General features: G+C 39.4%; 1 protein-coding gene across 1 annotated transcript; it reads left to right on the top strand.

Annotated features, from left to right (window-relative positions):
• Positions 1-30,015: 30,015 nt before the first annotated feature.
• LOC126412762 (protein YIPF1) lies at positions 30,016-58,593 on the top strand. The gene is made up of 2 exons (XM_050082515.1): positions 30,016-30,614; positions 57,878-58,593. Exons 1-2 carry the CDS (start codon positions 30,142-30,144, stop codon positions 58,356-58,358), a joined length of 954 nt encoding a protein of 317 aa, XP_049938472.1. The 5' UTR covers positions 30,016-30,141; the 3' UTR covers positions 58,359-58,593.
• Positions 58,594-72,089: the final 13,496 nt, after the last annotated feature.

The raw sequence follows: 72,089 nt of genomic DNA, 5'->3' as shown, positions 1-72,089 counted from the left end.
AACCTTGCCTGTAACACAGAAGCTAGATTTATTTGCAGCTTTTTAGAAGGCGAATCGGCAACTTGAATGAGACTGCTCGCAAGACAGTGTTACTCAGTCGAAGATTTTCAAAATGCTTTTCTGTCAGCGTATTGGTCGAAAACGACACAATGCGGTATCAAGGATCAGTTAATCAGCCTACCGAATTTTGAAAACTCAAATTTCCCCACTATCACGCAATTCTTTGAACATTTGGTACAACAAAACCAATATTTATGCTAACCATACAGTGAGTCAGCACTAATCCAGCTATGTATTTTTAAATTACCACGATAGTTAAAGAGTATTGCTCTTAACTGGACAACAGAAAGAAAATATTTAGGCATTTAGAGATTTATTAGAGCTTTTGGAAGTCCAGTATTCAGATTATTCATTCATAATTAAAAATTTCCACATCACCAAGTCCAACAGGTATACGGCAACTACGAACAGCCACACTATTTTAATAGCAAAGGAGATAGACGTTACCGAAATGACAAGAAGTACCAGCACGAATTTAATAACAGACAGAATTTTAATCATCAGTACCCACAAAATTATCAGCAACCACAGACATATTTGGACAACAATCGAGGCTTTTCCCCACAACAGCAACAGAACCAGCCGATTAGCATACCTAACCAACAATGTAATTTCCAAGATCAGCCAAACTTTAATGTTACTCCGCCTGCACGTATAGCATTGGCTCCGCCTAACAGTAACACTCAGCAACAAGGAAACCAATACGTACAGAAAAATCATTATTTCAATTCTCTTCACAACGTGCCGTATAATAGAAACTATCATGACAAATGCAAATGCAATGAGCATAGTTTTCAGCGCACATTTAATAACAGTAGGTTTTGTCAACAGCAGAATCATACACAACCACAGATTATCATGAATGAATCAGACAGCCAATATCATCCTCAACCTAGTACATCAGAATGAAGTAACAGAACAGTACAAATAGTTGAAATGTCACAGAATCCCTCCCCCCCACAAATAACAGCATGCCAGAAAGAATTTGATTAGATACAGCACCAGTTGTATCTTCCAGCAACGTGAGCAACACTTTTGATACACAAGATTTTGTTCACGTTAATGTCATTACTTTTGACAATATCCGAGATACGCTTTTACATGAAAAACCAGTTATACAAAAAACTATTTCCCACCCTGTTGTTGGATCATTCACCTTTTCAGCAGTAATCGATTTTGGATCACCTATTTCGGTAATACATGAAGAGACTTTCAACAAATGTAACAAAGAAAACAACTGACCTATGTTTCCACTCGGCAAAACTAAAGTAAGAGGTGCAGTATCCAATAAAGGAGTAGATGTAAAATTACACACACACCTGTCATTTTTTATTGCAGATCATACGTTTCCCAGAAACTTTTGGATTGTTCCTTTATTGACAGCAGATGTTATTTTAGGCACGAATTTTTTGGTACGACACGACGTAATCATTAATTTCAATAAGTCTTATTTGATATTAAAGAATGGAAAAGAACAGCTTGCATTGAAATTTCAGCACAAAGTATCAGCAGAAGAACAAGAAATTAATCGAATAGAAGTCATTTCTACATCTCATAACATAGACTGGCATTCCATCTTTTTCACAGATACATATGTACGCAACTACGATAAACCAGACGAATTTGATTACGACGTGTTACAAGGATTTCTGAGAAAGTAAAACAGAGCAACGAAAATACAGATGACAAACGTAACGCAATGTTCTTTTACAGCAAGCCCCAGTTTTCGACAACATCCCTGGCACTATGTTCAGTTTTATGTACGAATTTCAAGTTATACTGCATGACCCACTTAAAGCCAAACATTATCCTATTCCTTATATCCATAGAGAACAAGTCAAGAAAGAACTACAAGCTATACTAGACCAAGGCATTATCGAACCGGCAGTTAGTCCGTATATAAACATGCATCATATTGTTAAGAGGAAAGATGGCTCACTTCACCTTGCACTTGATTCTCGTCACGTTAATGACATTAGCATTACTGAAACCGATCGCCCACAGAAACTAGAAGAACTTCTTCAGAAATTTCATGGCACTTCTATCTATTACACCTTAGACTAAAAAACCGGGTTCTGGCAGATTCAACTCCATCTGAACTGCAGAAAGGACACAGCTTTCCTCTGATTTGGTGATTGTTATCAATTTTGCAAATTACCGTTTGGTTTAAAAATTTCTTCAGCAGCATTTATTCGTGGTATGAACACAATACTTCCGAAAGAACGTAAAGATAGAATTATATCGTATGTAGAGGACATCCTTATAGCAGAAGCGAACTGGTCTCAACATAATTTCATTCTTGAACAAATATTACAAACTTTTCGTGTACAAGGACTCACAAATAACCTTAGCAAATCGCACTTTGGCAAAACCTCCATAAAATTTCTTGGATATACAATCTCACCAGAAGGCATTGCGCCTGACCCTGAAAAACTTCAAGTTTTGTGTGACATTACTGTTCCAACGACTAAGAAACAACTCTGTAATTTTCTAGGATTAATTAATTTTTATCGTAAGTTTATTCATTACTCTGCTTTGGACACCCCTGTATTATGCCGATTGACAGGCAAAAACACTACTTGGTCCTGTGATAACCAAGCACAATCTGAATTTATTAATCTGAAACGTGCCTTGTTGAATGCACCACTTTTATCACACCCAGATCCCACCAAAAAATTTTCCATTGCCACAGACAGTTCTAAGACCACTCTAGGTGTACACACTTTTCAGGAAATCGAAGAAGATGGTACGACAGTAATCAAAAACATCGCATTTGCAAGCCGCATTCTATCACCTGCTGAACGAAATTTTACACAGACCATAGAGCTATACAGTTTTTACTTTCCGCCAAATTCACACATGACAGATTAAGTAGACGGAAGCTTTGTTTACAGGAATTTGATTTTACAATTGTTCACATTTCTGGTGCGAAAAATATTGTAGCAGAGGCACTACCTCGTTCTCTCAGCAATAATCAGCCAGACATTGCAGCCAACTTCTGCCAAACAAATTTCAGCATCATGTATATTCAACAAGTTGCGTTTGAAAATTTCATTTCGTCCTCATTACGAGACATTGCGAAAGAACAGAGCAAAGACAATGTATGCAAATAAATTAAATACCTTTCGCAAGACAGGAATAACATTACCATTAGAAACAATTATACTTTATACAACAACATTCTGTTTCGCCATTGTCGCCCTGACAGCAACAATTGTTTACTCTGCATTCCTGAAGAGCTTGTTAACAAGTTAATCTGATATATTCATTTAAGCTACGCCCATTATGGAGGCAGAAAATGTTTTCTCATCCTAAGACAGAATTGTTATTTTGTCAACATGGAAAAACGTATTTGACGAGTTTTAGCGTCATGTAAAATCTGCCAGAAAGCTAAATCATCCACTACTTCACATATTCCACCGTAATATCTTATTGTACTCATTAAATTAAAGCATATGGCCGCTGTAGACATCTTTGGATCGATTCCTAGATCTAATAGTGGTTTTTGTTACATCTTTGTTGCTGTTGAACTCAATTCAACATTTGTTACCTTTACTCTGCTATAGAAAGCTACTGCTAAATCTGTTTCAAATGCATTCGTAAAAGATTTTCTACCTCATGTAGGTCATGTAGTGAAAGTAATTTCCGACAATGGCCCACAATTTCGATCTTCAACAAGGACACGTATCTTACAAGCTAGAAACATTTTTCTGATTTATATATCTAAATATCATGCTTCATCCAACCCTTCTGACGTTGTATGAAGAAAATTGGAAAATTATCTATTATATACTGTCACAAGATACATATTGATTGGAATAAAAACATTTTTTTCAACCCAGGGTGTAATTATTTCTATACCAAATGAATCCACTATGTTATCTCCTACTGTTATTTTGAAGAACATGGAACTACCCAATAAAATTAATGAACTGATATCTTTTCCTACATCACTATGTCACCACGAAATAATTGACATTGCCCTCAACAATCTCAAGCGTGCCGCACAGCGCCGCATACACAGCCAAAACAGGTGTGTAAACTCCATGAATTTCGCATAGAACAGAAGATATTGGTATGCATACATTATTTATCCAACAGAGGAAAGAGTAGATGCAGTAAATTTGAACTTCTATATGCTGGTCCATATAGAATCAGCAGCATTCCTCACCCCAATATAGTACATATCGAAACTTTACGAACCAGAAAGTCAAAAGGTAACCACCACATTTCAAACATCAAACTCTTTATAGAACGAACTTGTTTTATGATTTATCACACTGTAATGCCATTTCGAGTTACATTTACATGTATGTCGCCACAAACTGATTATGATTGTATTTTTCTTGGCAAATACCCAGCAAGATGAGCTTAGCAGGTCGCTTTTCTTGTTGTAATATCAGACCGTGCAGATTTTCTAAATAACATAATTTTTCTTCCCAGAAACTTGAACTTAGCAGGTCAGGTCACTTATGTAATCACAGACATAGCACATTTTCCACATTATAATGTATATATGATGGTTTTCCAATAGAAAGTAGAATATTCTCTGTATGTACTATGTAGTTTTTAAGATATAACAAACTTCAGTTCACTTTGACATTTTGCCTTATGATATCCCACTATCTTGTTTAGTTCATATTTCTTTATGCCACTACATTGTGATACTGAGTATGCATTTCTGCACTTGAATATATTCTTGTCTGTGGATTTGTATCTACCACATTTTTCTATTATGCTATGCTATATGCACATACCTTGACATATGTTATAAAACAAAAAATTTTGCTATGTTATATTTGATCATATCATTAGAAATAAGGTGTCCCTTAATGTGTATATAATGTTAATGCTAGATATTGATTCATATTCATCATTTCCAGAAAGCGATACCCTGTAAAAGAAATAAGTTAATTAACTATAGTGTTTACTGTAAATTGAGGTGGATACTTTACCATCAGAATGAAAGAAAGAAATTTCAACCATTTGCCATGATAAGTAAATTGACCGAAATTAACAAACATTAACTAGAATACACTATACACACCATGTGATAGCAGTCTTGAATAATTATCTTTCTTTCAGAATATGATGTGACTGGCAGACTATCAAGTAAAATTATATACATTAATTTTAGTGATGAGGTATGTTAGATGAAAGAAACTCTATAATATGTCAAATGATGATGAGAATGAAACAATATGAAAGAGAATGATGCAGTGTATGAAGTAATATGAAAGAGAATGATAATGGTAATAATGTTATATGAAAGAGAATGATATTAGAGAAGTTATGCCTTGAGGTGACACAAACAAATGATGGTGATGAATACTGAAGCCTTTATTTTTTGCATATGATGATAATGATGAAGTTTTCCCTTTAGTTATGAGATGTATTGCATAGTATAATGATTGAATATTTTTGTGAGACACAGCTAGAACACATTCATATTAAACACAGTTTTTCATTACCTGTCAATTTAAAGTTTATTACTTCTTCTGCATAATATGGATACATTTCTATTTCAGCTTAATAATCCACTTTGTACTTTTTCCAGCATTAACATTTCATGTTATCAGAATCATTTTTGAAATTTGTTTTCATGTTATGTGCTAGAGACACTTAATTGTTAAGGTTGCTCCGCTACTTGTACTTTATCTACTTCTTTCTATCATTCATGAATGTGATCACATATACTTTACTTACTTGATAACCTTGCTGCAGCTGACTCAAGAAGAGTGACAAATGACGTTAATCATTTTATTTCCAGCAGTAAATCAAAAGCAAATATCCTCATGTACCAACAATTAACCATTAATCATAAAGCAATGCATTGCTAGTCCATAAAACAAAAATATACATACTATATATTCCAAAATTCCGTTCTTGTCTTATTTATAGATTCCATTAGCTGTATGTTTCATTAGACTAGGCATCTTGATCACTAGATTAAATGTCATACATTTTAGGTATCTCTCATGTCACAATGTACTTACTAGCAGCTAATTGCTACATGCAATAACACATATTTCTGGACAATAATTTGTATCAGGAATAAATATTTCACTTATTATTTTTAACTTATCATTACAATCACTATTGCATGTACATTGAATTATGATCAGCAAAAAAGGAATTTCAACAATAAAGAAGTTAAACAATTAAACAGTAATTTTAGTTGCAACAAAACAGTACTCCATTGCATTGTGAAATTAAATATTTATTTCACTTGCTCAGACAAAACGAACTTGAAACTTTTTAACCAAAGTACTTTATCGCAAACCTCATTCATTGTTTTTCAAAGACACTTATGTTGATATGAGTTTCCACAGGCATGAATTTCTCACAACTGCAACCTCCAACCACTATCCTTACATGCACGTTTGTTTTTTCCCTCACTTGAGGTGGCAACAGTACTTGCTTTGACTTTCAAAATGGTGACAACTGAAATTATTCATATGGGAACTGTGCAGTTTTTAGCCAGAGAGGTAAGTGACATTGATGAAGAAAAATCAGACCTACAGATGTAGGATATGGAAGTGGGCAACTCCCATGAAATGCTTGGGAGTGTCAAATATGATAACAATAGAGTTATCTGATGAGGATGAACTTTCGTTCAAAAGTCATTTCCGACTGAGTAAAATCAATTTTGAAGTCTTTTTGGGCTATCTTTCTGGCACTGAACAAAAGTCTAATACAGGTATGCGAGATACCTCGCCAGATCGCATTAAATTACACATAACATTGAAATATCTGGCAACTGGATTGTATTGATTGCACTCTGAAGAGCACTACTTATAAATTTTGATGTTATCTACAATACACTGAAGGTACATCAGAAAGTATTATCTACAATCACTGACGGTACATTAGAAAGTAACATTTTTGTCATAATAGTTCAGATTTTTTATTTTCAGGTTCTGAATGGATATTGGTGCTGTAAATAGGTGTTCGTTTTACCAGTATGATTCTTAATTTTTGTAACCAAACTTCATACTGCTGTGCAGAACAGTTATTACTCAATGGTAGCATGAATACGAACACTGTTAAATTAACATTGCATTTTAATAAACGTAAAGAGTAGTTTTAAATCTCTAAAGCCACAAATAAATTTCTATTTCATGGTTATATTTATCCTCAAATACTATAGCAAGAAGTTATCATCATTATACTGAAATTAGAAAATACCTTTATAGTATTGCTGTTCTGCAGTAATATGAACCACAGCAAGTTGCCACTCTTGTGGTGGACCTAAATGGATAGTCGATATGTAGCGAGTGCAAACATTGATTTGTGAGTTAAATGTGATATAAAAATGAGATTTATTTGTATACTGATCGATATGTTCTTATGTCCTAAGGTGGTGATTATTGTGCTGATATCCTGTTTTGTACACTGTATGATTATTCTATGTGTAGTGAGTAAGTGCAATAAAGTCTTGACTACTATCGTAATCATGTGTGTAATAATTAGAGGAAGAGTTTCTCTTAAAATGTGACCTCATACTGAATGATATGGAGCATTCTCTTCGATCAGATTGGCGTCACAGTGGATTCCAAAACAACCATTGCTGTGAAAACGAAATGCAGCACCACACCACAGCCAACTGCTCTGAATATTAGCATGGTTTCAAGCAAGAAAACAAGAATTACAAAAAAAAATCTGTCTTTCTGGCCTACCAGTGTGTAACTTTGGTTAACATAGAATAGTCTTTGAAAATTTTATGGCTTCGAAGACTGCTGCAAAACGTGAGGGCCGTTCTTTTTGCTTTTATGAATCTCTCCTTGTATGAATTGGATGAATGTATGCATCGATAATACAGCTTGTGCCACCATGGAAGAAGTTACGGCAGGTAGCCACAGACTGAACATGGCTACTACAGCTACAGCAGTGAGCCCCAGCACATGCACTGCAACATTACAAAAACAAAGCACACAGGCAGTGCCATCTGTAGCGCAGCTGAAGAACGAGCTAGCCAGACTAAATACTAGGATGAAGAGGCTGCTGGCAGCGATAGGGCCTAGGCAAGAACAACCAGTGAAGCAGAAAGTGGTGTTAGTATCATAGGCATTTTTCAGATGCAATGGGGCAGTCCACTAGCCTCTGCACATTCCCAAATAGGAGTACACACTACACTCATCAGGATTTTTCACAGTACCTAAAATGCAGAAAAAATTCAACAGAGTCAGCTGTTACAGACTCCACTCAATTATTAATCAAAGACAGAAAGTCTGGTGCACTTTTTCTACTAGACACTGGTTCAGGGATCAGCATATATCCAAAAATGCTGAATGAAAGTTGCAAAAATGAAGGTGACCCTTTTCTTAAGGCTGCCAACAATTCTACAATCATAAGATACAAGAAGAAAACATTAACTCTAGAACCCAATGACAACTTCAGCCCTATATGGACTTCTGCCATTCCTGAAGTAACTAGGCCAATTTTTGTAGATGATTTTCTCCGACATTTTTCGATTGTGCCAGAAATATTGCACCGATTCTCAGCGTAAATAACCCTCTCTCTCAAACTCACTACCACGTCAGACTGAATATTGAGTGACTCTGCTGTTTTCAGTCATGTGAAGATTTCAGGGTTATCCTTGCCGATTATACAGTAGTGGCGATCAGTACTATCTCAGTGTGGAGTGCCCACGAGCACATTGCACAAGAAGACACCATGCCCTTATTCACATAAAACAGTCCAGCATTCGTAGTTGAGAGAGACCTGCAAGGTACTTGAAGCATAAATTTTTGAGACACGAGGACTGTGTTCTATGCAAAGGTCGACCTCTCGTGAATTACAAGATAAAAATGTTAAACTGTGAAGGAAAATTTCCGCATTACAAATAGAGTTGGACTGGACATGTGAACAGTTGTGGCTACAGCATCAGATGGTAGCCAAGCTGCTTCCTCCTCTTCCTTCTCGAAGGCCTCCTGTGTGTCGAGCAATGACCTTGTCCAATAGCTGCAGCGTGAGTTTCCTGCACTGACGGTTCTGGTGTTGGCCAATAGCAAAACAAGTTATTCCATTCATACTTAAGGACAACACTAGGTTAGACTATGGCTGTCAGACCTCAGCGCTTGCCTCTGGTAAGTTACCCACAGCGAAACAGGGATTGGGTAACATGATCGCTGAAAGAGCTGTATCAAGATCACATAATGCATGGGTGGCTTCATTGTAAATGGTAAAGAAGAAAAACGGATTATGGGAAATCTGTGGAGACTGCAGAAGTTTAAAAGCACATGTTATTCCAGACCTGCACCCAGTACCTCATGTAACAGAGTTTAATGGTAACCTAGAAAGTGCTTGCTGTTTCAGTGTTGTTGACTACGCTAAGGTGTTCTTACATATACTTATGGCTTCGAACAACAAAAAGAAAGACAGCTGTGACAACACCTTTTGGGCTGTGAAACGCTAGACAAACTTCGAAAACAAGACAGGGGCTCATCAAGCATCTACATACCTTGTGAAGTAGACTTGATTATGTGTTATGATTAATAAGGACAGCTGCATTGTTGCAAACGAAGAAAAAAGTTTCTTGGTTACACTGTACCTCGAGATTTTTCCCAAAAAAGTTAAAGATACTGTAAACATGCCCCCTCCTTCTACTTTTTAGAGCCTTATTCTTTGTTGGGGATGTTAATTATTACAAAAGGCACTTGTCACATTTAGGAGCGTTGTAGGAGCTTCTTGACAGATTGCTCGCTGGTAAGAAACGTTCGGTAGCAGGAAGGTTCTGTGGACTGTGGTAGCTACATCTGCATATCATGACCTAAAAAGTGCACTGGCGAATGCTACATTGTTGGCGGGTCCTATTCAGAACGCGCAAATCGCGTTATGAACTGACGCAAGTCAGACGGCGCTCGGCGCAGTGTTACAACAATAAATCGCTGCTACATGGGAGCCTTGTGCCTTTTTTTCTAAATCCCGTCAGTGCAGCAGAAACAGTGGAGTGCATTCAACAGGTGGCTACTGGCCACATATTTAGCTGTCAAACATTTCTGACCTTTCCTGGAGGAACAGGGGTATTTAAGAGTTTCACCGATCATAAACCTCTGACTTCAGTATTACAACATGTTACTGACTTCAACTTATCACATCAAATTCGCCAAGCAGAATTCATTGTCCAATTTTCCACCGATGTACAATACAAGGACAAGATAACATTGTGGCTGACAGTGCATAATAAAACTGTGTGGCATTTTCCTTTGCTGACTGGACTGACATGACAGCAGAGCAAGATGCAGCAAACTACCTTCAGCAGTGTCGGAATGATCTCACATCAACAGGCTTATGCCTTGAGCACCTGCCACTACGCAACACAAGGAAAGGGATTTTGTGTGACACTTCAAGAAACAAGATATGTCTATTTAGCCCAGCAAAACGGTGACACCAATTATTTGACATTTTTCACAATCTAGTACACCCTGGGATAAGAGCTACAGCTAAGTAAATGTCAGAGAGGGTTTGGCCAGGGATACAGAAAGACTGCCTTTGACGGGCTTGATGTTGCGCTAAATGTCATAGTTTTTAAATCTCTCACCACCACTTTCCTTCAGACATATTCTTGGACTTGCATTCGGATATGGTATGACCTCTTCCTCTTCAGAAGACTTTCGTTTTCTAGTTACCATGGTAGATAGATTAACAAGGTGGCTGAGGGCTGAGCAAGTACCAGATATTTCTGCAGTTCCCAGAACTTTGAACCCTATTTGGTCCTCCAGGTTTGGCATTCCTCAAATTATTACCACAGACAGGGGTAGGCAATTTGAATGCCCACTGTTAAAGGAGGTCTTGAGATTATGTGGGTGCAAACACACATGAACAAGACGTGGTGTCAGTGGACAGCCTTAAGCCAGCATACTGAAAAATGTGTCTGGAGGAACCATGCGATGAAAGAGACCAATTGTTATTTTTCCCATTTGAGGCATGTTGGACAAGGCTACAAACATTTGTTGCCTGAGCAGTCAGACAAAACAATTGTGTTATGCTGTCTGGTAAACAAGTATTTGTCAACATCCGATAGCCCAGGTTGCCCTGGGTTTTCAGGCTCAATCCAGTTGATGGACCTGACAAACCATGTGAGTATATATGGGTCACATGTCAATTGCCGAAATATATCTCTGCTAAATGGACAATCAATATGGAGCAAGTACAAACAATGATTCCTGAGTTAGCAATGACATAAAAATTAAATTTATCTTTGTACTGATCGACATGTTCTCATATTCTTTGATGACAACTACTGAGTTGAGTAGATGCAATGAAGTTTTGTCTATTACCATAGTTGCATGTGTAATAATTAGAGGAAGAGTTTCCCTAAACTGTCAATTCCAATACTTTTTAATTCATTGGTCACTTCAATGAATACAAGTAAGTGATTACAAGGAGTTGCTGAATGCTAGAATGATGTTCCCATTGCACAGTTAAGACACGTTTTGTCACTTTAGAAAGTATTTATTTACTTAATTGGAGACTAAGTCAATTATTTTGGCATGGCGCTAACTTTCATTATACATAAACAAACGATTCTAGACCTGTGATGTTGGACAGATCAGAGAAGAATGAAAACAGATGCAGCTATTGGCGGTTTTTGAAGCTCATAGGTGATGGTGGCGGAAGCGATGTCATGCAAGAAAGTAGAATGCCTTTCCACTTTTGACAGGGTGCAAGTAGGGTGTTTCCACATCCAAGCTATCTTACACAAGTCTTGGTGGCAATTGCACGAGTAAGAAATTCATACCCATAGAGGCTCGGCTTTACATCTAGCTCGATTTCATTGGGGAAGATTTTCACCATTCTTACTATGTGAGCTGTAACAGACCTTAGTAGTTTTCATCAGTAATAAAAAAACGATTATGAAGTGATAATTGATATCTGACATGGCCTCTCAAGTTCAGAAGTAAAGTCTTGTTTACACACACAATTTCAGTAAGAAATATATCAATGGAATTCTGTGGACATACATACAGCATCACTCGTGAAACTAAGTTCTTCATCTGCACTTTGATGCCACTTGCTTATAGCCCTGACATAATCATATACTCTTGTAGAATACCTGAAATGACAACTCTTCATTTTAACCTGATACACTATCAATAACTGAAATAGTTCCTTCATCTACAGTGTTCTCAATCTGCCAAGTTTTTAACACATAATTCACATCACTATTCCGCCGTTTGAGACGACCTTATTTCTGCTGAAGAAGTGTGATTTCCTTCCTGTACTGCATGTTTACTTCACACATAGTATTCCACTTTTTTTTACGTGAACAGCAGGTCTAACTTCTACTTATAGCAGGGGCGGCGTAGTGTGTTGATCTTCACAATGAGTGGTAAGAAGTAAATAATTAATGCTGTTCCTACACTTTGGTTGACAGGTCCTTGTGTGTACCCTTGTCCGCTCAGTAAATTAATTATCCTCGTAAAGTGAACATTTAACAACAAAACTTCTGTGTTAATATGTCAGATGATTCTGAGCATTCTACAGTCGTTGCCAGCACCAGCACACTATGCAGCCACTGCAACAAGTAACATTTCACCAACGGCTCTATCAGGAGGTAGTATGACTTGATTGAAAGGAAAATCTTTTGCAACACTAGAAAACAAACAGATGCACACAGTATTAGCATCACATGTCAAGTTTTTATTAGAAATTGACTCTAATTAGTCGTCTGTGGGATTATAAAGTTGACCTTTTAATCAAATACGTAATACACCAAATTGCCAGGAACACACATTTTTAGAGACCATTTATTCAGCTATGTACATAAAGAAGATCAAGGAGAAAACATAAGGTACCATACATATAACACATCAAAGAGTAAAATATGAATGTTAGCAACACCCCCACAAGTTCTCGAGATGTCAATTCGTGAACTCTGAAAGTCCCACAGCTTGACAGCACCACTGATGTTTGCCTTTAGGCAGTGCCTTTGTCAAAATATCAGCTTGCTGCTTATCGATATTTACAGGTTTCACACTGAATTTTCCTGTTTTAATTAAATCACGAATATAGTGGGGCCTCACGTCAATTTGTTTTGCTTGAGCGTGATGCACACCATTGTGACTCAGTGCAATGGCAACTCTATTATCACAGCATACACATACTGGTTTTTCACTATGCGTAACACACAATTCACGAAGCAACCCTTGTAGGTATACCGCTTCTTGCGCTGCTGCTGATAGAGCCATATACTCAGCTTCTGTAGTTGATAGAGCGACGGTTTGTTGTCGTTTTGAAGTCCAGGAAACTGCTGTCCCAGCTAACGTGGATTCGTTTGACTGCTTCCCAGTGGATTTTCCGATAATTAGAATTGAATCTGCTTAGAACCTCCACAGCATATGCAGTGTCCGGTCTTGTGCTTTGAGCTAAATACAGTAGTGATCCTACAGCTTGCTGATAAGGAATGCAATGTAACACAGGGTTTTCCTCATCTGTCAACTTATTTTCACATTTTTGCAGCTTTGAACCAGGTTCAAATGGATATGCTACCGGATTACAATATTCCATACCACATTTCTTGAGTATGTTTGCTGCATATTTGCTTTGATCAGTACTAATCTTCCCTTGCTTCCTGTTGCGTTTTATTCTCATACCAAGACACCAACTAAGTTCACCAAGATCTCTCATCTTAAACTGATTCATTAATCCTTTCTTCAATTCTTTCTTCCATCTATTATTTCTATTAGAGAAAATAATCAAGTCTTCTGCCTAAACAGCTATAATGAGTAAATTTTGTTTCTCAATTCTGAAGTAAATGCAAGAATAATATTCTGACTTCTCTTGGCTAATTTTATGTAATGTCACATCTAATTTCATATTCCAAACACGTGACGCCTGTTTTAGACCATAAATTGCCTTCTTCAGCTTGCAAACCTTCATCTCCTCCCCCTTCCTCACGTAGCCTTCTTCATTGAGATCACCATATAGGAATGCAGTTTGAACATCTATATGTTCAATGTCAAGTTCAAATTCAGCTGATAAAGCTAATAGGATGCGAAGTGAAGAATGACGAATAACAGGCGAGACCGTTTCATCAAAGTCTATTCCTGATTAGATTAGATTAGACTTTTTTCGTTCCATAGATCTGTGCTGAGGAGATCCTCATGGATGTGGAACATGTCAATTTTTTTAAAAATCTGAAATAACAATACTAATAGTATGAATATATGGAATACATCATTTGTTTCTATTAAAAAATTCGTCAATGGAGTAGAAGGAGTTGGCCACTAGTAAGTCTTTCAGGCTCCTTTTAAACTGATCTCTGTTTGTAACTAAATTTTTTATGTTTGCTGGCAAATTATTGAAGATAAGTGTTCCTGAGTAGTGGACCCCTTTTTGAACTAAAGTGACTGCTTTTAAGTCCTTGTGCAGACCATTTTTGTTTCTGGTATTGTATGTATGAACTGAGCTGTTTGTTGGAAAAAGAGATATATTATTTAGGACAAATTTCATTAAGGAGTAAATATATTGAGAGGCAGTAGTTAGTATACCCAGTTCTTTGAAGAGGTTTCTACAGGATGTCCGTGAATTTACTCTACAAATAATACGTATTACACGCTTTTGGACCCTGAAAACTTTTGTTTGACTTGAAGAGTTACCCCAAAATATTATACCATATGACATTATGGAATGAAAGTAGGCAAAGTATGCAAGCTTTTTCATTTTATGTCGCCTATGTCCTCGAACACTCGAATTGCAAATACAGATTTGTTAAGGCTTTTCTGCAGTTCTGTGGTGTGCTCCTCCCAACTGAATTTATTATCAAGTTGTAATCCAAGGAATTTAAGACTGTCAATCTCTTGTATCTGCTCTTCTTCATACTTTATGCATATGCAGGGTGGAAGCCTCTTACAGGTTCTGAATTGCATATAGTGAGACTTTTCGAAGTTTAATGTCAGTGATTTGGCTTTAAACCATTTACTAATATGCATGAAAATATCATTAGCAGATCTTTCTAGAACTACACTCGACATACTATTTATTGCAATACTTGTATCATCTGCAAACAAAACGAACTCAGCTTCTGGCAGTGTAACTGATGAGAGATCATTAATGTACACAAGAAAAAGCAATGGCCCTAAGATGGATCCTTGTGGGACACCACATGTAACTTCTTCCCATTCTGATGATGACTGATGACTTAATTCACTAGTCACTTGCACTGACACCCTTTGTTTCCTGTTAGCAAGGTATGACTTGAACATTTTGCAGCACTGCCTATGACACCATAGAATTGTAATTTATTTTAAAGGATGTTGTGGTTCACACAATCGAATTTGGGAATACCCTTTCGCTACAAAACGAGCCTTATAACGCTCAATTTGACCATTTGACGTTTCTTTCACCTTGAACAATCATTACGAATTAATTACCTTCCTGCCTGGTGGTAAATCAGCCAAAATCCATGTTTCATTTTCAAGTGAAGATTTATATTCATTATCTAAGGCTTCCTTCCATTTTTCACAGTCATCACAATTCACTGCTTCTTCATACGAAATTTGTTCAGAAATACAAGCAAGATAAGCAAAATCATCATTAAAATATTTAGTATTTGGTTTTCTTTCATGTGATGATTTTCTAATTTCTGCTTGCATTTGTGGCTGTGCAACTTCCGTGTACTATGTATGCTGCTATTTACTGTTATCTCAGTGTCACTTTGTGATAATTCAAGATAAACTGCATTTCTGTCAACTTCAGCAGGTTGTGTCAGTTCAGTTGCCTCTTCAATGATGTTAGGTGCTGGCACTAGTTGACGATTATCTGTACGATTGTCATCAGCTGGGTTACTGTTTGGAATACTGTTTCCACAAGTGCACTTTCAGTTTTCAATGAATTGCACATCACGGTGTGATAAACCTTTTGCATTTTCTTTATGTTTTCGTCTCCTTTAAAGGCAAAGAGAGAAGATGAAGCGGTAGCCCATCATAGAGCCTATGCCTACCGTCATGTATTTTTTGACTTTCAGTTGTTAAAAAACAGAGGATTTTTTCTGGTACCAGTAGGAGGAAGGAAGGATTCGCGCTCAGCTAGTGAACGAGGGAGAAGCACGCCATTTTTAGCGAGTAATTGTAGACTGCCATTTTGGGGTCGCTATGAATAAGTGAGGAGTATGTATTTCATATGTGCACCGTTTGGAAAAATACAGTATTGATTTACTAACAGAAAGGTCGTGTGAGTTGTTATTTCAAATAGTACAATAATTACAAGAACTGATTACCACCTGTGTACTTTGGAAAATTACGAGGATCCGATAAGCTTAATGGGAACACAGTCAAGACTTCAAAGGTGAACACGGCGACCAAACGTAGCATTATAAAGAATGGTAAGCACAAATCTACAGCGGAGAAAGAAACTACTTCGCCCTGCAAAATAATATGAACTAATACGAACTTATTTTCAGGCATAGCTCAGCTTATTGTGCTTGTCATTCATGCCGAAAAATTAATCTCATTAATTCAATACATTTTAAAAAGCCACGCATTTTATTATCATCTATTCCATTATTTTATTATATTATAAAGTGGAGACAGGTGACAGGCACGATATGTAGTGGGCAAAACTGTGAGTACTAGTATTGTTAGGAAAATGAATATACATGTATGTTAACAATTTCTTTATGTTCCATGTACGCTGATGATGTGATGGAGACGGTGATGTGATACTGAAGAAATACTATCAAAAGGAAATAATAAATAAATTAGAAGGAAGAAGGCGACAATACCAAGAGCACACAACAAAGCACAATAGAGGCAGTACCATTTACAAGACAACAATCAGGTAGGACCGCGCAATGCATATAGAGAATGCGTTCCCAGTAGACCTATTAGAAAATCCATCCACCTATTTCCTAAAATCCAGAACCTAAAGCTTCAGAGATTAACGCTATTGTAGTCAAGTAGAGACAATGACATTTCTTTATTAGTACGGAAAATATATTGATTAAAGAACAGTTGAGACTACAATTACATACAACTGTATATGCATTTTTTCGCGTGAGAAGTAGTGCGGAAGTAAAATTTTAAAAAAGAAAATTTTTATTTTGATAACTGCAGTGGTATAAGGATTTCTATAATGGAGGGTCAAAACAATAAGGAAATGTCATTCAGAAATCAGAATGCCAATGTAGTGGATGTTCATTTGCAAAATGCAACAATGAGTGGTTTGGAACCGTTTAGCGGTGATTATTTGGATGCTGGGCGCGACATGCCATTGTTGCATTCGACACCTGTGAATACAGAACATTTAATTACAAGCAATACGTTAATTACAGTAGACGTAACTAATGGCACCTCGAGGCAAGAGAATATTTTGAATGAGAGTAGTACACGTAGTACGGACGCAGATGCTGACAGGCGTAGGCCAGAAGTGAATACGGAAGATATGCAAGCCTTATTTCGAGCCTTAACAGAATCCATACAAACAAGCATGAATGCAATGAAAGCAGACATAAATTCAAAAATGTCGGGTTTAGAGACTAAAATGTCAAGTTTACAAACGATACAAGTAGACATGACTAATATGAAAGCAGACATAAATTCAAAAATGTCGGGGTTAGAGACTAAAATGTCAAGTTTACAAACGATACAAGCAGACATGACTAATATGAAAGCAGACATGACCACAGTAAAGTCCGAGATCGAGAAGGTTAATACAAACATGGCACACATTTCAGATGAGGTAAAAAATTTGCGCACAGAACTCAATAGTCTGTACACGAAGTTCACACAGCAGATTTCACAAATCTCCACGGAGGTGGATAGGAAAATAAATGAACAAGTACAAATTTCGGTTCACGATATGGGTGAGAAATTAAAAGGCATAATGGGCGAAAAATTTGAAACACTAACACACACGTATCGACAGGAGCTATCCGGAATTAGAGAAACCCAAGAGAATTTACAGGCAATGCAAAAGAATACGCAGGTCAACTTAGACAATGTACAATCAGAAGTAGCGAAACTACATTCTTTCTGTGACGACCTGCCAGAAAATGTAGAAACAATCACATTGGAGGTAGGATTACCCAAGTTAGAACACAAGAGGATCAACTCAGACATTGTGCAGCTTTATGAATCGGCAAAGAGCAATGCAAAGGATGAAAACAGTTACCCTGTTTGTAATATCATCGCCGGGGGCGGTAAGCGGAGCGATAAACAGCCATCCGCCAGTTGGAGAAATCAGTGGCGCGGACAACAATGGCCAACTCACGCCGCGCGACCGCATGTCGACTCGCGACGCGAGCAGCGGGCAAAACTTTGCTGAAACAAATGCTCTTCCGCCGTGCTGGACAGTGTTGTTAATGGATGAGAGTTTAATAAAACATCGACAGTTTCCCGTATTCTCAAATGAGAAAAAGCGAACGCACCCGGTAGTGTTTGTTCGAGCCTTTAGAAATGTACTGCCCAGGACTTGGACAGAAGCTCAAAAGATTAAATATGTAGTAGGACACACCGAGGGTGATGCCCTTTTGTGGGCTATGGAGATGTCAGAACTTTGCGAGACATATGATCAGTTTGAGAATGCATTTTTAGATAAATACTGGTCAACAGCTATCCAGGAGAGGTTAAGACGAGAGGTATTTAACCCAGTACCATATCATTCAAAATTTGGGGGGCTAAAAGCTATTTTGAAAAATACCTAAACAAGACCCATTACTGGAATAATCCGATATCTCATGTCGATGTACTGAAAATTTTAAAGAACAAGTTACATGCAAATGTTAGGGAAAAATTAATAACTGTTCCCGAATATGATCTCGAGTATTTTCTTTCAGTGCTCGACTCAATAGATCTGATTCATGAGGATGGCAAGCCACGCCTAGTTATCGTAACGGTAATGGGCACAACCCAAACGGGAAGAACTACGGTAACTGCAATGGCTTTGGAAATTATAACGGTCATGTGCACATGAATGAATGGCATCCGTATGCACCACCGCGCCACAACGGAAATCCGTACAATCGGTCTACCCTTCAGCCACAGGGTGACCAAGGGTACGAAACTAAATACGAGCCCCATAGGTACGGTAATGGCCGAGACAATAGAAATTCGATGGAAAACTTCGACAATAGGCGACAAGGAAATGCAAATTACCAGAAACGAAATATGCAACACAGGGATCCGAGAGATAACAGGCTGCCCGTACAGTCAAATCGAAACAAGCGGGACACGAACTGTCGAGCACGCGAACATATGGTAAACATAGTAGAAGTGATGGCAGAAAATGAAACAGTACCTTTACCGGCCCCAGGAAATATTAATCGAGTGTGACTAGAGGAAGAAGGTAACGAACTGTCAGTGTGCCACAGTACTAATATGAGCGACTTAAACACTAAAACGAACAGGAACGGAAAGGAGGAAGCAGACACTGAAACAAACCTACACATACAGCATATCCGGAATCTATTTTTAAGGCATGATAAGGACGCAGAAATGAAAGAAGACTTGTTTATCAAAGAGAAAGAAACAACACGCAAGGTAAGTGAAATTATTCAAGCAACAATAAAGGTAAAGGTGGGAAACATAGATGTACTAGTTGTTTTGGAAACTGGCGCGTCGACAAGCCTAATGTCTACTAGCTTGTTCAAAGAGATAGCGAGGGAAGTAAATGTTCCCACACTACCTGTAGAGAACTGTAAGATCGTAACGGCGATGGGAAGTAAATCTAAAGTTATAAAATTACAGGCCAGCATACCCATTAGCATATGTGGTGTAATTTTGCAGTGTACTTTCTTGTTGGTAGATAAACTTATAGTGAACTGTTCATTATTATTTTACTGCACACTTGGTATGAAGGTGTCAAGAAGGCAGGAGGTTTGTCGCTCTTTGACGAATAAACCGACTGGCGCTCGGTTCCTCTCCAGCTAGGGGGTACAATATTTATATTTCCGGTGCCCTCTCCCTCTTCTACTATCCTGCTTAATCAATAAGGAATGTTCAATTTTCTTTTACTATCTAACATGCAGAGAGTGAGATGCAGCCTAGCGAAAATAAATTTTCCTTGTATTTTGATATTGTACTTTCTTAAGACTTAATTCACAGCGCGCGAGCTTTAAGCGAGAGGCATGGGCGATGAGGTATACTGAGCCGTGCTGCCGCGCTTAAAGCAGAGCGTACTTCAACAATTATATACGAAGCGGCTAACAGCTGATCGTAGGGGCCAAGTAGGCAAAAAGCAAGGTTGAGTTCAGTGTCCCCTTGTACGATGCGCAAAGACACACTGCGCACCGCGACGGAAACCATTCTAGAATTTATGCGAATCGGCATCCACACCGTGCAACCAGCTGGACAAAACGGAAGCGACACGAAGTGGTGTACCTATCAGCTAGTTACTCTGACGTAAATGAGCAACACAAACTAAACGAATAGAGAAATTTGTTCCTAAGTCGGCGACTATACTATAAAGAGCACTAATTTTAATAGTATATCATTAAGTTAAGCATATGCAGCTTTGAGAAAATGAGCGCATTGACGCAAGTAAACTATAAGGAGAGTAGAATACGCTAAATTTGTGAACTTAACACAATCCATTGAACGTACATAGCTATACCTATTTCTCAGTATTCAACGTAGAAGAGAATAAACATAGGAAATGACCTATCCGACTATATACAACAGGATTAAGACAAGTTGAAAAGGGAATTAACAACATGTACACTTGAAAGAACGCGATTAGCGCAAAACTTAAGAACTAAGCGACTTACATACAACACATAAGTGAGCGACGATGTGAAAGGTAGAATGAGATATAAACATAGAAAAATGCATGTGACTGAGACGTGCGTGTGACTGAGACGTAAACTATGAAATAACATATCGTACAAGATTTAGCGAGAGGAGCAGTTGTACACTTATAGAACTACACTTCTTTACAGACAACATTAGAAGTAGTGAGCTTAATGTACAGGGAGAATACATATCCACAAATTTGTTATTACAGAACTCACCTATGTTAGTTGCTATTAATTACACGATACCTTATAGTATAAGCAGCAAAATAAAGCTGTAAACATGAATTGAACAACACGCGGGAGATAAGCTAAGTAAATACAAACACCAACCAATACGCACACAACATAATTGCATGAACTTAAAACAAAAGAACTGAGGTAAGTACTGTATGTTTACAAAAGCGATATGGAGAAATAAATGAAATTTCACTGCTGGATAATATTTTGAAGTAGAGAGAGTGAAAGGTTTTATTAGATTCGATTGAAGGTATTAATTAGTTAATCTACGTTTGTGGTGACGTACCGTGCATGCAGTGAATCTAGGAAGAGAATTATAGTGTATTAGAGTAATATGAGTTTATTTATATTTGTGGGAAGAAATAAATAGTGCGATGGTTCTAGTGTGAGAACCCTGTAGGTAGTACATGAGTATAAATGGCGATTTATGTGGAATATTTTTAATGAATAATTATACGGGTATATGGCGATGAATATGAAGATTAATATTACAGGGGTACCTAGGAAAGGGCCACGAAGCCGACGTAAGAAAGAATACACTATATAGTTTTAAGTCTTAGAATGAATGGTTGTATGAGTGTAGAAAGCAAAGTATGATGATGCATGTACGGTAAGTAATTATGAAAACGAACATCACGAAGAAGCAGTGAGGAGTATAGAAGAAACAGTGAAGTCGATAGTAACAATGGTACATGATAACATTTAAAACACGCCACAGCACAGTGATTTGCTACACAGACATCAGAATGTAAAACAACCTAGTATGAAAAATATTTCCTTAGCGACTAACTGTTAACAGCTCGAGAAACTATAAGGTTAATATAAATGAAAATATGATACACGATTCGTATGAGGAATGAACACAAAATGCAGTGAAACAATATTTTCTACACTGAGTTCTTGGCGCACGCAGGAGCGAAAGCATTAGTTTAGGACATGCGCGTTGTTATTTAGCGATAATGAATTACGAGTAGAGCTACACATGACAAAAATACGGTAAAATTATCGGTCACACGCCACAAAGGTTAACATGTACATGTCGTCGCATCAATAAGGCAGAAATATGGGTTGAAATGTGTTCACGAATGTGGAATATTACAACGATTAACAAGCAGTGATGAAGTCAGGATTGTCAAGGGGTAGAACATTCCCCACACTCGCTCACAAACGAGCACTTTTAAATATTACACATAGTATGAAGATTTATCAAATGCCAAGGATAGAATAAGTACACTAACGACGCACTACAAATAGCAATCCAAGAAGGAGCTTGATCTCTGAAGCAGACCTTAGCGAATCCTGTTTTCCATGTAGTGAGTAGTGCTGTAACGTATTTTCTATGTGTATTTGTGATGGTAAAAACGCGCAGGAGGTTTGGCCTGCAAGTCAAGAGATAAGCAAAAATTCAGAACAAATGAGAGATTCCTTCTAATTTACTTATTAGTGTGTAAGATGGATGATGCCTAACATGGAACCCATATAGGAAATGTGAATGTGACTTGTACATTTATGTGTCAACTTAACTATTGCCAATGTCGATGTCTATGAAAATATGTATGTAGTATTTTCTATTGTAGTTGTGGATGTAAAAACGCACAGGAGGTCGGTCCTGCAAGACAATAACAAGAAAGAGCAAACATTCAGAACAAGTGCAAGGTTCCTTCTAATTTACTTATTGCTGTGTCAGATGCTGCTTAACATAGAGTCCATATACGAAATGTGAATGTGAATTGGACATTTATTTGCCAACTATATTATTGTTAATGTTGATGTCCATGTAAAATTTATGTATGTACTCTTTTCTTCTTTTCTATGTGTAGTTGTGGACGTAAAAACGCTCAGGAGGTCGGTCCTGCAAGACAAGAATAGGAAATGCCAATATTCAGAATAAATGAAAAATACCTCCTGATTTACATATTAGTGTGTAAGAGGGTGCATGTCATGGAGTCCGTATATGAAATGTGAATGTTAATTGTAAATTTATGTGTCAACTCTATTATTGTCAATGTTTATGTCTATGTATGCACTATTATCAATTTTATGTGAGATTTTATACTTGAAGAAGAACAACTTATGTATGTATGTGAAGTGCAATGCGACGGACAAGTAAAATACTCGCACGTGTGAAGTGATACAAAAATATTAAGGCGTAATAATATTGAAAATAACGGCTCAGCCGTAATATGAGTAAACGCTACAGTGTAGCAAAGTGAATACAGAGAGTGTGATGCGTGTGCGACGGAGATATCAGAGGAAATCCGTACAACCACGAGTTGAGGTGTGAGAACCGCTGAACTATAATGCACGACGGAAGATAATGCCGTGTCCTGCAGTGCGGCTCTTACCTTCAATGTCACTGGCCGAAAACCTCGCCCAGGTGTGAGACGAGGTATTGGTGTTCTTCGGGTTGAGCGTTGAAGCTGAATCCGTCGTATCCAGTCTCCGGACTGGAGGGCATATACAACACCGACTTCATGAGCCTGGAGCGACATTACAGTGTGTGCATGGGCAGTGCTGCTGCTCACGTGGCGCTTGTGTCACTGCGTCGGGCACGCTAAACAATGAGCTGCTGCTAGCCATAAGAGCAGCGAACAATGAGATAACGTGTGCCGAAAGGACAGCTTCTCAGAATGGCTAATGAACCAAAAGCCAAGGAGAAAAACAATTATTAAAATATAGTGAAAGGACAATTTAAGAAATGTAACATTTTCGCCCTGGTAATACTGCTTAACAAATGTAAGGAGAAATAAGAAACTACGATGTTAGCGCGCCATGGACGTGCGATATGTAATATGAATATATGTGAATTTAATTACGTGATATAAGTATATGTGAATGTATTTATATGTATGAATTTGTAATGGCCGAGAAAATGAGCTTTGTAGATATACTTGTAGTAGCATAAGGGTATTAAAACTCCATTGACGTGCACCAAGTGACTGAACTATGAGCCCCAAGGTTAATAAGGCTACTGTATACTGTCTCCCTAAATAAAGAGACTTATTTCCGACAGTATACAGTAGGGGGGCATTTGTGATAAACCTTTTGCATTTTCTTTATGTTTTCGTCTCCTTTAAAGGCAAAGAGAGAAGATAAAGCGGTAGCCCATCATAGAGCCTATGCCTACCGTCATGTATTTTTTGACTTTCAGTTGTTAAAAAACAGAGGATTTTTTCTGGCACCAGTAGGAGGAAGGAAGGATTCGCGCTCAGCTAGTGAACGAGGGAGAAGCACGCCATTTTTAGCGAGTAGTTGTAGACCGCCATTTTGGGGTCGCTATGAATAAGTGAGGAGTATGTATTTCATATGTGCACCGTTTAGAAAAATACAGTATTGTTTTATTAACAGAAAGGTCGTGTGAGTTGTTATTTCAAATAGTACAATAATTACAAGAACTGAAGCCCACCTGTGTACTTTGGAAAATTACGAGGATCCGATAAGCTTAATGGGAACACGGTCAAGACTTCGAAGGTGAATACGGCGACCAAACGTAGCATTATAAAGAATGGTAAGCACAAATCTACAGCGGAGAAAGAAACCACTTCGCCCTGCAAAATAATATGAACTAGTACGAACTTATTTCCAGGCATAGCTCAGCTTATTGTGCTTGTCATTCATGCCGAAAAATTAATCTCATTAATTCGATACATTTTAAAAAGCCACGCATTTTATTATCATCCATTCCATTATTTTATTATATTATAATGGGCTTTCACAATTGTATTTGGTGACTTTGGACAAATCGGACGATATACTTTAGAATCTTCGCAATATCCAACAAAGATAAGTTCCTTACATTTGTCTTCTAATTTCGTCCTTTTTTCTTTTGGTATATGTACAAATGCTCGACATCCAAATATTCGTAAATGACTCAGATTTATCCGACGACCACTCCATAATTCCTCAGGAGTGACACTCTTAATAGCTTTTGTTGGAGATCGATTCTTCAAATAAATTGCTGTGTTTACAGGTTCAGCACAAAATTGTCTACTTAGACCTGCACCTGTTAACAATGATCTTGCTTTTTTAGTGATTGTCCGATTTAAGCGTTCTGCAACACCATTCTGATCTGGCATGTAAGGAGTTGTTGTTTCATGTTGAATTCCATTCGTCTTTAAAAATAACTTCATGCGCCGATTGACGAACTCTTTTCCATTGTCTGTTCAAAGTATTTTGATTTTTCGACCAGTTTTATTTTCTACTCATGCTTTGAATTCGATGATGTGTCACAGACTTCTGTTGTTGTTTTTAGCGTATAACCAAAAGATTTTCTTGACAGATCATCCGTAAAAGTGAGAAGATATCGCGATCCTCCCCACGAAGCCATGCTCATTGGTCCACAAACATCAGAATGCACAATGTCAAGTATATATTTTGCTCTTCTACTTGATGTTTTAGGAAAAGGTTGTCGAGACTGTTTACCTTTTCATGCAGGGAATATGCGGATCTAAATTGACGTTCGTCCAGTTCAGTCCATCTGCCATTTTTTCTTTTAATAAATGCATGCTTACACAATTCAAATGTCCCAATCTTCGATGCCACAATTCATAACTGTCAATTTCTGCAACATTTGCGTAATGATGCACTTCATCTAATCGATACATACCATTTATTTGAGTTGCAGTTGCCACTCGTGTTCCAGAAACAATTACATCACTTTTATTGTATACGCTGCCCTGCAAATTGTCAAACAATACACACACTCCACGTCTTGTCATCTGACTAACCGACAGTAGGTTGTAAGCAAGGCTTGGAACATACACAACATCATTAACAGTAATCTATTTATTCTAGTCGTCACTAGTAACGCGAAGATGAACATCGCCTTCTACAAGAGCCTGAAGATTGCTATTATCTGCTACTGTCACTTTAGGAGCTGTGGTCGATTGGAAAGTGTTGAACGAGTCTCTTTGATTCGTCATGTGTCATGAACACCCGGAATCCACATACCAGCCATCACTATGATGCGAAGATGCAGTTAAGAGCCATTAACACAGTTTCGTTTTCAGTTCTCTCTGCATTCGCAGAATTTGAAAATTTTTTTGGTTTCTTCTTTGTTCTACACTGAATCGCCTTGTGACCAGGTTTCTGACATTTATAACACTTAAAAGGCTTGATATTTCGAACATCACGTTGGATATTCGTCTTCTGGTGTTTACTGTCCTGCTTACTAGCTGCCAGCGCCGAATCTGTGGTTTCATTTGTGGATGCAAACTGACGTTTCATCGATTCTTGAATTACTCGCTGACTTACTAAATCACTGGTAATCTTGACACCCGAATTCCCAATTGCCATAATCAAAGGTTGGAAATCTGCTGGAAGTCCACTTAGCATAATTGCAGCTACGAAATCATCGTCCATTTTCTTACCAATGCTCCGAATTTGTTGAGCAAGTGTCATAATTTTCGACAAATACGCCACCATATTTCTCTCAAAAGTCAATCGTACATTCATTAAGCATTGTAACAGCCCAATATAACTAGATAAACTCTTATCTTCAAATGTAGATTGTAAATTTTGCCATGCTTCTTTAGCAGTTGTTGCTCCACGAAGTTTTGGATACACAGATGAATTTACAGATAAACATAACTTCGATTACACTTTCAGTACATTCTTCTCATATTCGTCAGTGCCAGCACTTGTGTCCCATAGTCCCTCATGTTTCAGGTACATTTCCATCGCGAATTTCCAGTCGTCGTATTTTGTCATACCGATCAACTTTTCAAAATTAAACGGAAATACGGAAGCGTCCGATCTAACCCGTCGGCTTTGACCCATGACGTCACAAATATAGCGGAAACGACAATTCCAATATGGCGGATATAGAAACGTTGCATACGTATCACAAAGACGAAAACACATAGAAAAACAACACACACAAAGGTTTCACAAGAACAATCTGCTAACATTGATAGCAAACAAAGATAATAATAAACAAGTGGTACTCAAGGCCAGGCAGGGGGGGGGGGCTGCGCCCCACCCTGACCCCCCCCACCAAAAAAAAACTCCCAACCTAACCTCGTATTCAGGGCTACGCTACAGATCAATGTGTAGGTCAATCAAAAGATAAAAAAAAAGAAACAAATAAAAAAAAAAGAAAAAAACAATATTGATTCATTAGACATAACGAGTAGCGACAAAACATATAGACCATAAAGATTGAACAATCTAATGGCAAACTGATAAAAGCCTCATAGACGACGTTAAAACAAAAAGTACAGTAAAAAGGTAAACTATATATTACAGGCCCTAAAACTCCTACTAAAGTAACGTCAACGAGGCAACATCTACGAACACGCCACACTCACAAACCAAACTCCGCGCCGTAATGACGTCACACACCACAACACCCTTACGTCACGGGTCAAAGCTGACGCGTGAGATCGGATGTTTCTGTTGACCCAATTAAACAGTGAATGTTCACCCAAAGCCATCTTGAATACGTTCAGATAGTTAAACAAATAAATCTTGAGAGTTTCTCTGCAACAAAAATAATTTAAAAAAAACCATAGCAACATGTTGAACACACGCGAAAATTATGTAACCTTGATTTATCAGTTTATTTCTGTGGTACGGAAAGTTCACTAATCTCTCCTGGGCCCATAACCTACTAGATAGTGACTCTAATTAGTGCTCTGTGAGATTATAAAGTTGACCTTTTAATCAGATACGCGATTCACCATATTGCCAGGAACACACATTTTTAGAAACCATTTATTCAGCGATGTACATAACGAATATCAAGGAGAAAACATAAGGTTCCATACATATAACACATCAAAGAGTAAAATATGAATGTTCGCAACAGTTTTTGATCCACAGAATATGTTCCTAAATTCTGGAGCAGCAGTTCCCGACATGAAACAATACTTCCAACATAACAAACAGCACAGAAAACAATATATATGCAAAAACGAATTGCACCCAATTCTTCAGCATTCCTAAATAAAGGAATTCCTGCACTGAAAATTTTAAACAAATGATTTAGCGTCTAATTACAATGTACACCGAAGTAAAATGTACAATGCATGCACCACTTCTGTGACACCAGCTTCCAACAGCAAGGGAAGACATGTGTAACATCAAATTGTGTTAAATAAACGGTTATTAAACACCGAAATAGTACAGTCATTAGCGCAACTTACACTTCCAATACATCAAAAAATACTAGGCGCGGTGCTTGAAGTCAAAGTTCGATCTGTATCAACTACGCAGAAACACTCAGAACACTTGTGCTATATTTTGAGTGATACCCATCTTCTCAACGCAATAGCTTGATCCTCGTTCGTGCACCTGCAAATAACAAACATAAAAGTTTGAAGCCAGTGAGTGTAAACAACGAAACGAATTGACCACTTTTAAACTAAAAGTAAAAGTTTATCTAAAGATATACCTGCAGAAAGTAGCAGCTAACTTTCCTCTTCTGTTTGTGTACCGTAGGCAACAAAAGTAACAACTTTTTCACAAATGTGTGTTGCTATTTCGACAGCATTTAGTCGATGGCTCCACATTTACGACATTAGGGCATCTGCCTAAATTCTAACCCTTAGCTCCATGATTCTAAAGCCCGGTCCACACGCAACGATCTGTCTGCGCAGACATCGGCGCAGATGTCTGTACATGCAAAAGATCGCTGCAAATGTGGTGTGTTCACACGACACAAACCCCAATCTACTACTCGCCCGCCATCTGTCGGTGTAGAAAAGAAATATCAGTGGCAAGCGACTACGCTCCCCGAAAACGTCAAAATTTAATTCAGTTATTTTGAAAAATAGAAATGGAGGAAGTTCTGTTGTGGTCTGTGTTCGCAACTTGTGTTGCAAAAAACATTCAGACCAACCGCAGGAAACAGAGAAAGCGGTGAAAATGGTGCAGACAGTGGCTGCTAAAGCGAAAGCAGTTTTGTCACGTAAATTTACTGCGAGAGTTGCAGGGCGAACCTGTTTTGTTTTACATAACCTCGTGTTCCATTTCCTCGCACATTGGCACTCCAATTTCATCTTCAATTGTACTCCTGCTTGGTCTTGGCGTTTCTTGATCACGAAGAAAGCCAAGTAGATCAAAATACCATAACGTTGGCTGGTATACTTGATCTACTCCTACACCAGATCTTCTAGATTTCTGAACTTTGGATAACTCTTTTCGCTAAACAGTTCGCTGACAGACTAATTTACTTGACTTGCCTTCATGACCTCATCCTTCAGGAAAGCGTAAATAGCTTCACATGTGTTGGGTATTATTTCACTCAATGCTTGTTTCGATATTGCAGATGAAAATTCCAAATCATTGTAGCTCCTTCCTGTTGCTAGAAATCTTAATGTTACTGCCAGGCGTTCATGAGGAGAAATTTCCCTTCTCATACAAGTATTTTTCTCATAATATGAAGGGTTACATGCTTTAAGAGATAATTATAAGTTTCGACATCCATTCGCAAATAATTTCGCCAGTTCGCAACGAAATTATTTTTTTATTACCGTTTCTCTCTTTGCCGAGGCGCCAACTGCCCGCAATTTTTCAATTAGAGCATTGTATGCTGCTGTCTTTTTGTCTCGGTCACTATATTCTTTACTTTTAATCTTCCACAAACATGGGTGGTTTCTGTATATTTCAATGAATTCACTTACAAACTCTCGAGAACACTGACGAGTATCAGCCATTTTAATGCCCTGTGCACACAAATACAAACACTAGACTGAGCAAACAGCTGTTTCGCGCCAGATTTGCGACGATCTCCTGTCCACACACTCCAACTTGTCTGCGCAGATGTGGTTTGAACCGACAGATTTGAGAGGTTTCGCTCAAACCTCGAACTCCAACTTCCATGTTTGCACACACCTCAGGTTGGTGCAAATCTTCTGTTCACACGCAACGATCTGTCTGCGCAGATGTGATGTGCGCAGACATTTGCGCAGACAGATCGTTGCGTGTGGACGGGCCTTAACCACCTTGGCTACTATCAGGGTCTGTGGACACTATAAACGTCATTGGCTGCTGGCTAGTTACCTTTGGTCTGCGTGTAGGCTTGAATTGTTGGCAATCAAGTTGTATGTTGTGCTGGGTGTCATGATCTGAAGGTTAGGTGACTGCTTACGTTACAAGAAAGTGACGACATGGATCCGTCAAAGCAGTCTCTGCTTGACATCGACATAGATTCAAGATTGCCGGATGCACAGTTACAATTTCAAGAGTTTCCAGCTGTCGTTCCTGAGGGAGCGGCGGAGTTAACAGTGTCCCAGACAATGACGTTTAATCATTCCCCAGATACGCCCGGGTCTGATGTTGAAGGAACAGTGGACTCGCATTTGTTGAGTGAAAGTGAATCGGGAGCTGGTCAGAAGCCTAGACCATCATTTTGGACATTTGAATTTTACCAACAATTATGGGATGTTGATACGAACAACGTCGTTGACCGTATTTTGTGGTCCATTATACCGAGACCTAGCATAAATTATTTGCAGCATCATATTAAACCAAAGCCGGATCTCTATGGCCCGTTCTGGATATGTGTAACCCTAGTGTTTGCTACTGCTATAAGTGGGAATTTATTTGATTACCTTCATTCTCGAGGTGTTGGTAAATGGAGGTACGTGGCAAAAAATAATCTTAGCGTGGCATCCATTGAAGTGATAGTCACTTTTGTTAATGTACTGTTTTCTTTGTGTAGAGACATATTTCAACACGATTTGTCAGTTATCGATACACACTTAAGTGCTTGTTGTGTTTACATTCTTAAATTTACACGCTCTACGGTATCCACACAAGGAACATGTAATGAATATCGTTTCAGATATATCAGAAGGAATTAAAAGTAAGGCTTTCATGAATTCATAACCTCTGAAGAGAATACTTTTCCTTTTTGCAATCTTTACTCTTACGCCTTCTGTGGTAAAAATTTTCGCACTAGGTAATCCCGTGTAAGTCTGTTCATCTATGTGTAATTGCTGCAACCTACATCCACTTTGACCTGCCTGTTAGAGTGAGGCTTTTTTTTTTTACCTCTACAACTATGTCTGTCTGCGGAAACTCGTAATTCCAGCAACCAGGAACTGTATAATCAAATGTAGCAGTTTTCTGTATCACTTTATATTGTTTTTTAAGAAACCGTCTTTGCTTCACATGCAAGATTTAGCAAAATTAAGTTATGGCTTTTCATTGCCTACTATTTATGTAAGATGATGCACTAGACAAATACTTTCAGAAAAGTCTTTCTAACATTTAAATTTGTAATCAACATTAACAAGTACCTCTTTCCCACAAACTGTTATTTAGGATTCCCAGTATGCATTTTATATTTTCTTTGCTTTGGCCATTGTCAGTTAATCCCTTCTTCATATAGCAAACGTCAACGATAACTTTTAATGTCTCTCATTCTAGTCTAATCCCCTCCGCATCAGAATACATCCAATCAGACCTACCCTTCTGTTGTTCTTCTTGTTGTTATATCTTACAGATACACTGTCCATATAGTGTACATATGGCTTTGTCATAATATGATATTATTTGGCAGTAGATAAAAAAAGTCTTTTTATTTTCATCTACTACTTAAATATACACAAAGCAGCTGTGTGGGGTTTTAAACACTTCTGATTGAAAATGTGTATGCCATTAAGCTCTGAACTTTGTCAAAGTATTTTCCTTTAATGTATTTGAAAGTTGCATTGTGTTGTCATAGTTCTTCCCCTGGAGAAATATGCAAACTGTTAAAATTGTGAAATCTCAAATAGAATACTGAAAAGGAAATCTGTTATTTCAGCATACTGTATTACAGTACATTTCAAAGGTTTCAGCTGTAAGCAATCATCATTAGAGAAGTGCAAGTTTTGGGAGCAGAGTTACCTGGGAAGTGAGGAATACTTGTTCGGAACCATGATTAGCATCTTCTGCATTGATCTCAACATTGTGTGAAATATTCCTTGGTCATAAACATTATCCCTACTGTCACAAAGATTCAGTTGCTTCAGACTGTGTAAACAATCTGTTGTCTTTTAGAGAATTTATATATTATCAAGCACCCACTGAAGTATGGATACTGTTCAACAGTGTAGTCTTCTGATTTTTGTTACTGTCATGGTCTAAGATGAAAATGATTTGACTGGAAATCTGGTACATGAGCATGTACTGAGTGAGGTAGCATGGTGGTGATTCCTATCTGTTGGTACAAAGATACATATCCTTGCCTGTTTTAAGTTTACTATAGTTTTTCTAAAATCAATTCTGGCAATCTGAGCCAGTCATTGCCCCACCTCCCTTTCCCATTCCTTTTGCAACAGGATTAATTAATAACAAGAATCTCAGTTAAAAGCTAACTTGTTGCTTGAATGGATGCCAAATGTGATGATTTTACGTAAGAATGCTGCTTCTGCATGCACTCCTATGAGCTGTCCTTGTGTTGGATCACAGCATTTGACCTCAAATAAATGAATGATAAATTAACAAAGTACTAATGTACAGATAACACTATCCCAATATCAATGGTTTTTGTATACACAAAAATATTTCTCACTAAAGTGTTACTGAAACATCTAAAGAATTAAGACCTGCGACAATGGAATGAATCTCATGGGAGAAACAGAAAAGACAAATTATCTGCATCCTTATAGAATACTGGGACATGCCTTCCTGATTGCTTAAACAAGAAACGAAGCCTTGACGAATCTCTCATTCCAGGACACACCCAGCTTCACTGATCAAATGTTGACATTGGTGTGTTTTTGTTAATTATTAGCAGTGTATGAAGAAATACAGCCTAGATTAGATAGGCCTACTACATAAGTTGCTATGCCAACCAACCAAACAGATATTTTTCTCTTGTATAAACTCTGAGATAACTCACATTATTCATTTTATGATTGCCAACTTTTAAAAACACACACAGTAAACATCTTACAATGTTTTGTTTTCAATAAATCTAAATCATAAGTTTCACCATTTTAAGTAATTTTACAGTAAACAGATTTCGCATTAGGGAACCATCCAATGCCACTCGTCTGCTTTCACCTTTGGCAGTATGGCGAAAATGACTACTTTGAGCATATACAAAATGCCAATGATGTCATCACTACATACACATACCAACTAATGCCAACAAAAATAAAAATGACACAACAATGTTTCACTCCAACAACAAAGGGAAATTAATGGGACAACAGCAGGAAATAGGATGTTTAGGGTGGGTACAAGTGAAACATATAACATTACGAAACACCACACCATTTCAAAACAAATATTATAGAAGAAAAGAATTCTCAACTAATGACATAGCACTACAGCCACAATACCAAAAAATCTACATCTGCAATTCCGAAAAGCAGAATCGGGCATTTTCCTTGACCTAGATAGCTCAAACAAAGTCCTTGATAGCAAGAAAACAACACCTACAACTCTGAAAGTGGAATTGAACATTTTCCTTGACCTGTGTAGTTCAAACACAGCTCTCAATACCTTCTGGGGAGGGGGGGGGGGGGGGGAGAGATCGCAAACTTCACACACCTACATAACTTGCAAACCACAACTCAAACACCCCCCCCCCCCAAAAAAAAAAAAAAAAAAAAAAAACCACATTCACTAGATCGATTAAAACACAACCAATACACCATAAATATAAAACAGCGAAATCATCACAATTAGTATAGAATAAAACCAAAACAAAAATTACTTACCAACAAAAGCCTCCCTCAAAATTGTCTAGGTTGGCCAAAAAAAAACACACACACACACACACACACACAAAACTGATGACATACGGCAAACTAATCACACCAAACACACAAACAAAAGAGAAAACACACATAATACTCACTGAAAACAAAGTAAAAACTTTGATATCCACATGACTCAGGTAAACCCATATTACCACAGTGATAACAAAGACTCAGATTGAGGGGACCACACCCTGCCTGTCTAACCCATGTTAATTTAGGCAAGTATTTGACCCATTTCAGAAAAAAACTATTTGATGCAGGACCTTAATATCTTTACTGTATGTTACATGATGCTAATAGAGTCAACTGCACTAAAATCCACTTTATCCATTTTATAGTTTTAAAAAAATACTTTTTTAAATTTACTAGCAAAAATATTAAGTTTTTTCTGCAGAATATTTTTTTGTGAGCTTTCTAATGGAACAATATTAATGAATGTAGTACCAGACGTTGCTTTTTATATTGTGCAAAGTCTTTGAAAATTTCATTCATTTGTCTATGATAATTTCTGGTATAATGGGGCATATGTACTGAGCATTTTAATTTTTCTGGGAAATTGACTTTAAAGAAAAAAACTATTGAAATTTGTTACTTACAGTTGATTAAAACTGTCCTGCTGCATAGAATGGCCCTTCTTTCGCCTCTAGCCGGTCTTCCAGCTTCTTTTTCAACTTCCTGGAAGTTTGTCTTGCTTTCTTGGCCATATTAAAAGCAGACCTGTCTGCATCGGCTATCCTCATTTTATCGCAATGCTGCAGCCCAGTGATCATATTTTCACCAGGACTAATTCCCAGTTTTTTCAGTACCCAACACTTTTCAATATTACCACAATTGAATGTAATAACAGCATCATGAACTCCTAGTTTCATTGTATGCATGCCTACAAATACTGTTTTATGAAGGTGATTCCAAATTATGCTGTTGAAACATTCATTTGGGTTCTGTGTCTGCCTATGCAGACATTTCCTTAGAAGGTCAAGATGAGCCAAGTCTCTGAAAATAGGTTTAATTGCTGTAATAATAGCAGCAGGAAGAGAATGCTGGTGAGAATAAGATTCTCCAGTTGCCTGAGCCCTATGGTACATGCACCACGAATTTTCTCCTGATGGACACAATCCATGACATGGCTTATCATCAGTAGAGGACTTATGAAGAATATGGCCCAAACATCTCTTTTCATTGCCTCCAGATTTTCTTTATTTCTCTTAATTGCCTGCCCATAGTATACCTGCAAGTTTTCTGTTTCAGTTTTAGTTAACTGACCCTGTCCTGTCGCCAATTTTCCATCTTCTAATTTTTTTTCCTCTCATATCAACAGTTAGTTTTCTCAGCCTTGTTTCCAAACATTTTTGAACATGGCCTACACATTCTATTTTGCTAATAATGGCATCTCCATATGGCTTAGAGTTGACAGTGGGTGTGACACATAAACACACGTAGTAATAAAATGCTTGAAAAAAATTTTTTACAGAAAAATCCTTTTCAGGGTACTTAAATAAAACCTTAATCTATTGAAATATGATGAAAACTGAAAATCGATTTTTTTCGACCTGAACCATGGTGTGGTCGCCTTAACCGAATACCACCCATTAAACTCAATACATCATCATCCACGACCAGAGGGTGCTTTCAAATACAACACGACATCTACTAACGCTAACCAACTCAAAAACACCGCACCATAGTGTCGTCGCACATCACAACACCACTAAGTTATGGATCAGAACTGGGCGCTTCCAATGACCCTAGTTTTCTAAAACAAATAAGTTATGGCAGTAGTTGCATAATAGCATTTCTAAATTTCTCAGACTTTGACTTTTGAAGATCTTTGATCAGTATGTCTGCTCATTGTTCATTTGAAGTACAATACTTTATCATAAACAAACCTTCCTTGTGCTGTTCACTAACATAGTGAAATTTAGCACCTATTCGTTTGTTTCATCTAAATGTCGCGATCTGATCATTTGGGTAGCACTTTGATTATTTACATGAAGAATGATTTTCTATCTTCTTGTAGAAAAGGCTATAATCCTCGGAATCTTGTAGATATGTAAATTGAAGGTAGAGGAGGGAGAAAGGAAAGGGAAGGAACTGATGATATCAGTTGCATCAGGGCATTTTTCTCGCTTCCTGCGCACGGGGTCCTGGGTTCGATTCTCGGCGGGGTCAGGGATTTTTCTCTGCCTCGTGATGACTGGGTGTTGTGTGTTCTTCATCGTCATTGACTCGCAAGTCGCCAAAGTGGCGTCAACTAAAATGGACTTGCAATAGGGTGGCCGAACTTCCTCGCATGGGGCCTCCCGGCCAACAACGCCACCTAGTGCCACCTATCCACAGGCATGTCCATGTCCTCTATGCTCGCTAATTTTTAGATTTCCACCAAAGATCGATTGATATTGTGCATATGTGCTGAATATTGCGAGTTCATTTCCCACCGAGGAGAATCAATTACATGATAGTGTGATGTCTGTTCTTTCAGACATGTCCAAAGGGACAGACACCACAGATTCATATAATATGTTTGCCTTGCTGAACAATGAATCCACAGCCTTCAATCTGGATGCAGAATATCATTTGAGCTCTGGTGAGAATCTAAAAATTGGCGAGCATGGCAAACCTGGGTTCGGACTACTGATAGATGGCAGTAGGTGGGAATGTGGGTTGGCCGGGGAGCGATTCCAGGTTTGAGTCCCGGGCTGCCACACATGTGTCTATATATGTGCGGATGGATGTGTGTGCGAGTGTATACCTGTCCCTTTTTCCCCCTAAGGTAAGTCTTTCCGCTCCCGGGATTGGAATGACTACTTATCCTCTCCCTTAAAACCCACATCCTTTTGTCTTTCCCACTCCTTCCCTCTTTCCTGGTGAAGCAACCGTGAGTTGCGAAAGCTTGATATTTGTGGGTGGGTTTGTGTGTTTTTTATTGTGTCTATCTACCAGCGCTTTCACGTTTGGTAAGTCACAGCATCTCTTTTTTAATAAATAATAATCTTATTTTGACATCCCACAAGCTGAATGTACTGTTGTCTTTAAGCAGTCATAAACCACAAAGTTCTTCATTTTTTTTTTTTTTTTTTTTTTTTTTTTTTTTTTTTTTTTTTTTTTTTTTTTTATTAAATATAATAATACACACAACACAGATCAGAAATGACACAAGTTGCTACGTTGCTCTGTCAATGAACTACACAGATATTTTTTTCCGTTTATGAACTCTTAGATAGCTCACATTATTCTTTTCATGACTGCCAACCCATATAAACACACACAGTAAACATTGGGTTTTACCTGTTCTTTAACATTTAACTGACATCATGTGTCCTGCCATTTTATTTAAGTGATTTCATCATTGTATTTAGTTTTATTTGTTAATCAACTCCTGATCATATATGATATGGGTTTCATCAATTATGTGTATATTTTTGAATACGTATGTATATGATACATAAAATTTTATACATTCCTACATACACAACCTCTTACATGTGCAACATAATATATCACATGTACATAATCTATTAAAAGTGAAATGAATTCGTATGCCAGTGACACAGTTGCATTGTGTTAGAAATTTTTTAATATGTGCTTTTCTCTGCCTACATTTTCTCTTTATGGTTGTACGGTGGCTGTGATTGTAATTAGTAATAAACTAATATACTGCTTATCTAAAACCTCATACTTTCTGTTGTTGTTGTTGTTGTGGTCTTCAGTCCTGAGACTGTTTGATGCAGCTCTCCATGCAACTCTATCCTGTGCAAGCTTCTTCATCTCCCAGTACGTACTGCAGCCTACATCCTTCTGAATCTGTTTAGTGTATTCATCTCTTGGCCTCCCTCTACGATTTTTACCCTTCACGCTGCCATCCAATACTAAATTGGTGATCCCTTGATGCCTCAGAACATGTCCTACCAACCGATGCCTTCTTCTAGTCAAGTTGTGCCACAAACTCCTCTTATCCCCAATTCTATTCAATACCTCCACATTAGTTATGTGATCTACCCATCTAATCTTCAGCATTCTTCTGTAGCACCACATTTCGAAAGCTTCTATTCTCTTCTTGTCCAAACTATTTATTGTCCACGTTTCACTTCCATACATGGCTACACTCCATACAAATACTTTCAGAAACGACTTCCTGACGTTTAAATCTATACTCGATGTTAACAAATTTCTCTTCTTAAGAAACGTTTTCCTTGCCATTGCCAGTCTACATTTTATATCCTCTCTACTTTGACCATCATCAGTTATTTTGCTCCCCAAATAGCAAAACTCCTTTACTACTTTAAGTGTCTCATATCCTAATCTAATTCCCTCAGCATCACCCGATTTAATTCGACTACATTCCATTATCCTCGTTTTGCTTTTGTTGATGTTCATCTTATACCCTCCTTTCAAGACATTGTCCATTCCGTTCAACTGCTCTTTCAAGTCCTTTGCTGTCTCTGACAGAATTACAATGTCATCGGCGAACCTCAAAGTTTTTATTTCTTCTCCATGGATTTTAATACCTACTCCAAATTTTTCTTTTGTTTCCTTTACTGCGTGCTCAATATACAGATTGAATAGCATCGGGGAGAGGCTACAACCTTGTCTCACTCCCTTCCCAACCACTGCTTCCCTTTCATGTCCCTCGATTCTTATAACTGCCATCTGCTTTCTGTACAAATTGTAAATAGCCTTTCGCTCCCTGTATTTTCCCCTGCCACCTTCAGAATTTGAAAGAGAGTATTCCAGTCAACATTGTCAAAAACTTTCTCTAAGTCTACAAATGCTAGAAACATAGCTTTGCCTTTCCTTAATCTTTCTTCTAAGATAAGTCGTAGGGTCAGTATTGCCTCACGTGTTCCAACATTTCTACGGAATCCAAACTGATCTTCCCCGAGGTCTGCTTCTACCAGTTTTTCCATTCGTCTGTAAAGAATTCGCGTTAGTATTTTGCAGATGTGACTTATTAAACTGATAGTTCGGTAATTTTCACATCTGTCATCACCTGCTTTCTTTGGGATTGGAATTACTATATTCTTCTTGAAGTCTGAGGGAATTTCGCCTGTCTCATACATCTTGCTCACCAGATGGTAGAGTTTTGTTAGGTCTGGCTCTCCCAAGGCTGTCAGTAGTTCTAATGGAATGTTGTCTACTCCCGGGGCCTTGTTTCTTTCAGTGCTCTGTCAAACTCTTCACGCAGTATCCTATTTCCCATTACATCTTCATCTACATCCTCTTCCCTTTCCACAATATTGTCCTCAAGAACATTGCCCCTGTATATACCCTCTATATACTCCTTCCACCTTTCTGCTTTCCCTTCTTTGCTTAGAGTTAGGTTTCCATCTGAGCACTTGATATTCATGCAAGTGGTTCTCTTTTCTCCAAAGGTCTCTTTAATTTTCCTGTAGTTAGTATCTATCTTAGCCCTTGTGAGATAAGCCTCTACATCCTTACATTTGTCCTCTAGCCATCCCTGCTTAGCCATTTAGCACTTCCTGTCGATCTCATTTTTGAGACGTTTGTATTCCTTTTTGCCTGCTCCACTTAACTGCATTTTTGTATTTTCCCTTTCATCAATTAAATTCAGTATCTCTTCTGTTACCCAAGGTTTTCTACTAGCCCTCGTCTTTTTACCTACTTGATCTTCTGCTGCCTTCACTAATTCATTCCTCAAAGCTACCCATTCTTCTTCTAGTGTATTTCTTTCCCCCATTCTTGTCAATTGTTCCCTTATGCTCTCCCTGAAACTCTGTACAACCTCTGGTTTAGTCAGTTTATTCAGGTCCCATCTCCTTAAATTCCCACCATTTTGCAGTTTCTTCAGTTTTAATCTACAGTTCATAACCAATAGACTGTGGTCAGAGTCCACATCTGCCCCTGGAAATGTCTTACAATTTAAAATCTGGTTCCTAAATGTCTGTCTTACCATTATATAATCTATCTGAAACCTGTCAGTATCTCCAGGGTTCTTCCATGTATACAACCTTCTCTCATGATTCTTGAACCAAGTGTTAGCTATGATTAAGTTATGCTCTGTGCAAAACTCTACCAGTTGGCTTCCTCTTTCATTTCTTAGCCCCAATCCATATTCACCTACTATGTTTCCTTCTCTTCCTTTTCCTACTGTCGAATTCCAATCACCCATGACTATTAAATTTTGTCTCCCTTCACTACCCGAATAATTTCTTTTATCTCATCATACATTTCTTCAATTTGTTCATCATCTGCAGAGCTAGGTGGCATATAAACTTGTACCATTGTAGTAGGCGTGGGCTTCGTGTCTATGTTGGTCACAATAATGCGTTCACGATGCTGTTTGTAGTAGCTTACCCGCACTCCTATTTTTTTATTCATTATTAAACCTACTCCTGCATTACCCCTATTTGATTTTGTATTTATAACCCTGTATTCACCTGACCAAAAGTCTTGTTCCTCCTGCCACCGAACTTCACTAATTCTCACTATATCTAACTTTAACCTATCCATTTCCCTTTTTAAATTTTCTAACTTACCTGCCCGATTAAGGGATCTGACATTCCACGCTCCGATCCGTAGACTGCCAGTTTTCTTTCTCTTGATAACGACGCCGTCTTGAGTAGTCCCCGCCCGGAGATCCGAATGGGGGACTATTTTACCTCCAGAATATTTTACTCAAGAGGACGCCATCATCATTTAACCATACAGTAAAGCTGCATGCCCTCGGGAAAAATTACAGCTGTAGTTTCCCCTTGCATTCAGCCGTTCGCCGTACCACAACAGCAAGGTCGTTTTGGTTAGTGTTACAGGGCCAGATCAGTCAATCATCCAGACTGTTGCCTGCAACTACTGAAAAGGCTGGTGCCCCTCTTCAGGAACCACACGTTTGTCTGACCTCTCAACAGATACCCCTCCGTTGTGGTTGCACCTACGGTACGGCTATCTGTATCTTTGAGGCACGCAAGCCTCCCCACCAACGGCAAGGTCCATGGTCCATGGGGGGCACCATAACTTGTACCAAATAATTTTTTGATTATTAAGGTGTAGCTTCCTGAGAGTTCCTGATTTCATCAAACTCTCTTTCCAATTAGGCAGTTTTGCAACCAGGTGTTAGCAATACCTCAAACTTTTATTGTTCAATCTTTGAATGCAGCTAACCATGTCAAAATGTCAAATGCTTTTGATTGGTAAAGCAGTATGATAACTGCTTGCTGCTTGTGATCTATTAAAATTGTGCATCTATCAAGAAAGTCATGCAGGTCGTTGATGGTGGACTTATTTTAGAAAAATCCCTATTGGGAGGGTTAAATGATGTTCATGTTTAGGAAGTTCTGTAGCCTAGTTATAGCAGTATACTGGAAATACCTTGGAGAAGGTGGATAATAATGCACTTGGCCTATAATTTGTTGCCTCCTTTCTTTTTCACTTTTTTAAAATAGTGATAAAATTTTTCATATTTTTAAATTGTTATGATATGCTCCCTCTTCCAATAATGCATTTATGATATCAGAGAGGTGCTCATGTTTAACTTTCTTTCTTATAATATATTGTATTTCTCCTGCTGTTGTTGGATGTAAGAAAACTTTGTTCAAGGGAACATTTATGGTGGGGAGAGTGCATACAGTGTTCTTAGTGCCATGAAATAGCTTCTGTGGAATTACTGAGAAATATCTATTAAATTCATGTCAACCTCGTAGGTGTAGTTCGTTATTTTTCAATCTCTTTGTAATATAATCTGTCTCTCTTCCAGTCCGTTTATTGATGATGTCCCAGAAATAACATATACATGTTGTGCTATTTCCTACATCTGTTTTCTTTATTTTGGGCAGTGACTTCATCTTAAATGATAAAACTTTAATGCCATCTGCAGGCAAGAATTTTTCTTTTACAGGTTGATAACGTTTACTCTTTTTGGAAAGTGATTAGTAAAGTAACACTGTGAAACCTGTATGAAATTACCAAATTCATCACGTACTGTTGAAGCACTAAATTTGTTTTTCCATTCCTCATTTTGCAGGTCAAAAGTAAAATTATTTATATTTCTGCTGTTATAATTCCTATATCTTATAATTACTTTTTCTCTTGGTAGTCGGCGTTGAGGTAAACTAGCACGGATAGTATGTGCACTGTGATCTGAGAAGTGGAGCCAAGCTCTGTTGCTATGTGATTAAGGCAACTAATTATCCTAGTTCTTTCCACAATTTGTATTTGTATGTCAAAGGAGGGCATTAATATTGACCAACTGCAACTTTGTCAGATTCTATGAAGAATTCAACACAAAAGTCACCATATATTATTACATTTGCTCAGCTATTCTGGCATACTTTCTCTGGCGAGGAAGACAGGGAGTCACAAAAGTGGTATGTTTCACAGATAAAAAGGGGGATTACCTCTATCATCATTCTTCAAGCATACACAATTTCCTCCATTTTTGAAACTTTAATGGGAATACTGATGATCTAATCTAAAATAAGTAGTATGAAGCTATGTCAGCTCAGACTCCTTTAGCCAGTACTCATTAATGCACACATGCATGTGACTGACAGCATGTTATCACTGGCAAGAATGTCAAGTTCACTTAATTTATATCTCAGCCCCTCAATATTGTGACAGTATATAATTAAGGCAGTCTACTTCTGTCTGCTGTTTGTTCACACTTGGACAGAGATCGCCTTTTACTATTGCCTCTTCCAGGAAGGGAGGCCTGTCCATGAAAAAATTTCAATATTCGCTGCAACTTTCCTTGCTCTTGCAGACTGTCTTGTTTCGGGTCTCTTGGGAACATCTGTGCTGGTGGTGTCTTCTGCTGTGTCTTGGGCATCTTCTGGTGCTGAACTTGGCTAAGCTACTTTTAATTAATTTAATTAATTAATTTTAGACAATTTTGCTTGAATGGCCGGAGATAGTGGTTATGTATGTGTGAGGCGTGCCTGCTTGTGTGAATCTGTCTCTCTCCCTTTCTTTCCTAAAGAAGGCTTTTTTGTGCCTGTTTGAAACTCAACATATCATCTTTATGGTGATTAGCAATTCATCATTTTCATAATTAAAGATACCAAGTGATTGCATTAAAGTGCTAGTCATGCATAGTCTCAAGAGGGATCATTGAATAGCTGAACATAACTGCCTGTATCACTAACTTCAGTTTCCTACAGAATTGTGCAATGCATTGTGCACTCCTTGATTATGACAAGTTTTGAAGAATGAAAATCTCCTCTGTAAAATGACAACATTAATCCTATAAACAGAGAGCTTGCAAAACTCAACTTGTTCTGTTCATCCTTCAGATTCAGAGCATCATAGACAACAGCTCCCCAGGTTGAATTTCGGAAGGCATTTAGTTCAGTCCCCCCACTAGCATTTACTAAACAAAGTACAAGCTTTTAAGTATGGGATAATATTTTTGATTGAATTCGGAACTTCCTTGATGAAAGAGCTCTCAACACATTATTCTTGAAAGGACGAAATGAACAGATGTAAAAGCAACCTTGGGAGTACTCCAGAATAGTTGTATAGGGCTGTTACTGTTTACAGTGTGTGTAAATGGCATAGCATATAATGTCAGAAGCTCCATGAGGCTGCATACGAACAATACTGTTGTCTGTAGGAAGATTTTAATGCTGAACGACTAGTGAAATGCAGGAAGACCTGCGGTCAATCGATGATTGATTTTGGGATGGCTGTTGAACATAAATAAGTTTAACTTGTTGCACATAAATAGGCAGAGATATAAATCAGTGTTTGATTACACGGTTGGTGAGGCATCGCTGAAACCAGAAACAATTATAAAATAATGAAGAGTATGAGGAGTAACTGTCTGGAGTCATGGTGGCTGGCCAATTGATCAAGAGCATCAACGGTGAGTCACCAGAAAACAGCAGGTGGAAAACACAAGAGAACAACAGACAACAGATCACACTCCTGAATAACAAGCCTAAAGGGTAAACCAAGATAGAATACTAAGACGTAGTTAATTCAGAACCAAGACAATAATGTGTAGTGAAATCCATATGGTAATACAACGAAATCACAACTAATTGAAGGAGCAGCAACACTCCTGGCTTTAGAGGGTGGTCACGAGTCCTGATAGGCTGGCCAGACAGATGTGGCTCAACACAGCACTTACCTCGGTGCCCGGAGCACTCGCAATTGCAGCAGCTCCACCAAACAGCTATGATTGATGTCCATACTATCTGGTGGGTCTTCAAATGCGCAAAGCCAGGATACCAGATCCCTTGTCCCTGCAATGAGTATGTATGATCAGAGGCACCCTGGACAATGCTGCAGAAAGCGAACCGGTGGCATAGGTTGAGACCCGGCATAGGAGCTCACCAGCGGGGAGGAATACTGTGGGGCACCTGACAGCATGAGCGTGGGCAGCGACAGCCGAGAGGATGGAGGTCCCACTGAAACCTCCACTTCCATATCTGTGTCCTTGGGAACAGCTTCTAGGCATGGCAGTTCGCGCCAACCCCTTGGAATGTCCATTGTAAGATGCTGCCGGAGAGCAGAAACCAACTTGGATGGTACCCACGAGGGTTTCATGGCATTTGAGCATGCCTACACAGGTGCGCCTGGCAGACACTGCATGGTGGGCCAGATCTGGGGTTCCGTCGGCTCTGGGGCAGGAGGTGGAGGGCAGTGCGTCACTGCCACCCATGGAGGTGCTCCACTGGGTTGCAGTCGATGACATGTCTGGACTGATAAGTGCTGAGGAACAGTGTGAAGCAGCCATGGTGGTGGATGTACCCACTACTTTCAGCATGAGTTGCTTAAAAGTATGCATCATACTGAGCGCTTTGCCGTAGGAGGAGGGTGAAATGCTGAACTAAACAGATGCTTGATGCCATTGGAGATGCAGAACTGTTTGAAAACTGTCACTGTGAATTGGCCCCACTTATCCAAAACGATGGTGTGGGGAAGCCTGTCGTTGGCAAGAATCTGGAATGACATTGAGCCATGTAGAGCCCAGAAACGGGTCAGAAAAGTCCAGATAAATGCGATCTGAGGGTCAACAGGCATTGGGCCAGGGTGCAGAAGACTGGGGTGGAGCTGCCTGGTGCCGGGCGCAAGCAGAACAGCTGCAGTCCATTTCTTCTAAATCTTTGTTCATTCCTAGCAGTAGGCATGGCATCTCACTAAGTTTTTCATCTGCAACACGCCCCAATGCCCATGATGAAGGAAGTGCAGAACATGGGGGTGTAGGGTAGATAGGATGATGAAACGGTGAGTACCCACCTTTGCGTCAAACAGGAGAACATGGGAGATGATGGACAAATGGTGGGAGGGGCGAGCCCAGGCCCAACACTTGGGATCGGCAGACTTTGAAAGACAAGTAGATCAATCATGGAGCACATAGTGCTTGATACGTCACTAGATGAGGATGTGGCCTGTGCGTACAGTGATGTAAGTAACCATAATGGGAAACCTGTCCAAGGCATGCCCTTGTTCCTGATTGATTTGAAAACAGGACATTTCCTGTTGGCCAAAAGCCAGGTCAGGCCTTGAGGGCAAGCAGGAATAGTGTCTGCATTTACGTGTTGTGCTGTGGGCTTGTATTTAATGCTGTAAGTGTAGGAGCTGAGGAAGAGTGCACCATGGTGGAGGCGTTGTTCAGTCCACTCCAGAAGCCAAGAACAGGGCACAAAGAGAGCCACTAGCAGCTTGTGACTGCAAAGAGGGTAACTTGGTCCCAAAAATGCAAAGGTTAAGCTCAAAGATGATCGCCAAAACCACTTTCTCTATCTGTGAGTAGTTCTTTTGAGCAGGTGTTAGGGTTGTGGGACTGAAAGAGATCCCAAAGTACAAGTGCCTGTATTTGTGTAAGTCTAAGGTAGTGTTGGTCTCCATAATATTTTGGAATTCTTCATCCAGGGGGACCTGTGAATATGCATCAGCAAAGTCTATCTTAGAGAAATATTCACATCCAAAAAGCTTTGTGAGGTGGTCTCTGGATGTGGGGTGGGGTAGGATTCCAATTATGCACAGGCACTGATGTTGATTTAAAATTTCTACATAGCTGGAGAGAGCCATCGAGTTACTTGACCACCAACAGAAGTGCTACCCAGGAGAGATGTGGTCCAGGCATTAGATTTGACAGATTCAATTAGTCCAGCTGTGTGGAGACACCTGTAAAGAGATAGTAAAAATACAGTAAGAGGACGTGCATGGCAAAAATGAAGCATAGCATCATCGATGTAAGAAGACTTGGGCCTGGAAAACTGCGGCACAGCCCAGATCGGGTTGAGATAGAGGCATGAAAGCATTACAGACACCAAAAATGTTGCCAGCTGAGTGACTGTTGTCAACAAACAGAGTTATCAGCCGGACGACTTGTTTGTATGTAGCTTGGACTGTAAATTTACCCCGGAGAGGAATCGAACTGTCACCGTAGGCAACCAATGTATGAGATGGCAGGCCCAAGTCAGGGGAACCAAGATGAGCGTATGCATGGAGATTGATGAGAGAAACAGTAGCTCCTGCATCCACATGGAAGAGTGTGTTCTGGGGTGCAGTTGTGAGGGTGATAAACAACTTGGAGGTGGAAGGATGACCCTGAGAAACAACTGCCTGAAATTCATGCACCATCTCATGTGATGCATGTGGGGGGGTGGCATCCGACTGAGTCAGTGGTTGACAACAAACAATGTGATGATGCCCCCCATCCTTCCCACAATAGGTAGTGCAGCGATCCAGTCATCCGTCATGTGGTTGTGCCATGAAGCAGTCAAGGCACGACAGGAGATCCTGCTGCTTGTGTTGATGGGGTGTGACAGGCTGTTCAGGAGCTGTGGAAATGTCTGAAAACAATGAATCAAGACAACGCTGCTAGAAAAAAGACTTATGAGAATTCCACTCCTGAGGCAGCAGCTCGACCACTGTTATGCGAGGTTGAGCCATGAGGCGTTTGTTTGCAGCCAGTGCAATCTCAAAACAGTGCCAGATTTTCAATGTATAGTCTAAGAAAGGGTTGTCCAGTTTGAGGGGTGCAGTATGAACTTCTAGATCAGGAGCCAAGATGTGTTTGTACAAGTAAAATCCAACGTCGACTCAATCCTTGCAAATTCATCAGCCACAAGCTGTACAACTAACCAGGCTGCTTGTGGCATTGATAGAAATCGAGGCCCAATGACCACATGGAATCATTGGATAGCAATGAATACATCTCCTCGAACATGAGCAGAGCTTGATTTGAGAGTGGAGCCAAGCTTCTTTGCAAGAAAAACCTCTCCAGTCAAGCCCAAGAAAGGAAGAGCAATTGTTGGAGACTGTCCTTCGAAACAGGTAGTGTTTCAGCCACTGCAAATACATGTCCCAATACTCTTTTGTATCGTTAAATGACTGAAATAAGGGTGAGTTGCACTCCCCGTGGGAATTGTCCACTGCCTGGATGGGTTGGGAACCCTGAACCTGAACCTGTAAGTGATCCGAAAAAAATTGAAACTGTTGCTGCTGCTTCTGGAACAGCTGTAGCAGCAGCTGCTGCTGCTGCTGCTGCTGTTCGGCAAGTTGCATAAGCTTGGCATCCGTGGAACGCCTGTATCATTTTATAGTGATTGGAATTTGGCAAGTCCAGGAATGACTTGAGAATCAGCGAGTCACCAGAGAACAACAGGTGGACAACACTAGAGAACAACAGACAGCAGATATGGCATAGCAGCATAACAAGTCCAAAGGGCAAACCAAGATTTAATACTAGGATATAGCGATTTCAGGACCAAGACGACGACATGTAGCAAGATCTGTTTGGTAATGCAGAGAAATTGCAATTAACCGATGGAACAGCCATGCTGCTGGCTTTTAAGGCTGGCTGGACAGGCACAGCATGCAGCAGCACTTATATCGCAGCATTGTCTCCTAACAGCTGGCATCAATGTCCATGCCATTCAGCAGGTTTTCAGATGGGGGCTAGGATATGAGAGAATCCACAAATAAATCGAGTTGTAGAAAAAGCAGTCACAGTGAGATTTATTGGAAATACCATAACCAAATGTATTCATTCACAAAAGATGTATCAAAAAATATACTTGATTGACCAATTCTTGCTTATTACTTGCCAGTATGTGATCTATCCTAGTTTGAATTAATAGAACAGATAGAGAGAGAAAATGCAATGAAGAATGGCATGTTTGGTCATGAGTTTCTGTAGTAAGTATGGGAGTGTTATGGACATGCTCAGCAAACTCCAGTAATAGAGCTACAAGAGTAAATTGTACTTCATAGAGAGGTTTATTATCCAAATTCTGAAAGAATTCCAAGAAGAGTTGGGCAACTTATTACTTCCTCTCAGATATTTCTCGTGAAATTACCATGAAGAGGAAAGAGGAGGAATTAGAGCTTGTATGGAGGCTTGTCAATAGTTCCCCTACCCGTACATATTTGCAGGTGGAATAGGAAAGGTTGGAAATGTTTGTGGTACTGCTACTCAGTATGAGGTGTGGCATGTCTCCAGTCACATAGATTCTACATGCTAAAATTGTTTGGTTGCCACTTCCGTGAATGATTTTAGAAATCCCTCTGGATTGTTATCTATTCCTTTTGCCTCATATGATAGCAAGTTTTCCATAACTATTTCAAACTCCGACTCTTACCACTAGAACTCCTATGTCTTCCCTTTCTACACGAATCTCTTCTAGCACATTATTATATTGTTTCTCCCCTTTGTACAGACCGCTCAGTGTTTTATATGCTCTTTTCACTGCATGTAATAGGGGAATTTTCCTTGCATTTTTAATAATGGCACTTTTGCTTTTAAATTACCTGGAAGTTATTTTGACTTTACTATATCCTGAATCTTTCTTCCTGAAGACCGTTTCCTTTTAGATTTCTTCTAATTTTTCCTGCAGCTGTTGAGCTTTAGCTTTTTGCACTTTCTTTTGATTTCATTCCTCAGTAACTTATTTAGCTGTATCACTTTTTTTTCCTGGTAATTTTAATATATCCTTCCTTTTTTGATCATTTGATGTATTTCTTCAGCTATATGCAATTTGTTCACAGTACCTATCTTATACTTAGTATATTTGTCTGTGCAACTTCTACGGTTTGCCTATTCAGTGATATCCTTTCCTCCTCAACTGAAGTATCTAATGTGGTATTCAGTATCACAGTAGCTTCAGATTCAGAGAACTTCGATCACAAGTTGTCATTCCTCAGCCCTTCTGTAATCCATTGCCTTTGTACATCGATTCTTCTTAGTAGTTCTCTTAAAAGTGATTGAAATCTCCCTTAATTTCCCTTGCATACTCTCTTTATCATTTTGCTGAGCCCACATTCTCATGCCCTCAGCGTTGCGTTCACTCGACCCAGTGCACCACTGTGGCGTTCGCCTAGTGACAGGAACTTATGAGTCCGGTGACCAGTGTCCTGATGCAGGCCGGAATCCCTCCATCAAAGGTTAGCATGCACAACTGCTCACCAGTTACATTGCACACATTTGTAGTTCTCCTGTGCATCCGAATTACCATCCCCTTTTCCCAACCATGGCAGTTCATCTCCTGCATCGGCGGCCTTGGTCAGGGCTTACAATTGCGGTTCGCGTCCGGTCCCTTCTGTCGGAACTGGAGTCCTTCCCGTTACCACCTCTCCTCTAGGTCCATTCATATACACCTCCATGGTGTACACCTAAGCCGCAGATTCTTCTGGACCTCTCACAAGGTCCTAAGGACTCCGTTAACCCTACGGCTCTCCGCTATCACTTACTCTCGACATGTACCAGGGCCATGAAGTGGATTGCACCGATAGCTCGATGGCTGATGGTCTCCTAGGCTTTGCGTATGTTCATGGAGGACACATTGAACAGCACCCTTGCCAGATGGCTGCACATCCGCTCATGCCCTGCTGAGTCATTTCTCCCATGTTCTGACTCCTTGAGTAGCATGCAGGCTATCGACCAGTGCTACCCTCGCCATCCTTTGGTGGCGTCCATTCAGGAGTCCATCTATGCCCTGGAACGGTCCCGTCATTCAGTGGTGGTTGTGTGGACCCCAGGACACATTGGAATCCCAGGCAACGAACTTGCCAACCGTCTGGCCAAACAGGCTATGCGGAAACTGCTTCTGGAGATGGGCATCTCCAAAACTGACCTGCGTTCTGTCTTGCACCGCGGTGCAGGGTTTTTCGGCTTTGGGAGATGGAATGACATAACTGCGTGTCATTAAGGAGACTACGAATGTGTGGAAGTCTTCCATGCAGTCCTCTCTCAGGGAATCAGTTGTCCTCTGCCGGCTCCACATCGGCCATACGTGGCTAATGCATGGTTACCTGTTCCATCGCGAGGACCCACCTTGGTGTCACTGTGGCTCACAAATGATGGTCGTCCACCTCTTGCTGGACTGCCCACTTTTAGACGCTCTGCAGTGGACTTTCAATTTTCCTAGCACCCTACCTTTGGTGCTGGGTAGCAGTGCCTCAACAGCAGCTTTAGCTTTACGTTTTATCCGTGAGGGTGAGTTTTATCATTTGATCTACGTTTTAGCTCATGTCCTTTGTCCCTCTGTGTCCTCCACCCTAGTGCTTTTAAGGTGGAGGTTTTAATGTGTTGCAGAGTGGCAGGCTTCTCCTTTTTATTCTCATGGTCAGCCAGCCATGGTAATCTTCTCTCTTGTTTTGATCTCTTCTACATGTTCCTTGTGTCTCTCTGTGATTTTCTTGTCTGATTTTGTCCATTTTAGTGTTTGTTGCCCTTCTGTCATTCTTGTGGGTTTCTCCTTTCCTCCAGCTGTGTTTTGTATGTCTTGCTTATTATACTCCCACCCTTGTGGAGTTATTTTAATCGGAACGAGGGACCGATGACCAAGCAGTTTGCCCCCCCCCCCCCCCCCCCCCTCTTTTAAACCAACCAACCACATCCTCATGTAACTCCCCTTTGTACTCCTTCCTCTACTATAAGAGTTCCAGTACCCATTATTATTAGATTCTGAATCTCCATTTACAACCCATATTACCCCATATAGTTCCCTCAAAGCTACTCCCTATCTTATCATCTTTTGTTTGTGACTTTGGCGTGTATGTCTTAACTATTTTATTCCCAGTTGTTTGATTTTGATTCTCATGAGAATAATAGTATTACTTTCTGAACTGTTCATAGTAACTCACGCTTTGCATTATGTTCCCATTCATAACAAATCCTACTGCAGTTATACCATTTTTTGACACTGCTGCTGTTACTTTATATTCACCTCACTATGCCATTTTCTGACACTGCATATGTTACTCAGAATTCACCTGACTGGATGTGTTAATCTTCTTGCCATTTCACTTCACTGGCTCCTACAACATCTTTATTGAGTTTTTGAATTTCCTTTTTTAGATTTCCTAGCACCCGTGCATGTTCAGATTCCTGACATTCCATCCTTTGACCCATAGAATGTTACCCTTCCATTGATTATTCTTCAGTCTTTTCCTCTTGGTCAATCCCACACCTTGGGCAGTCTCCCCTTGGAGATCTGAATGGGGGGCTAATCTGGAATCTTATATCCTCTGGATGCATGTAATGTGTCTTTAATATATTAATTCTGTTTGCGGCACACTCATTTCTTTTAATCATTATGATTCTCCCACCTGTGTGAGCATTTTCCAACCCAAAGGGTGAAGGGTGCCTCGAACCCCTGTCCATGGTGCGTTTTCTGTCAAGAGAAACCATATGTTCCATTGAAGTTTTACGTGGTGTTTTTATTGGTATTTTCCATCTGTAGGTGTCCTTTGTTTTGTGTTTTGTTTACAACATATCATCAGTATTTTTAGGGGAAAAGGCACCCCATACAAAATTATTTCTTGGTTTCTACAAGTTCATATTTTTATTCATTTTTCATCTATTTTAATATTTTTTATTTTTTTCAGTGAATGTGCATTTTTAATTGTTCTTTAGATTTTGCTGAAATTCAGAGTTTTTTTGCCCACTCAAAACCCCCATCTCCTTTGGAGATTCCGATGATTTGTTTTGGTTGGTTGATTTGGGGGAGGGAACCAAACAGCAAGGTCATCAGTCTTTGTGTTTTGGTAAGTTAATTAGTTGCATGTTTCAGGAATCATAATTGTGGGCTCTAGCTTTGTTTTGAAATATGTCAGTTTTTCAGTACATTTCCTGCAAAAAATATGGTAACCTGGTGACCTTTTAGATGATTTCTTGAGGGTGTTTTTACATGCATACATACATACAGTGCTTTTAAATTCTTCTATGGAGTAATGTTCACACTTCATTTGTGATGTCATGCATTGGTCATTTTCTGAGTTTCATATCTCTGTCGTGTTGAAGACATTGTTGATCTATTAGTGGGATATCAGATCATTCACTCACCATGAAATGCTAAGGTTCCATTGTTTGATATTGTGTGTGGGTTTGCACCCGATATCGGGCTCAAACGTTTCAGCATTTGTGTTCAGCTGTGGGTTTCCCTTGTTGCATTGATTTAAATCCACTGACAAACTAAAAGGTACTTGTACTCTGCCCTGATGTCAAGTTGATCTCATGTGGGAAGACCAGCTAACACTTGAAACTTATTCGCAGGTAAAAACTGTGTGCTGATCACAGAAATGAACTTGGAATCTTTGCCTTTTAGGGGCAAGCGCTCTACTGACTGAGCTACCCTGGCATGACTCACAACCCTTCCTCACAGCTTTACTTCCACCACTACCACATTCCTACCTTCCAAACTTCACAGAAGTTCTCCTGTAAAACTCGAGGGCTGGCATTCCTGTAAGAATGAATACCACAGAGACATAGCTTAGCCACAGCCTGAGTGATGTTTCCAGAATGAAATTTTCATTCTGCAACGGAATGTACACTAATATGAAATTTCCTGGCAGATAGAGCACTTATCTGTGAAAGACAAAGATCCCAGGTTCACACCTTGGTCTGGCACACAGTTTTAATATGCCAGGAAGTTTGATATCATCGTATCATCGCACAAGCAGCTGGTGAGTGAAAATTTCATTCTGGAAACATCCCCCCAGGCTGTGGCTAAGCCATGTCTCTGCAATATCTTTCCTACCAGGAATGCTAGTCCTGCAAGTTTAGTAGGAGAACTTCTGTGAAGTTAGGAAGGTAGGAGATTAAGTACTGGCAGAAGTAAAGCTGTGAGGAAGGCTCGTGAGTTATGCTTGGGTTGTTCAGTCGGTACAGCACTTGCCCATGAAAGGCAGAGATCTTAATTCAAGTCTTAGTCCGGCATAGAGTTTTAATCTACCAGGAAGTTTCATATCAGCACACACTCTGCTGCAAAGGGAAAATTTCATTCCACCTTATACTTATTTTTTTTACCACATAAGGCGGAAGGGGTGCTTTGTGTATGTAATTGTTCCAAAAGTCTTATACGGAAGACACATGTAGTTTTACAGTGTCTGCAAATTGTGTCATTTTGACATCATTTTAGTACAGTTTTTAATATTTTTTCAGAAGCCATAATCTGGACATTCCTTAAGAGCCCATATGATTTGAAGTCATGCAGTGTTTCGTACTTAGTATGATTAATTTGTTCTGTTGAATATAGCCACCTCCTTTAGCTATGTTGTGTACTTGTTCTTTTTCCGTATCCTACAAAATAAATAAAGTAATTATCCAGCTGAAGTGAGCATTAAGAATAGTGTATAAAGTTGTGTATCTTGCACAGGTGTCTAAGGATTTTGGAATCCTTGCACTAGCTTCCCAGTACATTTAATCTTTAATGGTTTTTGTTTGCTGCAGTAAAAATACGTTTCAGCCCAACTGTGATGTACACGTCCTAATACAAGACAGAAAAATAATTTTTATGTAGAAGTTACCTCCTTGTTTAGGGGCCATAGTGGAGTTATGTGCTATGGTAAAAATGTATTCAACAAGCTCCCATCTAATATAAAGCTAGAAATTAGGGAGTCCAATCAATTCAAAAGAAATTTGAAAATGTACCTTAGTAGCAACTCATATATCTAGATTCAGACAGTGGAAAGTTATGTTAGGTATGAGGGTCATCCAAAAAATAAAGACCTTTTAGTAATACAAAATGAGAAACACAATATTTATTGGAAAAAGCCATCCTTCGCTTCTCTATGTACGCACCTTTTTGTTGTATCTGGTCAGTAGCTTCCACAATCCTATGCTATACTCTTCTGCTGCCAGTTTATTAAGCCAAGTGGTTGTAGAGCGGGCCCAGCATTGACATTCTTGACCCAATATGGAGTCACCTTTCTTGATCGGATTGTGACGTGATGGGATCTGGCTGTCTGATATCTCCCCAGAGAGCAAGCGCCAGCCACTTGAGTTGTGTGATTTTTTGAAGAAAAAAAAAAAAAAGATAAAATTCAAAGGTGTTCTATTGGTCACTTCCGATGGATTTTGTTTGAATGCAGTGACCACCTCGCTTAGCTAACGGGTGGTAGAACTTTGTAAGTCGGAAGCTCATGACTAGATGCAACTTATATTTAAATGTAGGAGGTGATTATTTAGAGAAGTGTAAGAAGCTTCATGTATGTAACAGAATTGATTTTTCCCAATAAATATTGAGTTCTTCGTTTTATATGACTAAATAGTATTTGTTTTCTGGATGACCCTTGTACAAGGCAAGTAACAGAATTCATTGTAAAGTTACGTGACATGTCATAGTGTATTGTAAGCAGACATCTGTTAGCTATTTAATATAACTGAGGAAACAGTAGATTTTTTTCAGAGTAGCAGCTTTATTTCTAATTTACTTGGTAATATTTATTTGGCATAATCACAAAAATATTGCCAAACAGTATAGTGATAGTTTATTGTCAATGCAGTGTGCAGCTTTAGTTGTAAGAGTTGCTTATATATACCTTAACTTGTTTCATGTCACTGAAGTTTCACCTTCTCAATGGTACCTGTAGAACATAATGAATGAATGATTCTGTAAATAGACTGAATGAAGTTTGAATAGAACACTAAAGACAAGAAATGGAAAGTATACTTTATGTGGTGGTGTTTTAAATGGTACCATATGGTGCCTATTGCATATATCTGTAACCCACTAGTAGACATTAATATGGCATGTATCCAACCTTTGCCTTTGTAATCTCTTGGACTCTGCTGGGGACACTTTTAATGAGCTATTCGTCCTCATGAATCAGAATCATAGGAGGTTGTAATGCCGGGGTGTGGAGTGAAATCAAAGTTCTGTCTCACCCCAAAGGTGTTCGTTGGGTTCAGGTCAGGACTCTGGGCAGGGCAGACCATTTCAGGAATGTTTCTGTCCACAAACCTTACCCCACAGATGCTGCTACATGAAATGGTGCATTGTCAAGCTGATACAGTCAGTCATTGTCTCTGAGCTGTTCCTCTAATGTGCATTGTATGCGGTGCTGTCAAATGTGTTCATATGCTTCCTCATTTAGCAGTTTCTTAAGAGCAATAAGGGGATCAAAACGTGACTACAAAAAACACCCCCATACCACCTCCTCCAAACTTCACTGTTGGCACTACACGTGATGGCAGATAATGTTGAACAAACTTTTGCCAAACCTAAACCCTTCCCTCAGATTGCAACAGGATATAGTGTGACACACCACACCAAATGATACCTTTACACTACCTGAAGTGTCACTTTGCATTGACTGCAGAAATGTATGGCTTATATGGAGCTGCTCGACAACTATACCCCATTTTTATTAACTTCCTATGCACAGTTGTTGTGCTAGCTGGACTATAGGTAGCACTGTGGAACTCATGAGTGATTCTTTCCATTGATTTCATGCAATTTTTTACAAGCACCCTCCACAGTGCTAGATGTCGCCTTCCATCAGTATGTGATCTCAGCCTGGTTTTGGCTTAGTTGTGATTGTTCCTTCACATTTCCACTACACAATCACATCAGCCACAGTCAACTTGGGCAGATTTACAAGGGTTGAAACGTCCCTGATGCATTTGTTACTAAGTGGCATCTGATGACTAGTCCACTTTTGAATCAAAGAGCTCCCCTGATTGAACCATTTTGCTGTTACTGTTTCTCTACTGACAACACAATACTCACTTTTTATACTGGCAGTTCCACCTCTTATAACATCTAGCGATCAGTTCTGCTTTACGTACTCATGAAAGCCACACGTGAACCTAGCTGTTACAAAGACAAAAAGATACTTTGAAGTTAAAGGCAATAAACACAGTAAAAAGCTGTTTACTATTTATTTCCACACATAAACTTGTAAAAAAGCTAGCCTATGCACAGTGTATGAAATTAATACTGCAGCTGTGGCAAGTGGTGCTGTTAATAACTAATGCTGATACCAAAATGTGCTGCTATACTATATTTAGTGCTTATAGTGACCAGTACGAAGGCAACACAGTGTAAGGAAACTATTCTAGACGAATTATCATTTAACTCACTATTAAAGTGAATATATTTTGTCACAAAGTTACATGTGAGGGTGAGGACACAAACCTTGTGTTCTTAAACACTGACACATGGTGTCCAATTGTACTGACACCTGTGCATCCAGGGAAAGTGGTCTGCCTCTGTTTCAATATTCCTTGTATATAACAGTGTGCGTGGCGGAGGAAATTCACATGTAGGAATTATATCAGTATTTCAGGTGCTTGTGGCTGAAGCATAAATGTTATCTACAACTACATCAATGTTCTGAAAGCCACAGTACACTTGTTGACATGTGATACTATGTACTTTTACAATTTGCACTTGTTGACATGTGATACTATGTACTTTTACAATTTGCACCCTATCTAATTACAGTTGTGGTTGGAGCAAGTAGAGAACATTGATTAATGGTGTTTAGTGTATCCAATGCAGTTTGAAGAATCATAAGGATCACATGAAAGCATAAGAAAGATTCTCTCTCCAGGAGGATAACAATACATGACATACGGTATTGGCATTATGGTTGTCCTTTGGATAAATAATTTTGCTGTAGATCACTTAAGGACATCCTTTGGGTTCCAGAGTCATCAAGTGCAGAACCTAGAACACAAAATTTCATTCAGGGAACTCTGTATTCTGTGTCTGATAATTGCAGTAGCCAAAACACATCTTATGGAGAAAATATCCTTAAGTGATTGAAATACAAACTGATTTATTTGAAGAGTGAAATGACCGAAGTCCCATACCTGGAATTTGTTCTTTTATAAATAAATATAATTACCCTTTAAGCTGTCTTCAAGTTAAATGATAAAATTAGCCATCGTGATGTGCATGTCAGCTATCATTTTGTAAATCTAAATTGGAATTTCGTTAATGTACAGTATTCTTGATAACAGAAACTCTTCCAGAAAGTTACTGCAATTGCAGTACATCTGTACTAACTTGTTTGTTTACTGTCTGTCAGTAATAATTTTCAGATGATCAGAAGTAAGTGTCTACAGTCATCCTTTGTTTTCAGAATTACCGAAAGAAACTATCATCACTTTTTTACTTGTCCACCTCAAATATACAAGACTTCACATGCATTTTTCACATCTTATAACAGGATTTCTGCATGCAGAATAGAAGCCTTTTACATTGAAAGCTAAGAAAATTTTTTCAAGATAAATGTGGATCTCAGGTGTACTCCTGATACATCCTCATGCATAACTTGAGGATAACTAGCTGGACTTGTGGTTTCAGCGTTTAAAAATAAGTGTGTTATGCAAATTGCTTCTGCTTTTCAATGATGCCATAAAGAGGGAGAGATACAGGTCGTGTTTTGATGCTGTCGTTTTGTGACAGTTGGGTACATGGATTTATTTCTTTGTGATGTAGATAAACCTTTTTCATCTGATCGTGTGAATGGATATGCATGTGAGTTCGTGACATTACTGGTGCTTTCAGTGCCCTCATCACCTCTCGATTATGGAAAATTCTTGTTGAAATACAAACAACGACATGTGAAAAGACAAGCATTCATTGCGTGAACTTAGTTAAATTGGTCATATTTCCATGGGTGGTATTCATGATAAATGTTGCGATGTGTAAGTGTGTCTTGAAACAAAAGTTGTTTGCACTCCCTAAAATATATAGTTATGACTACATGCTAATTTTTAAAGATGTGACTTGTCAATTTATTTGTATGTAATAATACCTGTATAATGTTGGGAAATAGGCTGGCACCTAAAGTTGAATATGCTATAACTTTCTCTGCATGGTGAATGATTATGTTTTCTTATACTATAGTTTATCTATTTTATTTCATCTCTGTGAGTAAACTGTGCCATTCTGTTTGCTTCTTTTCTCTTTGTTGAAGATACTTTAATAGTCTCAATTGTTTGCAGGTATGATTTTCATATGGTAACATATGCGGCAACAGCAGTATTTGGCTACGCATGGGCTGCACCGGCAGCCTTGTGGGCACTTGCACGATGGAGAGGTTCATCAGGTGGAGTTAGCTTCCTTGAATTGACATGTGTATATGGATACTCACTGGCAGTGTTTGTACCACTATCACTGGGCCTGGTAGGGGCAGCAGCATGGCCATGGCTGAGGTGGTCACTGGCGTTGATTGGGGCAGCTTTGTCATCACGAGCCCTGCTGTCAGCAGCGTGGCCAGCATCTGCTGGAACACGACCCCGTGCTCTTCTGCCGGCTCTTGCAGTCGGCCTACATGCTCTTTTAGCTGTAGTATTTGTATTGTGTTTCTTTCATGGATCCCCAACACCTTACACTTCTGCTTCCAGTAATATTTCACCATCCACTGATTCTGTGCCTAAGGCTGTTGAAGGACCTAAACAAGAAACTGCAGCACACTCTGGGTGAGTGCTTTACAACATTAATGTATCTCCTGTTCACGCACTGTATAAGTTACATCTGTGTTTTTGAACACTGGGTATTTTTCCGAGTGAACGCTGGATATTTTTCCGAGGTATGGAGAGTATTGTGTAAGCTGCATTTATGTAAAGTCTTTCTATGTTGTAATGTGTAAGCACAAAATTATTGTCAAATTATGTTCTGTATCAGTATCTGTTGTAAAAAATAAAGAACAAAAGATAAATATTTATGTAATTTAGTAAAGAAAAAACTTGAACTATTGGCAGAGCAATTTGAAGATGGTACCAGACTGAAACGAGCTCATGTGCTGCAAAATGATTGTCATCTGAACTTCTAGCATAAGATATAAGACTGAATAAAAAATATAGATTAGCTGAAAAAATCAACAACCAGTTGCGCAAAAGAAATAATGTGATAATTATTATCTTCTAAAGATCAGCAATAGGTGTCTGAAACCCATAAAGAAATAAAATTTCTTTTGTGCAACTGGTTGCTCATTTTTTCAGCTAATAGACATGCAGTTGCTGAAGATAGATAAAGTACTAAAAAAAATATAGGTATTTGTAGCTTCACAATAGCAACAAAAAGGATCCTTTAACAAGTGAGGCATGGAGTCTAAATTTCATATACTCTTGTTGTAATCATGTCTGCAGAAACAAGAACAAAAAACACTAACTTCACAGTCCAGAATCTTGTGGTACAGATAATGATTAGGCTTTGCCAGATTTTTGGTGTAACTCTGGTACCAGCTAGTCTTAGACAAGTCAGTCACTTCCTTGTTGTCACATAGTATTTTCATAGGATCCTCTGTGGAGTTCAAAGGTATTTCCTTAGGTAATCTTGGAAGTTGTAGAGCTTCCTGATATAAGGTCAGGACCATACATTTTACCTCAGTTGTTAAGACTACTACTGGCTGTCTATTACTATGCCAGTATTTGCTGGTCCTTGAAATTTAAATAGATATCCAGTCATAGTCTTTCTCCAGGCCAATCTTCATCACAGTAACCTATGATGTGGCAGTCCTCCTGTAATTTTTATGATGCTATGCCAGGTGTGATATTTGTGATACTTGCAAAGGATGCAAATTGTAATCCCCATATACTACAAAGTGGGTTCCTGAATGTAACGCTTTCCACCATAAAGATTTGCCGTGTGCAGCAGGAGGCAGCTTGCTTACTTTTCGTATTATAAAGATGACTTGCTGTCATTGTCCCACTCAGTTTCTTCTCTGATGACTGCAGATTTAACATGCATGTAACAAACACTCCACTGCAGAGTGAAAATTTCATTCTGGAAACACGGTGCATTACAGAGTGGAAAATGGAAAAATCTCAACACCACTAAAAATGAGAATTGCAAAATAATTGGATGCCACTTTATTTTCTTTGTTCATAACATTACAAAATCAAGGAAACAATTCTGAGAGCCAGTCTACTATTAATGTTCACAGCAAAGTTTCCAGATACCAATCATTATTTCTCAAGCACTGTAAAAAGTCATAAATAATGCTTCACACAATGTGAAGGTCAGCATAAGATCACACATGTACTTTTTCTTGGGGCAACTTTTAGCAAATTGTTCCATTGTTACACAAAATCACACTTCTTACACTGAATCTGGTGTTGCCTCTCTGAAAACTGATTGTAGACTCTTCCACATGATCCTAAGATTAACGTGACATTGCACATATAAGTCATCCAAGATAGTTTCCAACAAATTGTTCCCTTTTACATGAGATAGTGCCTCATACACGGATTTACATGTTCTCTCTTCAGAAAACAACCATAGACTCTTAGTAAGATATCTTCGGAGACTGGTACCTGACCCACTCAGGACGTGCTTGTGATTGGTTTATGCTGTCCTCCAATAATTATCAATAATAACTGAAATTTGCAGTTAGTTTCAGAGTATAACTTGAGAGTTATTGAAATTATTGTTAACAAATTGTGTGCAGATAACATCAGCAGCCCAGTTGGAAATGTATACTAACATTCAGTCAGTAAATCTAAATAATGAGATACGCTTGTTGATGCCAAGCTTCTTAGGTGAATCCCTGCTTTGTCTAGAGATTCCAGCACAATACAACTTCTACTCACCCAACCGTTCTCATGCTCTAAGATGCATCTGTTGCGTGATGCTATGAGTACACATCTTACTTGCTTATGGCGATTTGAATCATTATATACTGTATGTTAAGGAGAGGATGAGGGAGATTGGAGTTTAATACACTATTGTAATGCCTATGTTTTACAGTGCATGCATGTCCAAAGGAACAGGCACAGTGGCATCTACAGCTGTAGTGAAATGTACTCGCAGTTATGAGTATGGGCAACAATCAGCTGTATAATGTAATGACAATGAAAATTTATGGCGACCTGGGATTCGAACCTGGATTTTCATTGTTGTCTTTCCGTTATACGGTCGATGATGGTCTATAATCGCAGCTGCAAATACATTTCTTGCATTGGGGTTTAATGCCCTGTTGGCATCAAGTTCATTAGAGATGGTGCACAAGCCCAGATTGTTTCACAGATGGGGAGGAAATTGGATGTGCTCTTACAATGAAACTCCACCAATATTTGCCTGGAAATCACGGAAAACCTAAATTAAGATGGCCAGATGTTGATTTGAACCGTTGCCCTCCCGAATGCGACTCCAGTGTGCTAGTCAATGTGCCACCTTGCTTGGTTACTGTACATTAAAGTGAAACAACAAAATATAACAATGTATGGGCGGAAATGTGGAATATACACCACACTCCACTTTAGACAACAGGAGATTCATTTCTGGCCATATTCAGAATTGAGCATACGTTAAACTGCCTGTTGTTTCACAGTAGGATATGTTCTTTACAGCTCCTTGCTCTTATTACATGTTCTTTCCAAAGGAAGCATTCTGGCATTCACCTTATGCAATTTAGGGAAACATCTGCTTTACTTGCAATTTGGTCAGGTAGGTAGACTAGTTTAGACTGCCTTTGCCCAGATTTTGTTTGGCATATTTACTGAATGAAATGTGGTTGGCTGTCAAGGGGGAAATGCTTGAATCCTCCCGTGATTACTTTAGTGGAAGATTACTGAAGAATCTCTCCCAAAGTCTAAGCATATTCCGGTCATATGTAAAGGCTATTAGTGCTGTCAAAGTTAATGCACATACACTCAGGGAATAGAAGAGGACAAAAATTAGGGGTAGCAAAACATAGGCAGAAACGCTGACCTCTGTTTTCAGATGTTCCTATAGAAACAAAAATCCAGGGATATTGCCTTAATTTAATTTTCGAACCACTGTAAAGATGAGTGATACAGGCATTAGTGACAGTGGTGTTGAGAAACAGCTGAAATGACTGAAATTGAAAAAAAGCTACGAGGTCCAATAGAATCCCCATCAGATTCTATATCAGATTTGTGGCAGAGTTATCTCCCTTTTATTTTTTATTTTCTTTCTTTCTTTTCTTTCTTTCTTTTTTTTTACATTTGAAAATGTACACCAAAATTAGTATACTAATCTTCACGCATTGTTCTAAGTGTAATGAACCAAACTGTGCCTATAGCTGCAGCACTAAACTCCAGACATTGACCACTGCAGTCAGTGACCAATGCCAACAAAGCACCTTCTGCCACAAGTTACTTGTGCACTCCAGCCTACTTCCGCAAGGCAACGACTGAGTCCTTTGACATCAACTATCTTTCAAGAAGCTTCCATATGGTGGGGGAATGCAGCAGCGCTACTTCTTCCTCGTGATCTGTCTTCAGACAGCCGTGTTTATGCTCCTTGGAGCCAGTAAGTCACCATCAGACAGCTTGGCTATGTTAGAACATCCACCCTTTGTCAGATGCTGCTGTGAAGACATTGCCGTACCTGTGATGCAGCTGCCGTCATGTTCACTGAGCCTCAAAACCTTAAGTGCTGCCTGACTGCACAGTCTCTTGGTAGCCTTTCTCTTTGCTGCCGCTATGGTTCTAATTGCCAGGATCTTGCTGCCTGTGCATGTTCCGAGGCTTAAACAGAGGTTCTCCTAACTCCATGCTGCTGGAGGCCGTCATTCGTATACACAGTTCTGCAGCCAAAGGTCCAGGGTTTGTCCCTTTCACTTGGTTGTTGCCAGCCGAGCCAAGTCCTGTGACTGCCACTACCTTGCCAGCTGATGTGTCAGCATTGCTGAGTAAGTACTACTGCCTCCTCGCGTGCATACACTGCAGGGCCATCTGCTGCACCTACTTTACCAATGCAGGGGGGGTCAATGCCGTTGATGAGTGCATGGAGATGTAGTTGTTCAAGCTTACTGAAATAAAGAATTGTTATATATACCAACTGTCTTTCTGCAGTCACTCGCTGTGGACACCTGTCTCCCTCGCCAGTCACATGAATCAAGGGTGCCTAGGTGATAATCCCGAATGCCTTGGACAAATGAGAAGAATGGCTCTTTAACCACCCCATATTAGTCATTGCACACCCAACCCACTACATAAGCAAGTTCACGACCTTGACTGTGTTGTGGTTTGCCCTGATTGTATTCAAAGATTGGATGACGTAGCATATACCCCAGTCAGGAAGCAGTAGCCAACCAAGACAGACGCAGCAACAGGGAAGTAACCGCTTTTGTGACATTTACGAGTTCCTAACCTGGAGCGAATTTTATTATATCATCTGTGTGCTTTAATAGTTTAGTTTGAGTTTCTGCGTGTAAGTTTTAATACCTAATAGCCACAGTTCTCATGTTTTCTTTTGCGTCAGAAAGTAAACTGATTTTGTGACATACTAAAAGTTCCTAATCAGGGGCAAATTATTTAGTTTCACCTGAGTGCTTCGGTAGTTAGGTTTTTGAATATCTGTGTATTACTAGACACAGTTAATGCGTTTTCGTCAGGGTCTACAGTAGATTTGTGCAGCATGTGCCGATAGTCAGTTTATCTGCATAATTTAGTTTTCCATGGTCTTTAGTATGGACAGGGACTGCGATTGTTGTGTGCGGATTTGAGCTGAGTTGGTTACACTTCGCTCTCAGCTTCAGGCTGTGAGACTGTGATGGCTTTGGTTACACAGCTTGAGGCTGCAGTGGATGGGCACCACTGTTGTGGCCCGGCTGTGGGGATCCAATGGACGTCCAGCACGTCAGAGTCCTCTGATCAGTCCTCACCAGTGGCCAACCCAGCTACTGCTCATACTGAGACTGACCCCTCACCTGTGGTCGAGTCTGAGGTCGCCCCAGGGTGAAGCAGGCGGCGAAATACTTTCCAGGCGGCCACACATAAGGGCGCTCTGGTTTGTCTGACAAACAAGTTCCAGGTGCTGTGTGTGGCTGACATGGTCGCTGAGCCAGATGCTGTCGCCTTTCTAGTTTCAGAGGAAACCACTCAGCCTGCAAGATCCAGGCAATCACAGAGGGTGGGATTGTTGGTAGTTGGGAGCTCCAACATTAGGCACATTATGGGCCCCTTAGGGGCTTGGCTGTCAAGGAGGGTAAGAAAACCCATGTGCACTCCATGTGCATATCAGGTGGAGTCATTCCAGATGTGGAAAGGGTCCTCACGGATACCATGAAGAGCACAGGGTGCAGCCAACTGCTGGTGGTTGCTCATGTCAGTACCAGTGATGTGTGTCACTTACGATCAGAAGAGATTCTCTCTGGTTTCGAGCAGCTAACAGAAGTGGTAAAGGCTGCCAGGCTTGCTTGCAAGATGAAAGCAGAGCTGACCATTCAAAGCATAGTCGACAGGACCGATTGTGAACCTCTGGTACAGAGCCAAGTGGAGGGTCTGAATCAGAGGCTCAGACAGTTCTGTGACAGTGTAGGCTGCAGATTCCTCGACTTGTGCCGAAGGGTGGTTGGGTTTTGGGTTCCGCCGAATAGGTCAGGTGTCTACTATACGCAGGAGGTGGCTACACGGGTAGCAGGGGCTGTGTGGCGTGGAATGGGTGGTTTTTTATGTTAGAGGGTCTCGGGAAAACACAAGAAGGGCTTCAGTCACAAAGGGTGCAGGCTGAACACAGGAAGAATGTAGATACAGGAACCATTGGTATAAAAGTTGTAAATTGTCGTAGCTGTATGGGAAAGTACCAGAGCTTCAAGCGGTAATAGAAAGCACTGATGCTCAGATCATTATAGGCACTGAAAGCTGGCTAAAGCCGGATATAAGCTCAGCCAAAATTTTTGCGAAGAACTTAACGGTGTTCCGAAAGGATAAGCCAAACACGGTTGGCGTGTTGCTGTCAGAAGTAGTTTAACTTGTCGCGAGATTGAAGTAGATACTTCCTGTGAGTTAGTATGGGCAGAAGTCATTGTTGACAACTGGAATAAAATAATAATTGGATCCTTTTACTGACCTCCCAATTCAGATGATACAGTTGCTGAAAGATTAAAAGAAAACTTGAGTTTGATTTCAAACACGTACCCGACTCATACGATAATAGTTGGTGGCGACTTTAATTTACCCTTGATATGTTGGCAAAAGTGCATGTTTAATTCCGGAGGTACGCATAAAATATCACCCGAAATTGTGCTGAATGCATTCACTGAAAATTATTTCGAGCAGTTAGTTCATGAGCCCACGCAAATAGTAAATGGTTGTGAAAATATACTTGACCTCTTAGCAACAAATAATCCTGAGTTAATAACGAGCATCAAAACCGATTTAAGGATTAGTGAGCACAGGGTTGTCGTAGCGAGATTCAATATTGTAATCCCCAAATTCTCAAAAAATAAGTGAAAAATTACCTATTGAAAAACGCAGATAAAAATTAACTTGACACCTTCCTGAGAGACAATCTCCACTCATTCCAAATTAATAATAGAAGTGTAGACCAGATGTGGCTTAAATTCAAAGAAATAGTATCATCAGCAATTGAGAGATTTATACCAAATAAATTAACAAACGACGGAGCTGAACCTCCTTGGTACACAGAACAGGTTAGAACACTATTGCAGAAACAGCAAAACAAACATGCCAAATTTAAACAGATGCAAAATCCTCAAGATTGGCGATCTTTTACAGAAGCTTCAAATTTAGAGCGGCCTTCAATGCAAGATGCTTATAACAGTTTCCACAACGAAACTTTGTCTTGAAACCTAGCAGAAAATCCAAATAAATTCTGGTCGTATGTGAAATATGTTAACGGCAAGAAACAATCAATGCCTTCTCTGCACGATAGCAATGGAGATACGATTAAAGACAGTGCTGCCAAAGCAGAGTTACTAAACACAGCCTTCTGAAATGCCTTCACAAAAGAAGATGAAGTAAATATTCCAGAATTCAAATCGAGAACAGCTGCCAACATGAGTAAAATAGAAGTAAATATCCTCGGATTAGTGAAGCAACTTAAATCACTTACTAAAAGCAAGTCTTCTGGTCCAGACTGTATACCAATTAGGTTCCTTTCGGAGTATGCTGATGCATTAGCTCCATACTTAACAATCATATACAACCATTCTCTCAACGAAAGATCCGTACCCAAATACTGGAAAGTTGCACAGGTCACACCAATATTCAAGAAAGGTAGTAGGAGTAACCCACTAAATTACATGCCCATATCGTTAACGTCGATATTTGTCACCTACTGCACCACATTTATGTAGTTATGATTTCTTGTTGTAACAGCCTGCGGTTACCGTCTGACGTTATGGATCCCATCCTTCTTTCTTGTTATCATATAGTTCTATGTTTTTGAAGATTGATAGGTACTGCTTTTGTTGTGTGCAGGTGGAAGGCTGCTGTCTGGAAACAACTAGAAGGTGATTGATGGGCTTAATTCCATAGTACCCCAGCAGCAGTGACATCAAGGAACCTATGGTAAAAACTGTAGCATTTCCAGAATCTCCAAAACTTTGCTGGCACTGGGTTTTTCAGTGGCAGTGGTAGCAGTGTATGTGTAGCGAAAAAGAAATTGATAATATCTAGTGAGGTGATAATGTATTATGAATGAAAAATAATGTGGCCCAGGTAAGTGTCAAAGGCAGGTTAAATATGTTAATTCAGTGTGTGTTATTTTTAACACCTCCTTCAAGTGTGATTATGCCAGAACACTTGAGAGAAAACTAGGTGAATATCACATACAAATTTACTAACCATGTTATGGTAATAGATGTGTTACTACAGTCCCCCAGATATGATGAATGAAACTTGGATATTTATGACTCCCTCCCAATTAATGTATCAGACAGTGTTCACAATTTTTGTAACCAGGCCATAACACACAGCTAAAATTTTAATTATGTTGAGTTAAATCCACTTTAAATTTAATCATTGAATTTGTTCGTTTGGCAGAGGCTAACCTGGAGAAAATTGTGGTCTTTTGTTGTATTGATGGGCGTTGCTTATAAGCCAATGATTACGTTTACCTCGATGGCTTTTTGCTGCAACTTATAAATTGTATCAGATCTGATGATTATGCTTTCGTAAAACTCAAACTTGAATGATAATCTTCTGTTAACCCAATAACTTCAGTTAAACATCTAGTAAAACTGAGTCGCTGTCTTTGTCCACAAATTTATAAATCCAGTACTACTTCAAGATTTAGTAGCCAGAGAAATAAATGTTTACACTTCTTCGTATTTTACAGCTTCATAATGTATAGAGTTGACATATCACAGACATTAACAGTTTGATGTCAAAATACAGTCTGAACCTTTTGCATGACATATACATTGGTGTTATACTTTTGATTTTCATTTTTTTAGTTGATTACTTTACTTTAATTAATTCAGAGGGGTGCAACACCAGGCAGCAGGATCTGCACAATGTCACTGGCCTTTGCTGTGACTGTAGTAGCGCTTGGCTTATTGTCTCTAACTACACCAAAAAAGATGCTGCCTTTTTCATACTGCAGCACTGGCATTATCATCAAGTAACATAAGAAAAGAAACACTTTTGTATGAACAATAATAACAAAATAACACTGTCTAAAACAAACTTCAATTTCTTTATGTTATCAGTAACTGTACTATTCCATCTCCTCCTCACTTGTACACGCTAGGCAATGAGAATACTGGTGAGACAGCAGTTAAATTTCGTTTCACCACATCTCCCACTTGCTAAACAGGCATTACAAGTGAGAAGACCATTACTAGTTTGTATCTTCTTACTTACTATGTGGTACTGTATATTGTAGTAGGTCATCATTTTATAGCTTTTTAACAAGGTAATGGGTCAAAGTTTTACTGTCATCTGGTAACATATCAATTATTTCCATCAGAACTGTACTAATGCAATTGTTCTAAAATGAAATCTATATCTACATCTACATGGTTACTCCACAATTCACACTTTGAGTGCCTGGCAGAGGGTTCATCGAACCATTTTCGTACCGCTTCTCTACCATTCCACTCTCGAATGGCGTGTGGGAAAAAGTAACACCTAAATCTTTCCGTTCGAGTTCCGATTTCTCTTATTTTATTATGATTATTTCTCTCTATGTAGGTGGGTGTCAACAAAACATTTTCGCATTCGGAAGAGAAAGATGGTGATTGAAATTTCATAAATAGATCTCGCCACAAAGAAAACCGCCTTTGTTTCAGTGACTGCCACCCCAACTCGCATATCATATCAATGACACACTCACCCCTATTGTGCGATAACACGAAACAAGCTGCCCTTCTTTGCACTTTTTTTTATGTCCTCCATAAATCCTACCTGGTAAGGATCCCGTACTGCACAGCAATATTCCAGCAGAGGACAGACAAGTGTAATGTAGGCTGTCTCTTTAGTGGCTTTGTTGCATCTTCTAAGCATTCTGCCAACAAAGTACAGTCTTTGTTTCGCCTTCCCCACAATATTATCTTTGTGTTCTTTCCAATTTAAGTTGCTCGTAATTGTAATTCCTAGGTATTTAGTCAAATTTGCAGCCCTTAGATTTGTGCGATTTATCGTATACCCAAAATTTATCGGATTTCTTTTAGTACCCATGTGGATTACCTAGCACTTTCCTTTGTTTAGTGCCAGTTGTCACTTTTCGCACCATACAAAAATTCTCTCTAGATCGTTTTGTAATTGGAATTGATCGTCTGATGATTTTTCTAGACGGTAAATTACAGTGTCATCTGCAAACAATCTACGGGGGCTGCTCAGATTATCACCTAGATCATTTATGTAAATCAGGAACAGCAGAGGGCCTATGACACTATCTTGTGGAACGCCAGATATCATTTCTGTTCTACTCGATGATTTACTCTGAGAGGAAATCATGAATCCTGTCACACAACTGAGATGATACCCCGTATGCACAAAATTGTCACTTGTGAGGAACGGTATCAAAAGACTTCTGGAAATCTAGGAATATGGAATCGATCAGAGATCCCTTGTTGACAGCACTCATTACTTCATGGGAAAAAGAGCTAGCTGTGTTGCACAAGAACGATATTTTCTGAATCCGTGTTGGTTATGTATCAATAAGTAATTTTCTTCAAGGTGATTCATAATGTTCGAGTACAGTATATGCTCCAAAATCCTACTGCAAACTGAGGTCAGTGATATTGGTCTGTACTTCAATGGGTTACTCCTATTTCCTTTCTTGAATATAGGTGTGACTTTTGCTACTTTCCAGTCTTTAGGAACAGACCTTTCATCAAGTGAGCGGCTGTATATGATTGCTAAGAAAGGTGCTATTGTGTCTGCATACTGTGAAAGGAACGTGATTGGTATACCATCTGGACCAGAAGACTTGCCTTTTTAAAGTGATTTGAGTTGTTTCGTAACACCTAAGATATCTACTTTTATCTCACATTATTTCTGATTCATCCATCTCTTTAAAATATATCAGGGTGCTTGTTTGTCTATAAGTCTCTAAGTTGTTCTTCAGTTACGTCATCCATAATGTATAACCATACCAGAGAAGGAAAGTTGCTACTCACCAGTCATGTGATTTACAAGCTAAGCTGCAACCTCTGTGCTGCATTCTATGTAGGCATGACAACCAACAAGCTCTCTGTCCACATGAACGGCCACCGAAAAACTGTGGCCAAAAAACAAGTGGCCCACCCTGTTGCTGAACACGCTGCCAAACATAATATCCCTCATCTCAATGACTGCTTCACAGCCTGTGCCATATGGATCCTTCCCACCAACACCAGCTTTTCTGAATTGCACGGGTGGGAACTTTCCCTGCAATACACCCAATGTTCCCGTAACCCTCCTGGCCTCAACCTTCCTCAGTCACTATCCTCACCCATCCAGCCCCCTCCCTGTTCCCATTCCAGCACTACACAGCCGTCATTTCACCGCCACACCCAGTCTTTTAATTTCTTTTTATTTCTCTCATTTCCGTTACTTACCCTCTCCCCCCTCCGCACCTTCTCTCCTGCCCTCCGCCTAAACTGCAATACTTCACTGTCCACCACTCCCACCATACTATCCGTCCCCCTCTCCTCCTCAGCCTTCTCGTTACCCCCACCCAGCTGCCACTCCCATCGTGCACTGGTGCTGCTGTTCGCAGTGCGGTTTCAGCTCTCTGAGACTGCAGACGTGTATGCAAGTTGCGTTTACGTGAGTGTATGTGTGCGCGTGTGTGTATGTGTGTCTACTGCTGACAAAGACCTTAATGGCCGAAAGCTTTAATTGTGTGAATCTTTTTGTTGTGCCTATCGCAACTCAGCATCTCCGCTCTATGGTGAGTAGCAACTTTCCTTCTGTGGTAATGTTATATTCCACCCTGGATTTTCCATGGTTTGATAATGTAAAATCACATATACGATTTGACATGAAAGTTCCAATTTTCCCTTTATGTATGTAATGTTTAGTTTCCTTACTTGGAAGCTTGTAATGCAAACGTTCGTTGTTGTTATTGTAGCTGTGGGCGTATTTTAGGCCCTACAAGAAACAATAACCATTATTTAAATTACAAGTTCCTCATTATTCACCCCTTTATTATGATATAGTTGTAAGTATTCATTCCATGTCATAGTATTCACCAGTCAAATGTACTTAGCCATATGTTACCACAATGGGATAGTTATGTATTGTATAAGTTATTGACTGTTTCCAAAAATTATTTGGTTCACAATCATTACTGTAGAATTAATTTCTGATTAGTCCATTCAAGACTCATAAATAAGCAGTTGTTATACCAACAACATTAAGTATTGAGAGATAATGTTAGAGCCAAGCTTTCTAAGGTATCCATTATATAATTGTCATGCTGAGAGCCATTCCTATACTCATTCTCTTAACTGAAGAACTGTGGTCATTGCCAACCTCTTAAGTATGTTCAGATCTGAAGTAATATATTCTAGTTTTCAGTAACCTTACATATTTCGAAATATACTTTTCTCACACACAGTCATAAGCCATTTCATTCTGCGTGTTCCATGATAAACCATAAAGTTAACCTACTTTTGACATTCATGTACCGCAATGTATATTCATTACAATTCTTTTCCTTCCCAATAGTGACAGACTGTGTTCATGGTTGGAAGATGACAACATGATGTACACTTCAGTCTAACTCTTCGTTGTATAAATTCCACTTCATCAACTATTATACCTCATAGGATCCATGCACTGCAGTAAATGTACCAAAGAAACTGATACACCTGGCTAATATCGAGCAGGGGGCCCCACGATCATGCGGAAGTGCCACAAAACGATGTGGCATTGACTTGACTAATGTATGAAGTAGTGCTGGAGGGAACTGTTAACATGAATCCTGCAGAGCTGTCCATAAATCCGTAAGAGTATGAGGGGGTGCAGACCTCTTCTGTACAGTATGTTGCAAGTTGTCTCCGATATGCTCAATAATGTTCATGTCTGGGGAGTTTGGTGGCCAGTGGAAATGTTTAAACTCAGAAGAGTGTTCCTGGAGCCACTCTGTAGTAATTCTGGATGTGTGGGGAGTCACTGGAATTGCCCATGTCCGTCAGAATGCACAATGGACATGAATGGATGCAGGTGATCAGAAAGGATACTTACGTACGTGTCACCTGTCAGAGGCATATCTACATGTAACAGGGGTCCCATATCACTCCAACTGCTCATGCCCCACACCATTAGAGAGCCTCCACCAGCTTGAACAGCCCCCTGCTGACATGCAGGATCCGAGAGGGTGTTGGCAGAATGTTTCTTGCTAGTCTGTCGTTGGCCTCTCTCCTGATAGGTTTGCTTGTTCCTGCGTCTGTTGTCGATCTTCTCACAACCTCGTTGCTGCCTGGAATGCTGGCACCAGCTTACACCAGCACATATCCCCCCCCCCCCCCCCCCCCCCCCCAAATGCCGCACTGTTGTCATGTAGTGAGGCTGTGAATGACAACGGGGAACAGGGAGGGAGGCAGGATGCTGGACATAGAGATGGACCAGGAGCTGTAGCTGTGGAGGGCAGCGTGCTCCCGACGGTACCCCGCCTTCTGGCTTGCGAGGCAACAGGAACATCCTCCGGGAAACTTCTGCCACGGCACACATCCAGACCTCAGAGCGTTCCTGGGTTGAAGACAATGACAGTGACAGTGATAGCGGATCCAGGCCAGTGAGATCGGCGAATGAGGACAGCATGGGTGAGGGCGCAACATCCATCCGCTCCTTCTGGGGTGCCCTGGTGACACCAGCAGACAACTGGGAAGGCCGTGTGGTCCCGTGAAGCCATGAATCGGACGGGAAGAAAAGCAGCAAAATAACAGGGCAAATGAAATGCGCGAATTTGTTTCTGGTGGTGGTGCTGCAAACCATTGGAGGGGGTGAAACGGAGCACTTGTTAGGTGATGAATGCTGTTGCGTTCACGAAACTGTTCAAAGTCAAGTA

This window comes from Schistocerca serialis, chromosome 7, assembly GCF_023864345.2.
Source record: "Schistocerca serialis cubense isolate TAMUIC-IGC-003099 chromosome 7, iqSchSeri2.2, whole genome shotgun sequence".
NCBI lineage: Eukaryota > Metazoa > Arthropoda > Insecta > Orthoptera > Acrididae > Schistocerca > Schistocerca serialis.
Note: the sequence above shows the minus strand (reverse complement) of the source record. Positions and strands in the feature narration are given on the sequence as shown.

Bases quoted from the DNA above. Each gene is read 5' to 3' on its own strand.
- LOC126412762 (XM_050082515.1), top strand. From the start codon at position 30,142: ATGGATCCGTCAAAGCAGTCTCTGCTTGACATCGACATAGATTCAAGA. The intron at 30,615-57,877 runs GTACGTGGCAAA...AATTGTTTGCAG, and splicing joins CGAGGTGTTGGTAAATGGAG to GTATGATTTTCATATGGTAA.